The sequence below is a fragment of the Thalia democratica genome, chromosome 1 (assembly GCF_965202585.1).
Source record: "Thalia democratica chromosome 1, ktThaDemo2.hap1.1, whole genome shotgun sequence".
NCBI classification, from domain to species: domain Eukaryota; kingdom Metazoa; phylum Chordata; class Thaliacea; order Salpida; family Salpidae; genus Thalia; species Thalia democratica.
Window position 1 is genome coordinate 18,023,325 of NC_139165.1, and position 72,089 is coordinate 18,095,413.

At 24.5% G+C, this 72,089-nt stretch overlaps 3 protein-coding genes across 3 annotated transcripts; all 3 read right to left on the reverse strand.

Annotated features, from left to right (window-relative positions):
• Nucleotides 1–7,579: 7,579 nt before the first annotated feature.
• Nucleotides 7,580–8,980, reverse strand: LOC145834330 (kelch-like protein 11). The gene has a single exon (XM_082941735.1). The coding sequence runs from the start codon at nucleotides 8,978–8,980 to the stop codon at nucleotides 7,580–7,582; it is 1,401 nt and encodes a 466-aa protein (XP_082797861.1).
• Nucleotides 8,981–26,131: 17,151 nt separating this feature from the next.
• Nucleotides 26,132–28,559, reverse strand: LOC145834338 (CTD nuclear envelope phosphatase 1A-like). Its single transcript, XM_082941749.1, has 6 exons — nucleotides 28,296–28,559; nucleotides 27,840–27,911; nucleotides 27,438–27,554; nucleotides 26,715–26,826; nucleotides 26,425–26,509; nucleotides 26,132–26,186 (listed from the first exon to the last, which is right to left on the reverse strand). Exons 1-6 carry the CDS (start codon nucleotides 28,557–28,559, stop codon nucleotides 26,132–26,134), a joined length of 705 nt encoding a protein of 234 aa, XP_082797875.1.
• Nucleotides 28,560–37,870: 9,311 nt separating this feature from the next.
• Nucleotides 37,871–46,199, reverse strand: LOC145845131 (transmembrane protein 205-like). Its single transcript, XM_082952556.1, has 4 exons — nucleotides 45,958–46,199; nucleotides 44,931–45,085; nucleotides 41,184–41,346; nucleotides 37,871–38,762 (listed from the first exon to the last, which is right to left on the reverse strand). The coding sequence occupies exons 1-4, from the start codon at nucleotides 46,073–46,075 to the stop codon at nucleotides 38,647–38,649; spliced, it is 552 nt and encodes a 183-aa protein (XP_082808682.1). The 5' UTR covers nucleotides 46,076–46,199; the 3' UTR covers nucleotides 37,871–38,646.
• Between the last annotated feature and the right edge of the window lie 25,890 nt (nucleotides 46,200–72,089).

A 72,089-nucleotide genomic window follows, 5' to 3' on the forward strand; every position in this document is an offset into this window, starting at 1 on the left:
TTAATTGTGTTTTATAATTAAAATAATTTTGATGAATACAAAAAACTTTTTTCTATATGGTAGTTTTTTTTTAGTCAAGCCAAAATTTTTCAACCTAACCTAAAAAAAAAATTGTTTTACATTCAAGGTTTTTCTAGGTTTTTAAGAGATACTTGTTCAAAATTCTAGTTTTTTTTTTATTCTGTCAAATTCCAGGTCTTTCAAGGTTTTTGTGTTAAGTTGATCACTGAACTGAATCAATAGCGTTTATTAAAAAAAAATCCATTATTAATATGAATTATTTTCATATAAAAAACTAAGATTATTTTAATAGTGCATTCTTATTATCTTAATAATAAATTCGAGCTTGAAGTTATAAGTTTAAGTTTGTAAAAAATATATTTCCCTAAAATTCATTTAGATAAGGGTTTCTCAAAGTAGGCAAACTGGCACCCTTGGAGGCTATGAGCAAAAGGGGCCCAAGGCAGATTTTGGGGGCTTGAGCACTATGGGGCCACAGGACTTGCAATAGTTATTCTGGAGTTAATGATGTGTTTTATGAAATGAAATGTCATAAATGTTTTAAATGATAGTTAATTGAGCAATCTTATTGAAAAGGGTCATAGATATTTTAGTTTCTTTAAATTAACTTTAAAAAACAAGCTTGGAAAACCCTATTTTAAAATATTTTCTTTATTCAAAAAAAAAATAATTTAAAGCTTTTTATGTCAAATGTTTAGTAATCTATTTTCCTGGTTTTCTTTTTTCTTTAGGTTTTTTAAATTCTTCTATATCTTTCAGTATTTTCTCAGGATTTAAAACATAACTATTTTGAACCATAGTTCATAATAAGTTATTTTTATGTTATAAAAGATGTTTTAAGATAAAATTAAATATTTACAAGATACTATATAGCTGTTGAAACTTTTGTTTTATTATATTGCAACAGTTACAACTTTTTGTATCAATTTCATTAAACTTCTTTTGATATGATTTTCTAAAAATTTTCATCTCATAGTTATTTAATTTAACTATTGTGAGAAATGTCCTACAACAGAATATTGAGATTATCATTTCTTTTGATAAGTTTGTCCTGTAATATCCTTACCTTTTCAAAACTGAAATTTTATTGAATTCAAAAAGTAAACTTTTATTGCCTAAATATGTCTATATTAAATAGTAAAATTTACAACAATATTATAAAATTGAAAAAAGTATAGATCCAGGCTTTTCTTTTATTTTGTATAAAATTCCAGGTAGTTAAAATTTTTAAAGTTATTTTTCTCCTATTTTTAATAGTTTAAGGATTTCAAGTTTTAGAACAAATCTTTTAATACATAAACAGGCCATATAAAATCTAAATCAAAATATGACAAGTTTTAAAGAGTCACATGACATTAACAAATTTTGGTATAAACTGTAAAACAAAATAAAAACTGCAAAAAAGAATACAATCTTAACTAGTGTTTTTAGTTAATAAATTCAGTAAATAACAACTTAATAAAAATGCTTGAATTATATTAATTTGATCTTAAAATAAGCATTCATACTAAGCCTTAGTTTTCCATATAAATTAAGGCTATATTGAGAGTGGCTTTACTAAACTAAAATAAAACTAAACTGAAAAGAAGAAAATATATTTTACTATTTCTCATAGGAGAAAAAACCAGAATGTTAATAGATCCAAAATAGTATTCATAAGCGAAAACACTAAATGGTACTGATAAACTTTTTTTTTATAATTCATAGATAATTCCAAATGTTAAAAGTTAGTTTGTTTGAAAATTTGCATATTTTATAGTTTAAGGTGTTAAAAACAGATTATGATAAGTGTTTAAAAAATTACTTTTAGACTAGCGTACGAAATACATAAAGTTTAATAAGTTTTTGTTTTTTAGTTTAATAGGTTGTAACTTTCATTTATATATTAATTTAACTAATTAATTGCTTAAATACACGTAACGAATAAATGTTTAAATTTGGTTTGTTCTTGTTTTTAAAGTTTTTAAATTTTACAAAATTCATTCTTTGTTCAGAGTTACTAAGATAAATAAAATTCTTAAGAACATCTAGGTAGTTTTGTTAATTCTACATTTTTATGAAATTAGTGCTAATTTACTTTAAAACATTTTAGATTTTCATTCAGGGTTCAAAATACAATTATGCTACAAAAACAATTTTAGGTAAAAAAACATACTAGCCTCAGATTAACTGTTAGATACAAAAATCAAGTAGTGATTAAAACTAGGATTTTTGAATACTGAATAATTGCTTGTTTGCTTTATTTTAAAGTAGTTGGGTGGCTCTTTTAAATCATTAAATTATTTCGTATGAACGGAAGTCTAAAGTAGCTGGTATTTTTGTTTTACTAAATAAGTTGTAACTTTATAAGTAGCTACTTTAATAAATAATTTTTATAGCTTATCATTTATTTATTACCAATATTCAAGGAAAAATACCTTATTTTTATTCATTATACAACTGTTTGTGTGATTAGTACTTTTTAGTTATTATTAAATACACATTGTTTTCTGTAAAACATGTTATTAATGATATTGTACTGAGTAAAAAGAAATACAATAAAATTTCTTTGATTTATTTGTTTTTAAAATTATAAGTTTATTTAAGTTCACTTGGATTTTTGGCTTCTTAAAACTGGTAGAAAGATTTGATCTACAGTGATTTTTTAGTCATTTAAAATTTTTTAAAAACTAGATTTAGAAAAAAAATATAAATATGAAATAATGATAAGTTTTTTAAATGCATATAAATATAAAATATAATGGATTTTATATAAAGTTGTTTTTCGTTACTCCGAGTTTTTGCCTATAACTATTTTTCTTCAAATACAAAAATGTCAAACTTAAATACTGCCTAAATTGCTTAAAACTTTACAAAATACCACATACAACATACTTTTACCACTTAATATATGACGAAAATTATCATGAAAATTGACTTTTTCACTCATTTTAAGCTTACTTAAATAATTTATTACTTAATGATTACAGCAAGCTTCTAAACCTTTTAATATTGCAACAAAGTGAGTTTTCTAATTGCTTCCTGGATTTATTCCATGGTGTACCTAGTAGCATTTTAGCTACAAATACAAATGCTTTATTTTTCAAGTTTTTTCTATTAAAAAATCCAAGCTTAAGTTTACCTTCTTTACTAATACTATTTAGTTATTTTAAAGTTAACCAAGTATTACTCCAAAATAGTTTCCTAAGCCTTTTATTAGATTAAACTATATAATTTGCCACAGGCTCATAAGCACAATTATTTTTTTGTTATTAGACTATTTTTTAACTTTAATAATTACTTCTAATACTTCTATTCAGTATTTCCATGAGAACATGGTTACTTATTTAAGACAGTGTTGTAGTAAAAACAAATTGTTTAACTTTAAACCTAACTAAATATTAGTATAACTTTACTTTAAATCTATGATAAACTTATTAGAACTTAAGTTATTTATTACTATCATATTCATTTAAACTTTTAAAATCTTAACAAATACTAGAACTTGAAATATTTGTGAAATAAAGATGCGTAAACAATACATAAACAATTTTTTTAGTCTAAAGATAAATTTATCGTCTTTTATGTAAATATCTACAAAATATTAGGAAATATAGATAACTATAAAATTGTAATGAATTTTAGAACTGAGAACTTTAATTTAAAAAAGATAATAATGATATTTATGATAAAATTTTAATACTGATATTAATAAATACAGTGTTAAAGGAATGTTTTATTAAAGTCAGGGATTTGAGACACTCAAGCCACTTATTTTAGTTTGTATAGGTATTCAAAATTTTGAGAAGTAGTATAATAAATATTTTAGTTACACTGTACAAAAAAACTGAAGAAAACTAAATTTTTCTTTGTATAAAGTAAACATAAAAATTTAAACTTACTTGTGTGTAAAACAGTACATAAATTTCAACTTTACTGAACATAATGTGAATTATAGCTTAACTATACAGCCAAAGAGCTTGATGCAAAATAATCATAAAGCTAAATACAACTTAAATACTTCACTACTTAAGGCATTCATATAAAACTCTGATTTATCTAATATTTCTTGAAAACTTAAATTTTTAAGATTTGAGACAAAAAATAGAAGTAAGTTTTGTAGTTGCTTCAACAAAAAAAAATTACAAGGTTTTTAGTATTTAGCATCATTTTAATTAAGTCTAAACTTTTACTCATCTACAGTAACCCCTCGCTTAATTACGCACATTGTGTCCCCAGAAAAAGTGCGTAAAGGTACGAGAGATCGTAAAGATGCGAGAGGTACCAAAAATAGTTATTATAATGGCTGTTTTTTGGTATTGCTTCTAGTTAATAGCAGACTGGGGACTTTCCCACTTTAAATAATTTGTTAACTTTGTTTTTAAATATATTACACAAAAGATAAAACTATACATATATTAAAAAAAAAGGATTTAAAAAGTTAATGAAGATTGGCAGTTTTAAGGCGCAGTTGTGTTCGTCCAAAGCTGTAACTAGTGCTGGTGAGCATTACAAAGAATTGAAGGCAACGTGTAAAAAATTTAAACGCTTGCTGTGCAAAGCAGGTATTACAGAATAAGAATTTAAAATAAAAAAATGTCAAATGAAAATTAATGATATGTTTACTAAAAAACAATCTTTAGCTAAATTTAGTTAGAAACATTTAAAATAAAAAGATTATTTTAATTTTTATAGCCTTTTATACGGCAAACATGGTTAATTGACTGATTCTTTTTTCACGTATACTTAATTAAAAGATGTTTAACTACAGATTTTCAAAAAATATGAATCAATTTATTCTAAATACTTTAGTTTGTTTTAACACTAGAATAGAAAGGTAATACAGTTATAATCCTTCATATGTAAAATAAATAATTAAAAATTTACTAAAATTAACAAAAAAAAATAAGTTTATATGGTAATATTTTATTACATTTGTATTTGAAGTTAAAATTTGATAAATTTGTTTTAGTAGGTAATATCAAAAATTTAAGTTTTTATATTTTATTTAGTTAATGTCACATGTTGTATTGGTTGTTTTATAACTCTAAAACTACTTGTATCTCGTTCTTTGAAATCTAGTGTTTGTTTTTAGTAGTCATTGAACAGCTCGTAGCAAGGTGTTTATAGAAAATCTCAATTAGCTTGGTAAATAAAATTTATATGTACTACTATTATTATAAATATATGGTATATTTAAGAAAACATTTTTAATCTTATGATTGGGTAAAACTTTATTAACGTTGCAAAAAAAATCTTTTTTTTTTATAAATTTTTTGGTTTAATGAAAAAATTGTTTTATAGAACACTTAATACCTTGTATAAGTAGTTATATATCTGTTAGAGAAAATATTAAACGAAATAAACCAACAGTTAAACTGTTTGGGTTATATCGTTGATTTTACAATTACACCTAGTATGTTACCAAAAAAAAAAAAAACTTAAAACAAGTTTATATTAAAAAGAAATTAAAAGCAAACCACAATACAAAATCATAATTTATTCCGTGTAGACGCCAATTCCACTTTTACTCAATCACTATAAAAAACAAAACTGTGCAAAATAACTGTAAACTAGTTTGAAACAACATATTTAGTTTGACTAGTAAGGGGCTATAGAGGATAATTTTTAACTTTTGGCAGTCATTAAGAATTAAATATTTTTTTTTGCAACACCAAGTTTTCATTTCTTTATCTTTGAATTAAGATTTAAGTTGCATTTTGCATAACAAATTATGGACAAATATTAATGCTTAGGTCAAATATTTAAAATTAAAATTAAAATTTCTGCTAATTTTACTTATACTAAATGTACTAGATAAAATTCACTATGTTAGTAATTAAATCTTCCAAATAAGATAAGAAACAGTTAATTTAGACATTATACTTAATATAAAGTTAAGTCTCAGCTAGCTAACTTATTGTAAAATTTGAAATACTTAAGTATTCGTAAGTTATTGTAACTGTAATATTAACTTAATTAATTTTATCAAATTTCAGCTCATAATGAGTTTTAGGCAGCAAATAAAGAACTTTGAAAAAATAAGAAGTAGAATGGGACTATCTCCACCTAAGAGGTATGTTTTTAGCAAAATGATTGTATTCATTATCAATTAAGAAATTTTACTATTTAAAAAAAAACTTAAATTTTATATAATACTTTATAATCTGTTAATTTAAACTTATGATATACAGCTTTATGTTTAAAAATTGTTCTGTTGTTGAATACTATCTTATGCAAACTAAATAAAACTTTACTGTTTGAAATTTCAACTATTAAACTTAAATTCCCTTGTTTTGGTCTTAATTCCAATGAATAAGTTAATCAAAATAATTTCAGTTTGAAAATAAATCTTACAATTTGTTTGATTATTAATATTTTCGTAAAATTTTCAACTACAAAATAATTTTTCGAAAAAGATTTATAAGGGAGAAAAAATTAAACATGTGCAGAGGATACACTCAAAAATAATTGTTGAGTAAAAAAAAAAAGATTAAAAATTTTCGAAGCAATTTTTGATCAGTCTACATATATATCTATACTTAAACTATTCAAATGCATTAAGATAAAAAACTTTTGTTTAAAAAACTACCATTCACTTCTGTATAATTCAATTTCAATAGCAGAAGAGAACTAAAAGTCCCAAGGTTCGGATTAAATAGAAAGTAAGTAATTTTGTTTAACCTAAGTATTTTTTTAATACAAGTATTTTGGTATTGTCAAATTTCCTCTACTGTATACTCATTGCAGTTAAAATTGTTATGAACTATGTTACAATCTGATATATTCAATAAATTTCTAAAATATTTACCTACAGTAAATTTATTTACGATTAGTTTTAAAAGTAATATAAATTTCAATCAAATAATATATTTATTTCTTGACATAACAAATTATTTAGAACTAACTGCTGTTTTGTTATAAAGCAATCTCAATAATCTTCAAATAAAAAGTAACATCAAAAGTTATAAACTTTTATTATAGGAAAAATATCAAATATAAAAAAGAAAGCTAAATAAATATATATAAATATATATACCACAGATGTTCTTGTACTAAAACTTTATTTAAACTAACGGCGTTTCACTGCTCTCAAATAAATTTAAGAACAGATCTACGGAGTCTCAAAAAGCTCTAAAAGGCAATTGCATGTTTTCAAACTTAAGATAATTTTTTAATCTTTAATTGTGTAAAATTTAAACGAAAAAACAAGCTACGAAGAAAACTATGTTTAAATAAAACAGATATAAAAATTAATGTTTATTAAGTTTAGAGAAAATTCATTTGTCATATTTATAAGTTAAATATTTACTCTCATACAAAAACGACAGTATAATACTATGTAATAAGGTAGGATTATTTATTTTACTTTTTGAAGAATAAAATTGGTAAAAAACAACAAACTGTAGTGTGTAAGAAGATAAGAAAGTTTAAAAGTTTTGAGGAGCTTAAAATTTAAACTTTTTTGTAAACATTCGTATAAGCAAAAAAATTTAAGTCATAAAGGCATAACCTAACTTTTAACTTAATACTCTTAGACAACTCTACAAGTAGTTATGTTTTTAGTAAGTTAGTTTTCTTAGTGCAGGGGTAATCTCACTAGTGAAAAATAAATAAGGTCATCAGTAGCTTCACAAGATTCTTCTTCTGCCCATTCGTCTTTATCCGTATCATAACAAAATACATCATTTGTACGATATGGAAAAACAAATATTCTATTTTCAACCAAAGCAGTCTTCACAGCAGAACGATGAAATTCCGGTGATTTAACTTGGACAAATATGTTGCTAACTTTATCATAAACTTCACAATTTGTCTTAGTAGAAGCCCCGCCAAATACAAATAATTTACTTTTGGTAACAACTAAACTATGATGACTTCTTTCATGCGCCATTTTTGGCATTGGTGTCCATGTATCAGCAAATACATCATACAATTCTACTGTGTTTAAACGATTTGAATTTTGATTTCTACCTCCGGACACTACGATACCTTCATCAAAGACTGCAAAAGCTGTGTTTCTTCTTGCTTCGTTCATTCTTGCAACTTCTTTAAAATCAATATTTTTTGTGTCGAATGTGTAGCAGTTACTAGTTGTTTTTTCATCATCTTTACCACCCATCACATACACCCTACTCATAAATTTACAAACACAAAACGAATTACGTTCATCATACAAATCACAAACATAACTCCATGTTTTAGTAACAGATGAATATTTTTCAACTGCTCTCACTAGTTTGCAGTCAGTGTTAAAACCACCAAACAAGTAAATTTCTCCCTTGACATAAACTGCTTCAGACTTGTATCTTTCTGTTTTTAAAGGTGCGTAAGTTTTGAATTTTGTCAAATTATTTATATCAAATTCTTTCACATCTCTAACAACCTCTTTGCTGTAAAAATTTGTACCTCCACAAATAAGAATGTTAAACATTGATTGATCACATAGTCTACTATTTGTATTAAAAATAGTCTTATGTTGACACAATCTATTATTCAACACTTCATGAAACATTTTAACACAATCATCATTCATAGAAATAGACAAAAAATTATCCTTCAGGTGTCTCACAGTTGCTTCTGATAACAAATTAAGCCGAACTTTTGATAACAATTGTCTTGCAAACTTGCTACGTTCTTCTATGTTGCAGTTCAACCATTTAATCACTACGTTATAAACTTCAACTTCAGAATCAATTTCTAAATTAGAACTCCCAAGTATCTTATAAATTGAACTAAAATCCAACTCATCAAAGCTTTTAGCTTCAACAACCATAGCAAAACAACGTTCTATGTATCTAAAAGCAGCGATGTGGGAACATGACATGTTAAAAGTTTTCGTCAGCTGGTAAAATAATACTACACTTTCAATTTGTAGCTTTTTTTCAATATTTTCTTTGAGTTCACATGACAAGTTTTCTTTCAAGGAATGTTTGTTTGACTTAATTGAAGTAATAAGTTCCCAGTGTTCTCGATTCATTTCATCTAAATTATAAAAAATAAAGAATAGTTATATTAAATATTGGTTCTAAGTTATATTAGTTATTAGTTATTGGTTCTAACCATTTTTTATTTTCAAGTTACATTAGTAGTATTATTTTTTTTAGTGTTTATTTATGGTATTTACATAATCTATTTTATTAAGATTATCTATAGTGAAAAACAGGCTAATGACCGTTTAAAGACATTTAGAGGCCTGCATTTAGCAAAATTATTTATGTGTGTGTTTTACATATAAAGAAGATAATTAATCGCAGAAAATACGATAAAGTAAGAAATTGTAAACATAGTAACAACAAAATCAATATTTATTTTTATATAAAAGTATTTTAAAGGTCAATTTATATTAAATATAAACAGTTTTTAACTGTTTTAGTTGATAAGTAAGAAAAATGGAGAAAATTCGAATTTTTTAGTTAGTATTAATAACATAAACAAGTAATAAACAACTTAATAGTAAGCTTTTTATAAAAGCTACTTAATTTTAACTTACCAGTGTTGTTAGAATCATTGAAGGCTTCAAGTATTCTATTATCAAAAACCAATTCAGAATTTGTTTTGCAACAGTTTAGAAATTCTTCAAGTTTAATACCTTCAAAACTCCTTAAATTTTATATGGTTTTTTGGTATTTACATTCCTTCACATCACTTTCTCTTCGATTGTTTTCTGCTGACATGATTTATTTTTCCTATTTTAACTTATAAAATGCTTATCTGTAAGAAATGAAAAAGTTTTAACATGATGTACTATATTTAAACTTGTAAACATTTAAAATATTTTTTTAGTTGGCTAAGATTTAGAAAATTGATAAATTAAAAGTTTTTTAAAATTTAAAACTATCACATTGTTATTTTATAATAATTTTTTAAAGGAGTTTTACTTACGAATTCTTTTAAGACTGTCCAGTCCAAAATAACCAATTTTAGTTTAAGTGAAATATTTAATTTAAAACTGTTTAGTAAAACTGTACAGAAACAAATAAAAAAGAGTTAGTTTAGTTGTAACACACAATTCAGTTGTTATATTAAAGTACTTTTGAAATCAGTGTACTGATAGATTAAATTCAAACTTTTTTTTCGTTAAATTCTATCATTTTTATATAAAATAATAAATTAATTCATACTTTTAACTCAAAAGTAAACTCTTGTAAAGTAACTTGTTTTGAAATTTTTATAAAACAAATTAGAGGAATTTTTATGTAGAATACATTAAGAATTAGTTAAATATTTATACAATTAAACTCAAAATAAACTGCTACAAAGTTGTTGTATAATATAATTTTAATTACCCCTGAAGTTTTACTATTTTCTAGCTTTTTGTATCAAAATATGTCAAGCTTATTTTATAAAAAAAAAACTTATATAAAAGTAGTACAGTGACTATGAATAAACTGTTATTCGTAACTTACTTACCTATACATTCATAGTAAGTTATTTTGACTAACTGCAACATGTCATAAATTTAATAAGTAACTTAAATCAATATTCTGAACAGTACTACTGCAGCCAATATTACTTATTAATAAAAACAAAATCATTTTCTTAAAATAAAATCATAATGTGTTTTATTGATAATAAGGTATGCTAAAAATTAAAAGCTTTATACTAAATGTAGACATAATAAATTGTAATTGAAATATATAAACTTTAATAATGAAAGAGAAATTTTGTTACTTATATAATCAATATATTCATATACTATAAATAATCTAAGCTTTAAAGTCGAGTTCATAAAAGAAGTAAAATGTGACAATAGATAAGTTTAAATTTATTGAACTACAAGTAGAATAACTGAAATTTAAGATTATAAGGTCTGCATGTAGCTACTCTTGATTTTTTGGTACTACTCATCATAATTAAATCAAACCTTTATTTAATTACTATCTTATAAATACTAGGTTCTTTTTGAGACTACTTTAAATAAATCAGTCAAGACAGTTTCACTAATGTATTTGTATATAAAAAATTACAAAATATCATTTTAAATACTATAATTAGAAGTATAAGCTATTTTGATAAGCCAAATATAAATAAATAAAACTTAAGAACAATTTAAGTTTAAATGAATATCACTTTTAAAACTATTACTAATGGGACAATTATAAATCTTTTAAAAAACTCTAAAACAACTAATCAGTCTTTTAATATTACTTCTTATATTCGAACAAATAAAATAAACTTAATAATTTGTATGAATTTTTACTTAAATTAAGTTCTAAATTTTAGTCTCTAGGTCGTGTAAAATAACTCTATCTTAAAATGATGTTGGCATTGCCTGAGATTATTGCGTTTTTATTGATTAATTTTGTGGCACTTAACATAAATATAAAGCGTATACGAACTCAAAGTATTCATAAAACTAATTTAGTATAATATTTAGTAGATAAAAAGTAAGTTAAAAAAAAATTCTAACTAGTTTTCAGAGTCTCAAATATTAGTTATTACTTTTTATAAAAAGACATATAATTTATTATCAAAGTTTTTATCTAACAAAAATACTCTAACAAAGTAGTACAACTGGTTTAAGTACAAAATAATTGCATTAAAAACGAAGATAACTTGTTCCGTCATGTAGAAACATTACTTAAGTGTCATGCCTTACTAATTCCAATTTATAACTTTAAAATTAATTGGTCTCCGACTGTAACAATTGAAAAAATATTTGTTCAAGCTAAGTCATATCCAGATTCAATAATTTAATAACATTCATATTAATCACAGTATGGTTTATACATTTAAATGTATTTATTTTTTAATGACAGATAGAGCACATATTTTTATAATCTTCTGTAATTGTTTGGATTCCCCTATACTGCTGATGGTTCCTTAAATTGTAACAGCCATTTACTAAATAATTGTTATGTAGCTTCAACTCTGTGGCCTTTTAAACTGCTAATTGTACAAGGTTGCCACTCGTTTTTCAAATATTTTTCTAGGTTTTTCAAATTTTTATCAGGTTTTTGAAAGTACACACTTTTGGATCTATTTTTAGTTTAAAATTAAGTTTAAGGAAAGAAACTGTGTAAAATAGTATAAAAAATTGAAAAAACATTGTAAAGCTGATTTAAATATGTTTTTAATTCAAAAAAATGTTGATGACGACATATTTTTTTTAATTTTATTACAGATTTATTGAGTCAAATCGAAAATATGTGAAAATTGTTAAAATCCAGGTTTTTTTTGAAGATATTAGTTAGAAATTCAAGGTTTTCCCAGTATTTTTTTCAATATTTCCCAATTTCTAGGTTTCATTTTGTCTAAATTGTTAAATATTTTTAGGTAAAATAAGAACCCTGAATTATAGTTTTGCCACCAGTCCAGGGCATATTTATATATATATATATATATATAAGTTACAATTCAAAATTTAACATTACAGAGTCAGCATATAGATACACTTGATTTATTAGTACTACTCATCATAATTAAATCCTAACTTAATTTAATTACTATCTTATAAACACTAGGTTCTAATTGGGACTACTTTGTGTAAATCAGATAAGACAGTTTCATCAATGTATTTTTTATACAAAGAGCTACAAAACCTTAGATTGAAAACTATAATTCAGAATAATAATTTATCTTTTTTAACCAGATATAAATAAACATAACTTAAGAACAAGTTAAATATTAGTTAACACGACTTTTCAAAATATTACTAATGTGAAAAAACAATTAGTTTTTGAAAAACTCTAGATAAATTATATATTGTTTGAATAATATTTCTTATATTACATCAATTATAGTACAAAAGTAATGCACAGTAATTAACTAAAGTGTTATTTCTTTATAGCTTAGATATTCTTTTTCAATATTTTTTATACCTCAGTTTCTTTTATAATTTTTTTATTTGTAAATGTTATATTAATGTTATATTTTAACATTTAAAATAACATAGTAATAAGAAATAAGGTTCATTTGATTTTTGTTTTGACACATTTTAATTTTTATAAGTTCTCTATGAACACCAACTTCAAAAAATGCTCATACTTTAAACCACTTTTTGTTTAATAGTTTAGTTAGTTTAAGTTTAGTTTATGCATAGTTTTCTAACATTTTTATTTATACATGTCATACCTAAATTTGTACAGACACATTTAAAACAATATATATGACATAAGTTAATATAATTTTTGTTAGGTATACATTCCATTTTTCAAACATTGTTTTTTTCAAGCTAAGTTAATTTTTATGCTTTGCATATCAATACACACAATTGCTGTTTTTTGGAGCTACTTATTTAATATAAACTAGATATAGGGATTGTAAATTTTGTACATTGTTAATCAAAATAGTTCAAATTCAAGCAAATAAACAACTAAACATTGCCACACATCACTATTTGAAGACTTAATTTCTCAGGCAAACTAAGCCATTTTGTTTTTGGCTAGAATTGCTTTTTGTATACAAAAATATCTGGAATGTTATTGTTGACTCAGGCTGGCTTTTTGGCTTGAAAGAGTGGCAAATTAAACTTATGATGTATGTTTTGCTCAATCCACAGTCTTAGTTTGAGTTTTAATATATGTTAAATTTAAAGTCTTGCAGCTGATATAATTCAAAATATTATTTATATTATTGTGTACATTAAAGAATGAACAATCAGTGTTGCCAAAAAAGTTGAATCCCGGAAAAGCTTTGAATTTGTAAAATTACGGTTAAAAATTCTAGAAAAAAATTTGAATTTGAGAATTTTTGAAAAAACCTGGAATTTCAAACAATTTTTACATAAAAAGTAATGAAATTTCGATTTGACTCAAAAAAATTACCAAATAAATGTTTTTTTATTAAAAAATATATTAAAGTATCTTAACAGTATTTTTTAATATTGATAAATGTTATAAAATTTTTTTTTAAACTTTATTAAACTTTATACCAAAAAAAAAAGGAATTGTACTTCCAAAAACTACGTATTGGTACATTACACCTTTACTTGAAAAATTTCACCGATTGTTGTGCTTCGCGTTGGAACTAAACCAAGAAATTCTACTAAAATGTCAAAGTTAGTAAAAACATCTCTAATAAAAATTCTCAGCTGAGCAATAGTTTTTCTATCAGTGCTCTCATGTTAACAGTTTGCTTAGAGTCCTAATTGGATTTATGCGACTTTATAACCTTAATGCATTTCCTAAACACGACTTCATGTTGTCATTGAAGAAATAAACAAAAGATTTTCATTACCGCCAACATCAATTCTTTATAAAAGTTTTCAATTATAAACGATATCTTGTTTAAAGTAATAAATTTTGCTACTTTATTTTGCCTTAACAATTTTTTCTGATTATTTTGTAGTTACTGAAGATAATAATGTGCTTAGTCGAAAATGACTTTGGTGATTTTTTCATTGTTTCTCGCAATAACTCCTAACTAACGCTTTTTTTATTCTTGTAGCTCGTCTTATATTTTACAATTAATGTTTTTAAATGCAATATTCTTATTGTAAATAAAGAATTGCTATCATGATTAATAAAAAAAAACATTCTATTTTGCTAATGACTCAATAATTTTTTTTTACTTTTGTAAAACTTGTTTAAAAAACTTAATTGTCTATTCCAGCTGACTTATATATTTTTGGCATGTAAATTTATTTACTGTTAATAACCTTTGTTATTTCTTTATGTAGTGAACTTTATATTAACTGGGTTGCTACACAAACAGGCTATTTTAAAAGCTTGAAAACTCAGGTGTGTGTGAAGCTTTTATTTCAAACACTTTAAAGAAATCTTCCAATTCTCAGAATAGTTTTTATGACTGTTGTGTAGTTTACTTATTGCATTTTTTTCTTGTTTTTTACACTTTGTGTACTTTTTGATAATGATGATATTTTAACTAGGTATTTAAGCTTGATTAACAACTATTTATTAGCTTTTTAAAATTTTGATAAATTTAAGCTGGTTTGATGCATCTCAGACATTTTTGCTTTTTAAGTGGAAACCATGTAAAAGTCTAATTACTAATAAAATATTTAATTATTAAAGTATTTGAGAATAAATTATGTTAAATCATTTGTTTTAGCTTTCTGAATACAAACAGGTATTAATTTTATTATGTTAACTAATTACTAAATTTCTAAATGAGTGTAAATTATTTAACTCGGAAAAACTTTTTCGAAGTAAATATTCTTAGAAATATGAAAAAGTGTTGATGATATAACAAATGTATAAAAGTAACCCATAAATTGTCTTTCAAGTTAGGTTTTTATAGAGAGTTAGGTTGTAAGTAGAATTAAAAAAGCATTAAGTTCAACTTATTAAGTGCTAATGAAAGTACATACTTTATTAACAATATTAGTACATATTTTTTAAAGTATATTAGTCAATTTGAATCATAATCAATATTAATTTAAATAGACATTTTATGTATAGCTAAAAGTCATTTTAAATAATAAGGTGAATAAAAGTAGAAATTTTCTCTAGTGTGACTAAAACTAAAACCATAAGATTATTGAAATGTTACTAAAACTAAAACTACGGCCCGCGAAGACTTTGGAAACTTGAAATTTGGCCCGCGACCACCAACTGCCTGCCGACCCCTGCTCTAATATCTATTAACTAAATAAGTGTTTTGTTGAGGCCTCTGCTGCCTTTTGAACTGCTGGTTATAACTTGGCTAACAGTCTAGGTCATATTTGGAGCCATAAACTTGTTTGTTGTTGGGACTTATCACGTTTTTAGCATAAAGCATTCTTGTTTTTACTGTCCAATTAAACAACTTCATTTTATGCAAGTGACCTTAATAACTTTATAGGGTTGTTTCCAGTTATATCAGTATGGTAAAATAATATGTCACCGTCCTTGTCCTCAAAAATAGATAAAAGAATAACCTTTACAAACATTAAACCACTCAATTTGGCAGTTATTCCAGATGCTAAAACTTTAGTGTTGTCAAAAACTTGTTGTTTGGCTATTTGTGAGATTTTAAATAATCTAACAAAAAGAGTTTTTGTGATAGAAAAAGAAAAATGCTTTACCGTTTTATAGTTGTACACAATTATTTTGGTTTTAACTCAGAAAATAATCTACTTGATGGTTATTATTTCTAATACTGCTATTTTTTCCTTATTTTGACCAATATTTCTTCTAATGTAAAAAAGTAGCTAATATTTTTTTTTTATAAGATCTTCAACAACTACAACTCATATTTGTTGTTTCTACTCTTCTAAGCTATTAATTTAAATAAAAAGATATTTTTAAAATGGTGTTTATAATTATTAATATCTAAACTAAGAGTTTATGTTATTATCCCCATCAAATGATTAGGAACAAGTGTACAAAAATTGTTTTAAAGTCTAATTGTTTCTCATCTAAGCTTTCCATTTTTTTACTTCCATTTCTAAGGTTTGGCCATAAAAAGAATTTAACTCAGGTTTAAGCAAAAACTCTTCTTAGCGGCCATCTCTTTTTAAAACATAATCTAATAGATTTTGGTAGTCTCTCTTTTCATAGTCAACTGTTATATAGTACTCTTTTATGTCCTTATGTGTTAAGACTGAAATGAAACCCCTATTAGCTAAAGTGTTGGTCAATTATTTCTAGACTGTGATGCATATCCTCAAAATAATTTATCTTATCTCTTTGGTTATTATCAATATCTATCTTTATACTGGATTTCAATTAAAAACTTCTATTATTGAACATAAACCCTATGTTACATTTTTTGGTTACATAGAAATTAACATTATCTTAATTACCTTATCCAAACCTGAGTTCTTTATTTTTTAATTGCTTCCTATTGTTATTAGGTGTTTCCAAAATATTCTATTGAACATCCTACTTCAAGAAAACTTCCTAACTTGAGTCATCTAACATATTAAACTTATCCTGCTGATTGTCTTTACTGTTTTTTTTTTTTGCAACAAGTTGTGTTGCTCTTGTTAGTGTTGTACTCAAAACATATTGTAGGAGTGGTACTTATATGTTTTATAGTACTTATAAAAAAATGTTGATTTTACTGACCTCCTGTGTCTTTAAGATTGAATATAAATATAAAGACCATTTGCCTAATATAATTCCTATACTAAACTTTTAAAACTACTTTTTAAGTATTGTTGACTATATTTGCTTTGAGTTTCATGTGTGGAATAATTATTAATGTTAAGGTCTGGATGCAGTTACACATAATTTATTAGTACTACCCATCATAATTAAATTCTACCTTACTTAATTACTATCTGGTAAATACTTAGTTCTTTTTGAGACTACTTTACAGTAGACTACCGCTTAAGTACGCACTTTTTTTGGTACGCATCACGCCTTAAGTACGCACTTATCAAGAAAGGTAGAATGTTCAACCTATCGAGTTAGCCTGAGACTTTCACAAATTTTAAACTAGGGTGAGTAATCCTTAGTAGTCTAAGTGGCATGAAATTGTGACAGTCCTATTATTAAATGTTAATAAACTAAATACTTATGTAGTGGTTGCAGAAAAGTGAAAAGAATAATGATATTTGAGCTGTAATGCTAACAAATAAATAAATCTACATGAAAAAGCTAAAAACCTACAAATACAACATAGTTAAGTCATAATTTATTTTAGATGTACACACATTGATGTTTTCAATATGTTTGGTAAACATAATGAAGTTTGGTACTTTACCTATAACAAAACAAAATATGGCTTAATATTCTTTTCTATACCATTGACTGACATTGACTTTCTATTTTAATGGCATGTATTAATTATGTAGAAACGTTTTGTAGACAAAATAAATCATTTTAAAATCTAATGAAAAGTTTTGCAGATTAGAATTATGTATTAAATGTTATTTAAAATAAAAAGACTTGTTTATTTGGTTTAATTATTTAATGGCTAGTTGTAAGAAAGAAAACAAACAACTTGAGTTCATATTATACTATGTCTTCAAAAAGTACGCACTACCCATGCTAAGTACGCACTTTTTGGTCGGGTTCAATTTGCGTACTTAAGCGGTAGTGTACTGTATATGAATCAGACAAAATAGTTTCAACAGTCTTTGTTTTAAAATAAGAACCATAAAACATCATTATAAAAACTCTACCTCAAAAATATAACTTATTTTTATAAACCAAATGTAAGTAAATAACACTTAAGAACAATTTAAGTTTAAGTGAACATTACTTTTTTAAATATAAATTTCGTGGAAACTATAAAATATTTAAAGAGCTCTAAAACAACTAAATATTGTTTAAATATTACTTCTTGTCTTTATTGAAAAAAGGGTCTAGATACCAGTCATTTATACTAACATAACAACTCTATCTCGTAATAATGATAACTCTATCTGATAACAATGATGGCATTGCAAGATATGTTTAAGTTATGGTTGACTGATTTTTGAAATTTAGCTTTTAGAAACTTAACATTCAACAATAAAGAGCACATGAAAGCTGATTTCTTTTACAATATTTAATTAAGTAAATACTTTTGAAACTCTAAAACTTAAGAAATAAAATTTACAAAATTTTAAATAAATTAGTTAGATTTTTATTTTTTCTGTAAAAACTATATTTATTTATAAGATTAAAACGATACCCACTTTAAAGTAAAACAAAAGTATACTTTTTACTAATAAGATTTGCCATAACTCAAGACGAAATTTCTAAATTCATAAAAATAGTTGTCTGTTTTAACTTAACAGTTTATGCTCGTCATTCGTAAATCAGTCGTCACTTCCTATCTGTTATTATTCTTATAACTTATTTAAAATATATATACATATACATACAAAATACTATGTTTAAATAAACTTTAACACTTTTCACAAAGTCCACTTGGAGGGCTTATTAATTAGTTACGAAAATAAGATAAAAAGAAATTACGACATTTGTTTCATAAAGCAGAAAAAAACTAATCTTACATCCGAACAAACAGCTAGAATTAACAAAACTACAATAATGGTAATGTTAAACCGCAGTGAAGGTTTTCTGGTAGGTAGCTAATCTAAATCTAGGCTGAAGGAGGTTTATAATTATGGTTCATATTCTAGGTTTAGCTTTGAGTTTAAGATAATTTCTTACACTTAAGTGAAATCAAGACAATCAAGCAATGTTTGATAACAAATTTATTCAGCCAGTAAATTAGTACAAGTTAAATAAAGAAAATTGGCAATTTTATCAAAACTAAAAGTTAGCAGTGTAACAATTTAAATTAATACAAATCCTAATCAATTTCCAATAACAGCAGTTAAAAAATTTTAATTTAGTTCAAACTTAAAGCCAACTGCTGGGCAAATAAGCATTGAGCTTGAATGCAATAATTAAACTTGATAAAGTTAAGCTTGACTGCAAAAAACATCTATTATGCATTTTGGTACTAGATCAAATCCACTTTGAGTTGCATGATTTGTTTTTTTTTTAACGTTTTATGTTTTAAAATTAAAAACAACTATCTTTATTAAAACAGACTGTTCTAGGGTACTCTTTAGTGTTTTAGTGAACTAATGTTTACCTTCGGTATTTTTAGATCATGTTTACATGGTGTAATAAATTATTTTAGTACTATATCACTCACTCATTAAACATCAAATCAAAGCAAAATGGTAAAAAAATAGCTTTAATTTTATACTAGAAGTAAAAACGATCTTCAATCTTAATACAATTTAGTTTGTTCAATATTATTTCAAAACATTTGTATTCAATCACTATTTTTAAAACTTAAAATCAAGTAATATTTTTTTTATTACTTGAAATTAAAAAAAAAAACACGTACATGAGTTTAACTATAATAGCTTATATTTAGTACACATGATAGGTCAAGCAAGATTAGAACAAGTATTATAATCTTTTAAACTGTGCATGTTTTAATTTTCACACATTTTATACTACTGGTTTTGAAAACTCTTTAAACTAACTATTTGTTTGATCCATCTATATTAATTACACTTCGTATGCGAAGTTAGTTTCACACGGCTTAAAGTTTTAAATAATGTTTACGTAATAACTTTTATTTTAAAAGTCAAAAAGTGTTGAAGTTTTGCATTTACATGCTAAGTATTAAAAGTTAATAAAAACTATCATATATTACCGTTTTAATAGGGTGCATGAAAAGAATTACTTTTGTTTGATTTACGTGGTGTTAATTTTTTTTTTTTCAAATTAGTTGATACTTTTAATTTATTATTTCTTGTTTATATAAAGACGTAAATTAACATTGTTTTGAGTTATGTAAAGTAATACGATAAAATAAACAAATAATAAGCGTAAAAAAATTTAATATACCAACTATATCAAAAGGTTTTTTTTTAATAAGGAAGTAAATAAAGAATTTATTATCTTTGACAATTAAAGTAAAGTTTTATTTTTGTAATAACTAATCTTAATTTTCATTATTATAACTTGTCTAACTTAAAAACCGGCATCCTTGGCTCTTAATAGGTATAAGAACTTAAATAAATCAAAGTTTTGTTAATTGTATAATTTGTGTGAAGTTATTTTTTAATTTAAAATCAAATAATACACCTAGTTTCAGTTACAGGATTTTTATATTTAAAATTAAAATTTATGTCTGTTGCGTTTTTAATAAGCTTTATTTAAATACTAAGTAACTTTTAAATTATGATTTTATTGTATTGATATGAAATTAAATTGTTATTTAGAATTTAGTTAGAAAAAATTGATTAGTTGGTTTAAATTTAACTTTTTGAACAGTCAGTAATTTTGAATTTTGATTAAAGATATTTTTAAAACTAAAAAAAATCTTAACTACAAACTAAAACGAAACCATAAAAACAAATATTTTAGTAAATATATAGAAATATTTGTACATTCTTTATAGAAAATCCTGCTGTTATTTCGAATGATAGAAAATCATTAAATTTAAAAAATTTTTAAAGCATATAAGTACTGTGACAGAACAATAAAGAAGCACACTAAATATAGCCTGACAGAAGCTATACTGGTAAGAAATAACACTTATTGTAAGTAATTTAGTATTTTTAAAAATATTAAGAATGTTAGTCTTTGTTAAAATGTAATTTAAACCTAAAATTTATGATACATTATAAAAAGAACAAATTATTTATAAAAACTGCTTTAAACTATTTTTTATCGAAGCTTTTTTTGCAAAAAGTAATTTATTGTTTGCTACTAAAAATATATTTTAAGGTTTACGAAATTTTAAAGGCTTTAACGACAACAAATATTGTACATGTTGATTTTTTTTTAGTATAAGAACATATAGCCGCTTTATTTAGCAGTTAAAATATTTCAATGATGTTTTTGTAAAGAGATTACAAGAATTTCGCTGAAATGAAACAGGCAGTTAAAGTCGTTAAAAGTTTTTATTTTAATTTCTTTATTAGTTTATTACGTCAATAACAACATTATAGCGCTGTGTTGTTAAGAGTAGTGATCTTATGTTTTAAAGTTAAAAAAATCTTATACTGCCTTTTTTTAACTGAAGTTGTTTAAACAGCAGCATATAAAAAAGTAATAAATCTTATAGCTGTCATTACAACATTTTTTAAAGCTGCAAAAATTAAACTAAATTGCTCAAAAAATGTTTTTCATTCTATTTTATCAAAATGTTTCGTCATTAACGATGTTAAACTGCTGTCTTCATAAAAATGATTAATAGTTTTTTTGAAGTAAGAATTCTAAATTAAAAAAAAAAATATTTGAAAAGAGTTTTATGTTTCAAATTTTACCATTAATGTCATTTTAGTACAATCATCGCATCACCTAGATAAAACTTATAAGTAACACTACATTTTAGTTACTAGTATATTCAAGAAAGAATGTATACCAGTTTTATAAAAGCTAATATTTTGTTTGCAAGATAAGACAAACAAAATTAGATTATATCTTATACTCTATTTTATATGCACTTTATTTACTTTATTTTACTAACAGTTTAAATAAATCTCTATGATTTAAAAACATGTTATTATATAAATATGGTTTCAAAGACATAAATAGTTTTTGCAACTTATAAATGACTTTATAATTTTTAATGTTCTATAGTTTTAATGCCTATCTGTTTATTTTAGATATAAATTTCTCTAAATTAAAAAAAAAAGTTACAAGCGGCAGAAACTTAAAGATAAAAGTTGTTAAATATTAGTTGTTTAAAACAATTAATTTTGTTTTACATAGTTTTTATATCAAAGTTAAATAAACTTTAAAGTTTAAACTTTCTTAATGCTTTGTAACCTATAAAAATCACATTTTGTTTTCAAAAAAACCTAAACTGATATGATAAATAAAAAAAAAGGTTTTAGCTATTGGCTGTCATTATATTTTGCTTCTATATCTTAGGTATTAAAGTCTATACTATAAATTTTACTTACTTATCATTTGCTATTGTAAATAATTTAACAATATTTTTTCATTTAAGTTAAGTATTTAAAATTCTATAAATAAAATGTTATTATTTTAAGCTTCAGTATTTAAGTTTCATAAGAAGTAGTTTGGTTTTACTTTACTGTATACAACTAAAATTTGAAAATGCATCATGACTGCAAATTTTCATATTAAACACAATAACATTATAGGTAGTTTAAATTACTGTGTTTCCGCTAAGACGTTATCACGCGTCATTTCAGATGTTTTTAATGTTTGCAGGCTCGTAACTTTTTTGAGCTAGCTACGTCCCTGCTGTGTACTATAAGTTTTAGTTACTTATTATTTAATATTATAAACAAATTAACAACATTTTCTCATTTGGTTTTAGTTTTGAAATTTCTCTTGATAAAAAGTTTTAATTTTAAGTTTCATAAATAATAGTTTAGTTTTACACTACCACATATAATTAAAATTTGGAAATGCATAAGGCTGTTTTTAATAAGAATAGAAAATTTATTGAAATTTTAATGAAACACAATAAAGTTACTGTATAATTTTAAGTGCTCGATATTTTTATTTAAAACCTACTAAGGACTTTAATAAAACTTTTAAATAAAGTAATAAAACTATATTTTGTTAAAAGACATTTTAGAGAAACAGTTATAGCTATTAGCGCATGGGATAAAGCTTAAAATGAAAGGAATTTTCCGTCAGAAAAGGGTTGTACATGACCGATTGCTCCAATACTGCGTATTATCATTCCACATAAACAATCAATTAAAAAAGTGTCTCATAATTATTTTAAAAAGAATTTAAGATATTTATTCTTTTTGAATTTTTATTTTACTAAAAAGTATTTAGCACAAAATTAATGTTTTTAGAAGTTTTCTTAAAGCTTAACTTTCTATATATACATATATTTATGTTCAATTCTGGTTAGACTAAATGCGCTTGTTTTATTTTAAAACACCGCTTAAAATTTATATATGAACTAAATTTTATTATAAAGTTTTCTGCATTCCAGTTGTGTTTTGTTGTAATCTGTGTCTTAAAAGTTCAAAATCCCTTTTTTGACTACACTCCAAATATTTCTTTTTTTTATTTTGTAAAAGTCTTTTGTAACAGCTTATATAAAACTTGGTAATACTTAATGACATAGTTAGTTTCAATTAGTAAAACATAAAATTGAAAAAGCGTTTTGATTGGTTTATTTTACTTACTATATAAACTTTTTTCTGCTCTTTTAAGTGCGTTTATTACTTAAGAGATCTTTAAAATAATTAAGCATTTCTGATCGATAACTAATTCAAGACATTAGAGTGTGTAAACAAGATATATTTCTAGCTATTTTCACCAGTTGTACACATATCTAGTATGAGATAAGACTTCTAAACTTGTATAGTAACAAAGTAATTATAAAATGATCAAAAGAGTAATAAAAGGGACAAAACAGATCTTTAACTATTACTATTTGAAAATATACTATATTTACTTATAATTAACTACTCTATAGTTTAAACACACATCTATAAAATTAAAGTAACAAAACTTCTTAATTGTGGCGTATTAATAAAATATACAGTATAATCAGAATGTTTAGGTAAATTTTGATTTATAAAACTGTTAGAATATTTATAACTCCTTATGTTTAAAGTTCCTTAAGTTACAACTACTCTCGCTCTGAACTTTTTTTTTTGTGAAAAGCACAAAAATTCAGTTGTTCAAAATTCAGTAGTTTCCAGTATACTTTTATGCTATATTTTTATTTTGGAGATTTTTTTGATAGAAGCTTTACATTATAAATATTAAGATTAAACTTCTTTTTCATCATTTAAGCATTGGTTTTTAATATATCAAACTATAAACTTAAACTTCATTGACTTAATAAGTATTTGCATATCTAAATTAAATAAATGAAGTTATGAAACATAAACTACTAAACTACAAAAATCTTACTCGATTCGTTAGAACATTGAAAGCTATAAACATAAGCATGTTTACAAAAAACAATAAAATATTTCTTATAAAGGGCAAAAAAATTGTATAAAATTATACACTTAAAAAGAAGAACATCCTAGTAGATATTTTATCAATAACTTGTCTTAAAATCTAGACAAAAAATCTAGTTAAAAGCTACACTTATTAACAAATCAAAACGTAATTATGCATAACTCAAGTAACAACCTGAAAAATAACTGTGAAAAAACTCAAAATATTGTTATTAGAAAGATCAAGTGCAAGCTAAAAATATCCAGAAATGTGGTAAAATAAGAAAATAACAGCCGATTTTAGTGACACCGTTTCTAGAGGCATAAAGTGTGGTGATACAGCATTTTGACAAATGATTTTTTTTTATTTTTCAGATCAAATAATTTTCTACTATCGTTAGATAGTTAAATGAAAACCTTTAAGTTTGTTATTTTAAAAAACTTCTTTGATAAGATAATCTATACCTGAAATATAAAATTACAAAATTTCTAAACTATTATTTTGAAATAAAATTTTGCTTTAAAAGATTTGTAATAGTTCTAGTACTTTTATCTTTATCAATAAGTTTTTTATAAGAACAACTTAAAATTTTTTATTAAATAGTCTAACAATAACAGAACCGGATTTTATTTGAGAAATAAAGAAATCTAAAGTCTAAGAAATTGGTAACGTATAGAAACAAGTATTAGATAAGCAAATAATTTTCTTTTTTAGCCGATTAGAGAATCTAACTAAATTTAAAATTAATAACTAAGTTCAATGGTTTACTAAAAAATAAAATTTTAGTATAATTAAAAAAAGATATTATGTATATTTGAAAAAAAAAAAAACTTTTAAATTATCTAAAAATTACTTTGTCATTGCAATTAGGAACTTGTTTTATTTTATTAGCATTAGGCGACTTATATAATCGGAGGGTCAGGTTTACCTGAAACAGTTTATCTTGTGCTGATATGTCTTGGATGTCGCAAAGTTAGAATTAAAAATAGTTTCCAAAGGAAGACTAATTTAAAAAACAGTATTGTAATAAGCAACACTCTGTATTAAAAATCAACATAGGAGAACACGTCTAAAACAAGTATAAACTTGATAGTTATGTATTTTTTACTAAGTATTACATCTCGCAGGATCTGTCATACCTCCGTTTAATAGATAAGACGATAAAGTACAAACAAAATTGTAAGTGTTGTAAACAGAGCATTTAATTATTTAATATTAACAAACGTTTAAAACAAGTTTGATAAAAAGTTTCAATCATTTAATTTCTAAAATAAATGATAAATGTATATTTAACAAGTGTTTAGCATTAAAAAAGAAGTTGATAGTTTTAATTTTGTTTATAGTTTTTTTTTATAGATACTAATGTTTGGTATTAAACTCCTGAACAATTAAACTTCAATACAATTTAAATTGTGTGTTAATAAAGCTTTAAAACATGAGCCAAATTATTACTTATCATCTGAACATTTTGTAAGAAACACAAAAGAAGTTTTTAAACTTTTATATGGTTTATTTTTAAAGTTTTCAATACTGGTATAGAGCAATAGAAAAACAGTTTATAAAGAAACGAATACTTTAATATTTAATTTTCACACTCTTAACTTTGGTCTGAAAACTCTGAATAATTAACCTTTTTTTATTTTATTTATTTTAAAAAATTATAATTTATAAAATTAAACCTTTACTTAGAGTTTACATCTTCTTGTTAGAAGTTAATAATAAATCGGGATATTTTTAAAAATTAATTACATAAATTATCACGATCGGGAAAGAAAATATAAGTAAAATTACTAATTAGAATCCAAATATCGTTGCTACAAGTTAACAAAAAGTAGGTATTTTCCGATATTAAGTTTTATTTATTCTCATGGTTTGTATAGAAGTTATGCCAATTTGAACTTCTTTGCTTTAATAAATTCTCTGACATCATTACAGTTCCTGTTAAGATGCAAAAAATATTTAGCCTATAAAGTATTATTGTGTTTAGATTTACATTAAACTAAGTATTAATAAGTTAACAGTAAAAGTATAAAACACTTTACTTAAACTGATGTGAACTTATTTTCACAAAAGCAATTTTTTTTTCTGTCAACCAAAAAAAAGTAAAAATATATTTTAAAATCTTTAAATAGTAAAATAAGTTGCAGTATTTTTTGTTCAAACTTTATTTTATTACCTCATTTCTTCAAAGAAAGGAATTAATTTTTCAAGGCAACAATCAGATTTATCCTCGAACCAATTTTTTATCGGCACTCCATTTTCTGTGTTTTATAAATTTAATTTGATTTTTTTTTTTTTAATATTTTTTTAAAAACAAAATTTTATCTAAGTTTAAATTAAAAAAGTTGCTATTTCTGTATAAATCTTCTCCTTAAAATTAGCCAAGAGACTCAAAAAGTATAAAAAGATTAAACTAGTTTATTTAAACAAGTACTATACAACTTGAAAGATATATACAATTTTTACCTTTAAAGTTTTTATATGCATGAGGGGAATTGTCTAATATAACAATATTAGAAAGATCTTCATCTACTAATTTCAGATCCTTTGTGTAACTTTTACTTTCATTAGCACAATGCTGAAAAATAAATATACTTAAATTTTAGTAGAGATAACTTATTTTTATGTTATTTACTATTATAAAAAAGTAACTGGCTCTAATTATGCTGCTAAACACGTTACTAAATTTTGGCCTTGATAAAAATTCTGTTGACAAAAATTAAGGTACAAAATAGTAAAAAGAAATTATTAACATAAATTACTAGTAAAATCACTTTTTAAATTAAAAGGCAATTGGTTCAATCAAATCAAGACTATTCTTACAATATTATTTGAATCATATTATATTAGCATAACTGTAATAAGTAGTTTATTTAATTAAAACCATTTAACTTAGTAACTACAACCACAAAATAAAACTTTTTCATATCAAATGTATACTAATTAAGAATCTTTATTTAAAAAACTAAGCATTGTAGATATTATTTAGTAAGTCTGGAAGTACGAGTTGTAAAAAAAATAAAGAAGTTGCTATTCAGTTTAATTTTTTTTTGACTTAGTAGTACATACATTAAAAAATGTAGTACATGACAATCTGAACGAGATTAGTTTATAAAAAATTGTCTCATAAAGATAATATTTTTAAAGATAATGTTTGTTTTCAGTTGACAAGAATACAATTAAAATAACCTTTCTGTAAAATCTTCTATTCAAAACCCCTCTACCATTATCGAGAAAGTCAGAAACTTTTGAACCGTATTCTTCAGTTGAAGCGGTGTATATTACTAACTCATACCACTGACTAACCTTTGAATAAAACATTGATTAAATTAATTATTCGTAGAAATGAATAACTTGAGATAGTAGTATAAAAAATTAATACTATTTTCAAGCATGTAAATTGGTTTTTAGTTACTAGGTATTAAATTTTAATTGCATAAAGACTAGTATTATAAAACAAGCCTTAGAATTATTAACTAAATAATTTTAATTGTAATAAACCTAATATAGAAAACAAAATTTACAAATGTTTTTTGTTTAATATAAAATTATTAAAAGTGTTATAACAAAAGTAGTATTAAGTAAACTTACCTTGTCAAGAAACAAATCAACTTTAGGTCTTCTGTAAACTCTATATCCATTTTTAAGAGGAAAATCTTTGACCTTTATGAAATTAAGACGTCAATGTTATTTTAAAAAGTGTTGCTAATATGTAAATGGTATAAACGAACACTTTTTATTTTTATTATTTCTCAAAACTTGGTAAAATATTTAGATTAATGCAAACTATTTTATAAATTTTAAAAAACTTAAGAGTAAACCTAAATTTAAAGAATTTAAAATTAAATCTTTTTAAAGATGAAAATGTATTATTCAGAGCAATTAGCAACATTACAATCATATACAACTATAATAAAAACTACTAAAAGTGTTATAACCAAATAAGGTTTAAACTTTATACTTAAAATAAATGATAGACAAAGTAATAAAATGTCTTTATGTATTTGAAATATAAATATTAATTAAAGTAGTAAAACCAAAACTAACGTTGAAGACTAAATCTGGAGGGTTGTCAGTTTCATTAGTTTTGTAAAAATTCAATTTGGTTTTTTTATCAGTTCTTGTTTGCACTAGTGTTTCATCAAGATCTAATACAAGTATCTTTCTTTTCAGTTTATTGTCTTTTGATTTAGAAATTACTTTTAGTTCATCTTTTGGTTGAGATTCCTTGTTCAATTGTAAATTTTCACATTTAGCTTTTTTTATTCCTTTGTGTGTTTCAACATCATCATCTAAAATTCTTTTAGGCATTTTAAAAGTTATTTTATTGGATAAAATTCCTACAAAATTTAGCTACAGTGACTTTTGCAACGAAAACAATAATATTAAAAGTTACAATTAAAGTTGCTTTAAATTAATTCACTAAATGATTTTAACATAAAAATAAGGTTTAAAGAACTATATACTTTTAAAAATTATCCAAAAGAGCTATTTATAGATATATTATAACATAAATGTTAATACGACATCGTGTATTCGTTATAAAACATAAAATTTGTCTCATTTAAGATTTACTATAAAAATAGATAAACTGTTTAATATTTATTAAATACAGTATAGTTTTTTTCAATAAAAGTTTAAAAAAGTAAAATTAAAAAGTTTACAAAAGTATGAATTTTAGAAAAACTATAAGTCTTTAACGGCTGTAAACAGTTTATTTTTAACGCTGTAACAAGAACTCTCTAAAAAGTAGACTTTTAATCCAGTTGGTTTATAAGCAATGACATTTCCATAACAAGATAAAAACTTAATTTTCTTAACTATTATATTTAAATATAAATAAGGTTTAGAAAAAATTACTTGAATTTAAGTTTTCATTCAATAAAATAAGTCTTTTTTAGAACTATATACTTATAAGATTTTTCCAAAAAGCTAATTATAGATATATTAAAACTTAAATGCTATTACAACATCGTGTATTTGTTATAAAACTTTTAATAAACATTTGTCTTGTTTAAAATTTGCTATAAAATTAATAAATTGTTCAGTATTTAATAAATACAGTAAAGTTATTTTTTCAATAAAAGTTTACAAATACAATGTAAGAGTTTTTAGAAATACTATAAGTCTTTACCGGCTGTAAAAAGTTTATTTTTATACTGTAACAAAAACTCTCTAAAAAGTAGATTTTTAACCCAGTTTGTTTATAAGCATTGACATTTCTATAACGAGTTTTAGATTTAATTTTTTTAAGTATTGTGTTTAAAAATAGTCGCAGTTTACTTAAAGGAATATAAATTATAAGTAGCATTTGAAAAATAAATAGCTTGCTATAAGATTTACTATAATTAATATTATAGAACAATGCAACAGATGACACAATTTTTAAAGTTTTGAAGTATAACTAGAATAATCATATTGTTAGAGTATTTAGATTTAAGTAAAACAATTTATGACCTGATTTTAGACCTAATAGAACTACGAGTGCTTTTTGTCATTTTAATAATGTGTCCGAAAATAAAAAATCACCTATATAGTTAATGATCGGTTAGAAGTTTTTAAATAACTTAACATATATAAATATTGAATTTAAACTTACATAAATCTATTGATTTTTAATTTAATAATATAAAGATGGCAAACAAAAGTTAAGCATGATATATATAGAAATGAACTTTGAATAAAGGTTTTCCTTCTAAATGTGTTATTGTTTGTTTTAATAAATCTGTTTTACTTTCATTATAGTACTTTCATTAAAAAACTTAGAAAAGACTAAAAAAGAGTATTAACATCGAAAAATTGTAACAGTATTATAAAATAAGTATGAATTAAAACATTTTGTTATAATTAGTTTAAACAAGCATAAGCTAAATAAGGCTACACATTAAATACTAACATAATTTTTTATTTATAACCTTTGTTCAAAATCTAGCAATGATTTTTTTTTAACTAATAAATACCAGGATAAACAGTTTTATTGTCATTGTAGCTTTTATAGAATTCTATCTTTTAAAGCATTTAACCCTAAACATCACAGAAACTAAAATTTAACTTTCTATAAAACAAATATTTACAGTTAGATCGGTAATTTAATTAAACACAATGCAACTATACGTCTACAAAAAATACCCTTTGCTTAATTAAATAAGACACTGTTAGAATAGCTTCCTGAACACTTTGGTTTAAGACCAGTTTGTCTACTGTAACAACAAATGCTTTCGTAATGAGACTAGATACATATACAATTTAGTTTAAAGAAATAGATCTATATGTTTAATTTGATAACCTTAGAAATAATTTAGTTTCAAATGTGTTTTTTAAAACAATTCTTTGCTATGTTTAATGTAATAACTTTTAACATTCGACTATTTATTTTAAATAATAATATCATTAATTAAATAATAATAAAGTGGATTATCAAAACTTTGTTTGTAAACAAAATGTATTGAACTATTTTGATCGGTATGCTATGTTACCATTTTATACCATTAGTTGATATAGACAAAATAAAAATATTTTTCTTTAAAAAGACCATGAAACACCTTTTTAAAATATAAAATCTTAAAAAGCTTTAAAATGTTATTTATAGTTACTGTCAACTGAAAGTATGTATTTTTATACAAAAAAAAGAGTTACTTTACATTTAAAATATAACATCCTAATTTTTATTTTTATGCTAATTAAAATACTAACTGACAAATGTATAAAAACAAACATAGTTGTATTAAATACTTCAAGCTAAATATGAAATATGCATGTTTATAAATGTTTTGATTGAATTGAATCAAGTAAACTAATTTTTCTTGTTAACAAAACAAACAGCTCTTAACTTAATGGATGGCTGGTTATGAAATAGTTACATGGTTCAATTGTGTTAAATTTCAGCTTATCATATACAATTTCATTATGTATACAGGCGCAATTCATAATATTTTACTGTCTCAACATTTATTCAGTTAATATTTCACACTTAGATAATGGTAAATAAAAAGTTTTGCAATATGTTTTTAATATAGTACAACTAATGCTTTTTTTTTTTAAATTAATTGTTTAAATTTTAAGACAGTTATCGGAAACTATATTTTCAAGAAATAATTATTTAAATGAAGTTAACTATAAGTAATTTTGTAGTTAAATATTATGATTGATTACTTTTTTTAACATTAAATCCTAAAGAACTACTTGTAATAACTTTTTATTTTAATTTTTATTACAAAAGTTAACTTTATTAAATAATATTTTTACAAAACTCGTAATTTTCTTGGCATGTAAAGATTTAAAACCTCTACTAGCATTTTTGATACCATGGTATTAAAAAAAATAATTACAAAAAATACTTAAACAAATAACCAAAAAGTACAAAACTTTTCAATTTTCAGTTTTTAATTGTTTTCTAAATCGCTTAAATCAAAGGTTTGTTATTGCTTTAAAATTGAAGTCTGTCAAATTTGATAGTACTTAATAAAATTGCATAGCATTAAAAATTAAATAACTGTAGATACTAGTATTAATTATTTATTTAACAAAAGAACAATTAACATCTAGTTGAAATAAAAAGCAAAATACAAATAAAAATTAATTACAATACAAAATAAAATAAAACTAAACTAAACTACTGAAAAAACAACAGACAATCAAGTAATAATAGCAACTTGTTATTATCAGCAAATAAATCTACTATTATTAGATGCTGCTAACATCTAAGAATAAATGATACTGAGGTTAAAAAATTAATATATATCAAAAAAAAAAATAGAGCTTCTCTCAAACACAATCTATTTATAGCAGCTTAATAATTATTTTGTATATTGGTTGTTCACTGGAGGCGCTATTATGAAATGAAACTTGAAACTCCGGTTAGTGTTACACGAGTTTTAACTCACCTTTTCTTTTGTGAGAAAAAAATCAGTTTTAAAATAATCTTCACTGCACGTTTTAAAGTGCGTTTTAACGACTAAGTATGACAATTAACAATAAGTTTTATAAATAAGTACTAAAAAGTGTTTGTTACCAAGTGTATGAAAAAGCTTTTTGGTTATCGAGTCGTAAACTACTGGGATAAAGTTTAACTTCTAAAAATGATAGTTACAAGCCATGCACTTTAATAAAAACTAGTAGTGAAATTTAGAATACGCGTATTAAAAACTAGTCAAAGTACAAACTATTCTACTAAATGTTTAAAAATGTATCTGGTTAGATACTAATTGTAGTGATTAACGTAATAGCTGCTATCTTTTATTGATAAAGAAAAAGAGAAATAGTCACTTTTTTAAGAAAAGATAGCATTTATTTCTTAACATAGCACGGTATAAGCATTTTTGGGTAATTGAATGTACTCTTTTGAAAAGGATTAAATTAAATAGATTCCTATCTGAAACTCATTCTCAATCTGAAGCTTAGTTCTTAATTATATTTTACAGCCGCCTTCAGTTTTGAAAATAGAAGTTTTTAAAGTTGTTTTGTAATTTACATTGCTGTATCATAACCTTCTGATTAAATAAAATCTTTTATACATGCTGTTGCATCTATGCTTGTCATAGTAAAAATTTAAATCTTAAAACTTAATAATCTTAGAAAAATAAGCATTCTAGTAAGTATTAAGGACTTATATCGTCCTTTATGATACTTGCTTGCTTTACTTTGAATAACGTAACATAAATAAGAGAACGGGTTAGAAAAGCCGGGGTTCACTATAGCACAGGGTGATACTTTAGCACAGGGTGACACTTTAGCACGGAATGACACTCAAGCTCAAAGCGACACTTTAACCAAAGTGAAACTTTATTACTGAGTGACACTTTAGCGTAGAGTGACTTTTTAGCACAGAGTGACACTTAAGAACGGAGTAACATTTTAGTACGGCGTCAACTTAGAACGGGGTGATCGTTAAGCCCAAAGTGACACTTTAGCACAGAGTCACAGTTAAGCATTGACTGACACTCTTTTTTTATGCTTACATAACATTTTTACTGTTTTATTTGAAATCGATAAACAAACTATGCAGCATGTTGACTAAACGTTAACAAGCTTCAAATATGTAATAAATTAAAGCTTTAACAAAATTTCAATGTTATTAAAAAATACAATTGGTTGTTAAAAGCAAACCTTAACTTTTAAATAATAATATTCAAGAAAATTAAAAAAATCATTTAACTCATTTCACCAAAACATTTTAGCGAAGGTATTTCAAAACTTTTATTATTATACTTTCAACATAAAACTATTTGTATACACATAACAACATATACGACCTCCAGGTTGTGTTTATAAGTGTAAACTTTAACTAAAATTTGTAAAATACAAATATTAGTAGATACAGGAACGTAACTAGCTTGAAAAAGTTACGAACCTGCAAAAATAATAAACATTAAGGACAATGCGTGGTTGCGAAATAAGGTGTAATTCAACTCTAACTTTGTTATGTTTTATATTTAAAAATATGCAGTTATTTTAACACTTCAACAAAGAATAGAACGCTGAAGTATCAAAAATAACTACATGCAAGACAGTTTATGTTGCTCTTGACCCCACAATAAGGGGTTCCTATGATTTTTAACATTTAAAAAATCTTGAAACTTTCGTCATAAAATCACCAGCAAAACCTGTTAAAACAGATAATTTGTAAAAATAATCATAAAGCTGCAAAAATCTGGGTTGGCAATTTCAAAGATTGGCAAACGATACCCCAAATAAAAAGTTAAATTTAAAAAATATGTAAATCAATTTAATTTGTAGAACACCACACATAGTGTACCAAATTTACGAAATAGCAAATAAACTCAAAAAATAGTAATTGAAAAGATAAGCCAACTGAAAAATACACAGAGTGGTATTCTAGAATTCATGTATTTTTTTTTTGAACAGTTTTTTTCCGGTGCATAACTTATAAAAAATATGTAACAGAATACATTTCATTTTCTTTAAATTTATTTAAGTACTTTCTTAGTAACACTCATCAGAAATAGTTTCTTATTAAATTGGAATGAATACAAATTGAAATAAAATCATACTGAAGTTTAAAGTTTTAAGATATAAAATGACATAATAATCAAATGTTAAAAATTTAATAAGTTCTAATTCTAAACAAATTTGGTATACTAATAAAACTCGTCAGAATTAAAACAATCTAAATAAACAAGCGATAAAAATTTAAATTAAAACTATGCTTAAAAATAAAATTTAACAAGAAACTAATTACTTTAAAATTACTAATATAAGGATTTGAAAAGTCTAGTTTGGTAAACGAACTTTTTTTGCTTACATAAACTGGGCCTTAAAGATTGAATACATAAGGCTTCCAGAATATGCAATTGAAAAGAGTTCTCCGCTCTCAATAAGACTGAAAAATTTTCCTTTTTATGTTGTCCAACTTATATGTTTTTATGTCCAACAAATGTTGCCCAATCACCGAGAAGTATTTTTTAGTTGGTTTCTCAGAACGGCCATCAAACCACTTTTTCAAGACTTTCGGAACATGTTGATCGATTCTTACATGAAGCCTTTGAGATGTTTTTCCCACGTAGTCACTACCACAGTGACAACTAAATTTATAGATGATGTTACTTTTTTATGGGTGGGAGAAACATTTGTGTAAATTCCACTTAGAGGTCGATCAGTATACAAAACTGTTCTTAAATGAACATAGCTAAAAACTTGACTTTATTCCTCTGTCTATTCATCTATTTTTATCTAATGTGGTGAACTTTTTATTCAACTCCTAAAGTTTATGGTTTTTATCTAACAAAAACAATTTTCAAAGTTATATATTTTAGGCGTAAGAGTAATACTATCAAAATTAAATTCTTAATTATTATTTTCATTTTAAAAGAAAGGTTTTATAGATTGATAAAAGTTCCAACACTTAAAGAATTATAGGGGGTCAAGAGCAGTACAAACTGCCTTGTATTCAGTTATTCATTATACTTCAGCATTCAATTTATTTTAAACTTTTAACAAAACTGCACACTTTCATATGAAATAAAAGGTAATTTAAACTACTATATTCCCGCTATTACGTCATCACACTTATTCTTGATTTTTTTTTGCAGATTCGTAACTTTTTTGAGCTAGCTACGTCCCTGGTATATTGTATTCAAAAGTGCTAGCAGATACCAAGTTAGTTAAAATTAACTCCTAAGAAAGAATACTAAAGGTTTAAGGTCACTCTAATTTAAACGTAATTAATCTGATTCAACTTTAGTTTATGAGAAAAATAAGTAATAGCTAATCATAAATGAATAAAACTGTAAATAAATCATTTTATAGCATTAATTATTATTAAAATAAGCCTTTTTATTTGTGTTTTTTAAATAGACAAATGCATAACAACGATTTGAAATTAGAAGACGATTTGAAAAATATTTTGAACTATCCAAAGTTAAAAATAAAACAAGCGTAAATTATTGTGTGTTAAAATATTAAACAGGTTTAAATTGATCACAAAAGATCTGAGTTAGCCAGGGTCTATTAGATATTTTTAATGAGAATGATAGTTTGGAAACCGTATCAGTCAAGTAGTTTAGGTATTAAAAAGTAATTAAATAATGGGATAAAAACAACATTAGATATTTAGCCATCTTAAACTTTAGTAAAACCTTATAAGAAAAAATAAGTATGCAAAAGTTAAGACAGTTATCATTAAAAAGGCTAAAAACTATATTACTTTATTTATTAAAGCAAGTAAAGAAAAAAAAGTACTCTGTTTGATTTTTAGTTTTAATCTAAAGTTGAAAAATTAAATATTGCTTATTAGAACATTTTTTGTTAAGAAGTTAAATATAATTTTAAGTTAGTTAAAATTATACTAAAACACGAAATATTTACTATTCGGAAGTAATAACAAAAAGTAACAAGAAGTAACACAAATATTTACCATTCGGAAGTACATGAAATACAAGCATATTAAAAAATACTCGTTGATGATAAGTTTAATTATTACAATGACTCTTAATGAGCTGAATTTTGATATAAATAAATAAGTTTATTATATTCACAGTACCTCACAAACATTTCACTGTTTCAAATTTAAATAATTAATTAGCTGATGCTTAACTTTTATTAAACTTTATATCTAAATTAACTATTTCTTAATATAATTGTTATTTTTAACATAGTTGATTTGATCTATTTAAAGATTGAGTATAAAAAAAAATTAACATAAGTTTAACCTTTTTTTAAAACTATTTGACCTAAGCATTAAATTTTTTTTACAGTCTCTTATGTTAAATGTAATTTGAATCTTAATCCAAGCCCAAAAACCAAATTAAAAACTTGTTGTTTTAAAATTTTTATGTAGTTATTAATGACTGCCAAAAGCGAAAAACGCTCCCTTATGGCCTTTTTATAAACCACGACACCTGACTTGATAAAATGGTCCCAAGGTAATCATATGGCCCAAATGGAAACCCCGATTTTGAAGAAAACAACAAACTTCTACTCGAATAACATATACATATAAATGGAAACTTAAAATTATCTAATTTTCTAAAGAAAATATATTTACACATAAAACTTTTTTTTACGTTACAATTAATGTGCAAAAAAATGTTTTACTGTGTTTGAGAAACTTGTAAGTGATTTTTTAATCAAGACAATTTTGTTTACTTTTAAACAGACTGATTAAAAACAATCAACCTATTGTCTATATATCTAAACTTGTATAATAATAAAATATAACATGAACTTCTTATTAGTAATTTTGCACTAAATTTATATTCCGATAGTTTAATCTGCACTTGTTTTTAAAAGGTTTAAGAGTATTATTTAGACAAGCTTTAACATAACCCAATTTACAACTACCAATAAAAAAATAGAAAACTTTCTGATCATAACTTGTTTATCTACCAATGACCAAAAGTAGTTCAACATTAATCACAAGCGTTTAAAAAACGTATTGCTTATAAAAATTGCAGTAATAGTGCATTATCTTAATTTTCATCCCGGTCTATTTTTTAGTAGGGTCTATATTAGGTGCGGTCACCGTTGATCGGCGGGCCGGATCCAAAAAAAAATTCAGTCTTTGACTTTGTATCGGAAATTGGAAATGCATTTTAAGATCCGGATCCGACTGAACCCTAACTTGAAACATTATTCTGATCCGACCCATATTAATTTAATGGATTCAGTAGATCACTATTTTGACTTTATTTATTTCACAAAAAATATCAAATGTGACATCTTAAGTTAGTGTTTTTTTAGTTTTCATATCTCTTTGTTTATTGAAACCCTATAACAAAACAATACTAATTTTAGAATACAAAAATTTGATAACTAAAAACTACTAATTCGGTACATTTTGAGCTAAACATACACTTTTTTATAAAGTATGTCTTCGAATACATCTTTTTTTTTCAACCCTAGAGTTTTAGATTAACAATGTCTGTTTACGTACTTTAAAACAATATATATTTTAATACAAAGAAACATACTAAATTGTGTTTGATAAAAGAAAATATTTTACTAAAAGGGTGTTTTTATCACTATAAATAAACTAAATGTTATTTTAAACATGTTTTTAAAGTCTCGTCTTTTTAAACATGTTCTTAAAGTTTTGTTTGTAAATTACAATACTTGATCTGTTTATTTTAGTTCAATTAATTTATATTAGAACACTACAAAAAAAGTAAAAAAAGAGTATCAAAGTTTATTAACAGATTAAATACTTTGTAGAAACATAAATAGTAATATAACTTTTAATTTAAATTAAAAGGAAGTTAACAATGTTTAATAACATTCTTTACACAATTAAACAAGTTAAACACAAAATTTAATAAATAAAAAGTTTATCTAATAATCAAAACAAAAATTGGAAAACTCATCATGCTTAATAATTATTTGTCTTTTAACAAAGTGCATAAATTATAAATTAATATGATAACACAACCAAGTAATCAATAAACAAATCTTAAATTTTACATGCTTTTAGCAAACATAACTAGAACAGCTTTGTATTGTATAATTTAAAAATAATCATTTAAGCATAATCTAAGGATTTATAAACATTGAACGTAATAATAAAAAACAACTTGGTTAGAAAGAATTCAATGCAACAATTACACAACATAGGTTATAAAAAATAAGCATGAAATTTAAACGTTACTCTTATTTTCACGTATACATAAAGTATACTCTTAAATTAGTTAATTTAGTATACTAATATAGCGCTAAGTGTATTTTACTTTTTAATCAAAAACTTGTACAAAATAAAAAAAAAACATATGTCATACTAGTTGAATAACAGAATAGAACCAAAAAGTAATTTTATATAAATAAAGACAGTTAACCTTGAAATACCCAAAAGTCTGTATAAAGATGTATGATTAAGGTTCTTACAAAAAATATACTTTATTGTTATTATGTTTTAAGTAGTTTAGAATCAAATATATAGAACAAATATTTTTTAAACTCCAGTATAAGCTTGTGCAATTTTGTAAATTGTGTAAAAAGAAGCGAATGTTCCAGTAACTCCAAGTAATGCCGATGATATGTGATATTTCTTACCAGCTGATAACAGACCTGTTATAAAAATTTATGTTACTAATACAAGCATAACAAATAATATCTAAAATCAATTATATTTTCTTAAGAGATACTTATTATTTATAGCAAATTATGTTTAATTTATCAGCAGCCGATACTAGACGAAAAATTATAAAAAATATTTATTATCTTATTTATTTAAATTATATTAAATTAAATGCTTATATTATATGCAGTTTTTACCAGCTAATAAAAGACCTTCAATAGTAAAAAAACAATATTTCTTGTACAAACAAACTAACTTTTTTTTTTGTTTTTTTAAAAGATTTTTAGTAGTATGTAAAAGACATTTTTTATACTTTTTTAACTATTCTCAAATTAAAACAATTCAGAGTAATTTAAAGACAACTTCTTTACAAATAACTTTCTTAGATAATCTTTTATAAAATTAATTATTTGTTTTTTTTTTGCTATATGCATATAAAGATATACTATACTTAAAAATTGAAGATATAATAAAAAAAAAGAAAGCTCGAACTAAATTCAACTACGAGAAACAAAATGTTCATGAATAAATTTTAATATTCACAAAGTAAATTCAAAATACAATTAAAAGATAACCCGCTCAAGAGAAAAATATTAAAACTATAAATGTTCATTATGCAATATACACTTGTTTACTAGTGAGGCACAAGTTTTTGTAAATGACCGCAATATAAACAAAAATTATAATGAAAAACCAACAATGCTTTTAATTTGTCACGTATCACTAAAAACATATTCGAAATTTTACTAAAACATTAATAATTAAGTTTAACGAAGTAATTGATTAGCAAGTCATTGAACATTTTTACATACAATAATACTTACTTAAACATACAACAACATGTATTTTAAAAAATATACACGAAGTACTTTGTTTTGTTTAAAATATTTTATAGCAAAGACAAAGGCATACAAAATTTAAAAGTAACATATTTGTAATAAATTTCACACAATCAGAATTTTATATTAAACAACATCAAATAAAATTATAGTCATCAATACATAGTTTTTACAATTAACAACAGATAATAGAATAATAACAAAACAAATTTAAATAACTACTATTGACAACTGGATAAGAAAACGTCTACAAAAAAAAACACAACAACATAAATCAAACTGATAGAAACTGTACAAAGTATTATATAAATCAAACAATTAGATTTATATAGACTGATTATTGTATAATAACTTCACAGAAGGAAATAAAATAACACAAAATTTAAATAAAAACTTAAACTTTAAGGGCATATGGGGGCTCAAACATTTTTTTTTATAAAAATAACATTCAATTTTATATGAAAGCTTGAAGTACAAACTATAAGCCAGCTTATATTGAATTTAAAAATCTTATTTAACTTTTATGATATTGTAGTTTTTTTTTTAAGTTTTTAAAAAAATAACATATGGACTGCACATTTTTCATGGTCAATTTTCTCGTAAAATTAAAAAAAAACATAAAAAATCTATCTTCTCCTTCATTTTTTGAGCTAGAGACCTCAAACTTTCAGAAAAAGTTCATTTTAAAGTTTAAAAGACTTTGAAAGTTGGAATTTCAAAAATAAAAATTTTAAATCAAAATATCAAAAAAATAAGTGGTTTTATTATCAAAATCTTTATTTTTTTGAATTACAAAAATCTCTGCATGTAAACTAATTAAAACTAATAAGACAATTTCAGTGAAAATTTGAAAAATATTGCTTAAAAAATGAAGGAGGAGATAGATTTTTAGTTAAATAGTCTTTTTTCGCGTTTTTAGTTTGCGCCTTCTATTAGGAACCTATTTCGGAAACTATTTCTAACATATGGACTGCACATTTTTCATGGTCAATTTTCTCGTAAAATTAAAAAAAAAACATAAAAAATCTATCTTCTCCTTCATTTTTTGAGCTAGAGACCTCAAACTTTCAGAAAAAGTTCATTTTAAAGTTTAAAAGACTTTGAAAGTTGGAATTTCAAAAATAAAAATTTTAAATCAAAATATCAAAAAAATAAGTGGTTTTATTATCAAAATCTTTATTTTTTTGAATTACAAAAATCTCTGCATGTAAACTAATTAAAACTAATAAGACAATTTCAGTGAAAATTTGAAAAATATTGCTTAAAAAATGAAGGAGGAGATAGATTTTTAGTTAAATAGTCTTTTTTCGCGTTTTTAGTTTGCGCCTTCTATTAGGAACCTATTTCGGTTACCAACTAGGTCTCAAAAATGTCTATGATTTTTTTTAAGCAGTTAAAAATGACTGATAGCTAAGATAACACTCTATAAAATAAGATCAACTTGTAAAAAATAAGGTAGACCCCCCTATGCCCTTATTTAAAGATTAAAAAAGCTTGAGTTAATATTTTTGTAGCCAGCTACAACAAATGTTAAATAATTAATAAGTGAAAATATAAAAAAACAACACAAACCTTGGTATTTCTTGTCAGTTTTCAGACTGTCAGGTATCTTGGGGTAGATGCAGTTATTGTCTTTTTCAATTTTCATTTTTTCCATGAATATTTTAGTGGCATTCTTGCCAACAACTTGCCAATTCAATAAGCTTGCAAACAGTGTGATTCCAGCAGATACTGCCTGTGTAAATTAATAAAATTACTTAATAGAAAAAAATATGCAGGCTAATTATCTTTGTTGTTATCATGAACTTCATTATCATTTAATTTTAATTGCTTTCCAAGCGTTTTACAATAAGTGTTTTACTACACAAGTGTATTTTATGATTTTATGTTAGTGTATTGATTTTTTCTAATCTATTGAAATGTTATTAACAATAAAAAGAAGTGTTTATGTTATTAAACAACAAAACAACTTTTTATAACCTTATATATCAAAAAAAAACTGTATAAAAATTAGCATTTTTGCTAAACCTTAATAATTTTTCTAATCAGTGTTATAAGGAAAAATCTAATTATCTTATAATATACAAATATTAAAAATACATTATACATATTTCTTGTTTTGAAACTGTATAATATTATAAAACACATTACAATACAACATAATAAAATAACACTTGAAACTAGATTAGTAAAACCTAGACTATTAAATATTAAAAAATAACAAATAAATATTTTTTAACAACGTACAAACTTACTTTACTTTATTTATTCTTAATACTGTCTTTCGAATAATTTAATACCTCAAAAAAATGAAAAATACTAGAAGAAAAACTTGTTTTTAGTCCGTGTAGATTTTGATTTAAGTATTCAATCCTTAGTTATAACAAACACAAACTAAAATACAGCTTTTAATTATCTGACTAAAGTTTTTTCACCATAATAGGTTTGTAAATTTATACAGAAGTAATTTAAGGCATACGGGGATCAACCTTGATTTTGTTGTTGACCTTGTTTTATATAGTTTTATCTGAGCTATCAGATATTTTTAACCGCTTGAAAAAAAATCAAAGTAATTTTTGAAATATACATGATCAAAGTCGGTGACCTCAATAGGTTCCTAATGGAAAGCGCAAACTAAAAATGCAAGAAAAGACCATTTCAGAAATAATCTATTGCAGCCATTATTTTTAAGCAATCTTCTTCAAATTTTCACAGAAATAATATTATTAAATTTTAAAAAGATTGAAAGCAAGAATTTTTTTAATTTTGAAAAATAAAATTTGTACTAAAAACACCTGTTTTTTTAATGTTTATTTTTTATATGGCAATGTTAAACTTATTTTAATATAACATTGTTGAATATATTTTATTTGGACATAAAACTATAAAATCTTGTATTTTTTTCATAATAAAATTATTTGGTTTTGTAAGTTTTACTTATTTACATAAAGGTTTCTTATTAGTAAACATTTTAATATTCAAACATCAGTAAAATTTTACAAAAGCAAACATTCTTTTCATGTTCATTGTACACCTGTACAAAATCAAGTCCTTGAGTATATATAGAATGAATATCAAGATTTTCCCTTATTATACTATGCTAGCCTAACAGCTTAAGTATTTTTAAGACTATTTTTAAACTAAACTTAAGAATACAACAAGAACTTTTGAATGTTTTATAAAATATTTAATAAATTCAAAAATTGTTTTAAGACAAATTTACTTGCAGTTAAAGGCATAGGGGGTTAATCTTGATTTTTAAAAGTTGACTTTAATTTGTAGAGTTTTATTTAAGCTATCAGAAATTTTTACCCACTTAAAAAATACAAAGTAAATTTTGTGATACAAGCAATCAAAGTCAGTGTGCATTAAAGGTGCAAACCAAAAGCGCTAAAAATCTATCTTTCCCTTCATTTTTAACCAACCTTCTTCAATTTTTCACAGAAAGTTCATTGCTAAAGTTTAAAAAGATTTAATGACTTTTTTAAGGCCATAGGGGGGTGTCGACATTTTTTTTTTTTGAAAAATTAACTTTGGCTTTTATATTAAAGCTTTAAATACAAACTACAAGCTAGTTTTTATAGAATTCAAAAAAATCATTTAACTTTTGAGATATCTAATTTTTTGTAAAAATTTTCTGAAACATATGGATTGCAAATTTTTCAGGGTCAATTTTATTGGAAATTAAAAAATTGACTACAAATCTATCTCCTCCTCAATTTTCAAGCAATCTTCTTCAAATCTTCAGGAAATGTTCCTTACTTAAAAGAAAAAAAGTTACTTTAGAATTTTGTTAATGTAAAAAAATAAAAATTTCATCACAAGAATAAAAAAAATGTGTTTTATTAACAAAAAAAAAATTACAATCTTTTTTTAATTCATTTTTTGTTATTGTACAAAGATTAGACTGTGAAAGTTTAAAGAAGATTTCTTAAAAAATGTAGGAGGAGATAGATTTTAAATAAAATAGTCTTTTGTTGCTGTTTTAGTTTTCCCTTTCCACAGGTAACCTATTATATGGCCCGACTTTGACTAGTCATATCTCAAAAAATAATTTGATTTTTTTAAAACAATAAAATGCATCTACAAGCTTAGAAAAACTCTTTAAAATAAGATCAACTCGTAAAAAACATGGACTATCCCCCTTATGGCCTTAACTTAAAGAAAAAGTTATAAAAAAAAACCACCTTTTTTATTGATAAAATTTTATTTTTTAATATTTATGAAAAACAAAGATTAAACAAATAAAAATGTAAACATCAAGTTTTTCAACTATCAAAGGAACGTTTCATGAAAGTTTAAGGTCTCTAGCTCAAAAAAAATAACGGAGAAGATAGATTTTTAGTGCCTTTTAAAATTTATAAGAAAACTAACCCTGAAAAACTTGTGGTTTAAACGTTTGTATTGAAAATTTTTTTACAAAAATTGAAATATCTCAAAAGTTCAAATTGATTTTAAATTTGATAAAAGTGGCTTGTAGTTTCTACTTAATGCTTTCATAAAAGAGCCAATATTTTTAAGGCGCAAACTAAAACAGCAAATAACTAGAAATCACTATAAAATCTAACTTCTCCAACGTTTTTTGAGATAACTACCTCAAGTTTTTAGGAAATGTTCCTTGCAATATTTAGAAAGTTCTGTCAGAACAGAATTTATAAAAATTAAAAAATAAAAATTTTATAACAAAAAAAAAACTTTTTTTTTGATTATTTTTTATATAAAATTTGTATTTTTTAATTTTTTTTGTTTTCTTCTGACAGAATTTTCTAAATATATCAAAGAATATGTCCTGAAAATTTGAGGTAGTTATCTCAAAAAACGTAGGAGCAGATAGATTTTTAGTGAAATAGTCTATTTTTGCCGTTTTAGTTTGCGCCTCCCATGTGGATCCTATTGTTGCCTCCGACTTTGACTGGCTATATCTATAAAAATATTTTGATTTTTTTAAATCTGTAAAAAGCATTTTGTAGCTTAGTAAAAACTATATAAAATAAGATCAAAACCAAAAAAGGGTGTTTACCCCCCTATGCCCTTAATAATAATTAAGATATTTTCATCAAAACATGAATATATAATGAATTTATTTTAATGTTTAAATAAATAAAATATACAGCAATGTCAAATCAACTAAAAAAAGAGTACTCAACAGAAGTAATTTCAATATTCTCAGAATTAAAACTCAATAAAACACTTCTTTGAAAATACACACTTAAGTATAGGACAATAAAACTTACAAAATTGAAGCATATGTTTGGTCACACAAAGTAAAACTAGTTATTCAGAAAATTTTAAAGTAAATAAATTAACAACACAACTTACACAGGAATACTCAATAGAACTGAGTTGAGGCTGCTGGTAAAGAAGTGCCAACTGTATTGTGCTGATTATGCTGTTCGCAAGAAAATAAACTGGAAACATTTTGCTCTGAATTATCAGGAACGTGTGTCTGTCTATTGTCTGTATCATCACAGGACCTGCACATAAAAAACATTACTCTTTTTTATATTTTTATTTCACTTTAAATCTCACATGTGAAAAGGTGTGATAATGAGTGCTGAGCATCACAAAGTGCCTTAATTGTAATAATCATTACTTGTAACACTCATGCTAACTTTTTTTTCTGTTTTAACATATAGCAGAGTTGTCAAATGTTTTTGGAACATTTTTTCCAGGTTTTTAAAATTACACATTTTAGAATGACTTTTTTAGTTTAAAATTAAGATTAAGGTAAAAAACTGGGTTAAGTAGTATAACAACATTGACAAAATATCATTAAGGTTCTTTAGGTATGTATTTTAGAAGGAAATTTTTTCATTTATATGTAAACTTTTGTTGTCAAATTTAAATTATACTACTTAACATGTAAAAGCTTTTTAAAATTCTAGTTTTTTTAGTAATTTTTGTTGAAAATAACAGGTTGTTTCAAATATTCTCAAATTCCAGATTTTTCCAGGTTTTTTTGCTTTTTTACATAATTTGTCTAAATCCAAGTTTTTCTAGAATTCCAGGTTTTTTGGCAATTTTGATAAGTATATTATTTTATACAATTTACAATAACATTGAAGGTAGTTAACATTGTTCCCCTTATGCTTTGCTATGCTAAAAAATATATATGAGGTGTTAGGCTAGAGATATGTTCGTGAAAATAATACTTGCTAATTAATTTTAATTTAAAATTAAAGGTTATATAATAAATAAAATATAAAGACTACAACCTTTAAAAAAATGTAAAGCAACATGTTAGCAAACCAGTGTAACTTTGAAAATCAATATTTTTTAACTAAGGAAAAATTTGTATAAAATAAATATATAAAAAATCAATAATATAAATATATACTAAACCAACCAGCAACAAAGGAAACCCAGATGTTGATTCCAACACTGGCAGCTGATGCAAACAAAAATGAAAAATTTGAACCAAAATTTCCATTCAGAAACTTCATTGATTCCATTAATTCTGCCATTATTTCTATTACTTCTGTTGTAAAAATCAATTTCTTTGAAGTAAAACCTCAAATATTAAAAGTATACATTGATGTATCATACTTTTAGTCTTTTACAGTTGTAACTCATTATATTTAGTAAGAAATATACAAGAAATCTAAAGAATTATTTACTTTAAAGTAATACAACTTGATGCAAATGCTAAAAATTAAATTAAATATAAATAGGGTTGCCACTCTTTAAGTCAAAAATTCTTCATAGGGTGACCTAAAACTTCCATAAGTAACCTTAAACTTCCCTGAGTTTCCCTAAGTTTTTTCATATCCTTAAAATTATATTTTGCTTCTAGCGCAAATTACTAATATCTCATGCTCATTTTTCTTCTTTAAGAGCATAGGATGGTTTGACATTTTTTTTTACAAGAAATAACATTTGTTATTATATGAAAGCTTAAAGTATAAACTACATGCAAGTTTTTATAGAATTAACAAACCTTATTTAACTTTTGAGTTGTTGTAATTTTTATAAAACGTTTTCAATACAAGCGTATGGACCACAAAGTTTTTGGAAATTTAAAAAATCACTAAAAACCTATCTTCTTCATTTATTGAGCTAGAGACCTCAAACTTTCAGGAAACGCTCGTTTTAAAGTAAAAAAGACTTAAAATGTTGGAAATTTAGAAATATTAAAAATTTAAAATTTAAACTAAAAAAGTTTTAGATAAAAAAAAACAAATAAATAATATTTTTTTTTGATAAAAATTTTATTTTTCAAAATTAAAAAAATTTCTGTATTCAATCTTTTTTAAATTTATAATAAACTTATTGTAAAAATTTGAAGAAAATTGATTAAAAAATGAAGGAGAAGATAGATTTATAGTGAAATGGTCTTTTTTTGCATTTTTAGTTTGTGCCTTTCATTAGGAACCTATTGAGGTCACCGACTTAGATTGCTTATATCTCAAAAACTAATTTATATTTTTCAAGTGGTTAAAAATGTCTGATACTCAGATAAAATTCTATAGAATAAGATCAACGTGTAAAAATCGGGATGGGCTTCCCTATGCCATTAATAATAAGAGGATGGTTGTGCTTCTGCATCAAATGCTTACTAAACTTATGAAAAAATGTTTTAAAAAATACAATCACATACTAGATCTAAAAAAAATTTCCCTTAGATTTTTTAAAAAATCTTAAAACTTCCCTGAAAAAAAAAATCAAAACTGCCCTGAGTTTACCTGCAATTTTCTATAATTAGAAAATTCTCTAGGTGTGTGGCAACCCTTTTTTTAAAATAAAAACTCAAAGTGGGCATTATTCAATGTCTTTATTTTAAATTTCAGTGTTACTAAACTACTTTAAGTAAATATTTGGTAATGCTTTATTTATAAGAAATCTCTTTTTTTTAACCCAAAATACGGATATTTTTTTAACTTGATATTCTTTACAATTTATTATCAAGTAGGGCTGACAGTATACATAGGGTTGCCTGTTTTTGAAACAAAACCAAATTCAGTTTGTGAGAGTATAAAAAATATATTATGAGCCAAAAATGAAAAAAAAACTGTTAAGGCCATAGGGGGCTTTGGCCATGTCTTTTACAAGTTGATCTTATTTTATACAATTTTTCTAAGCTCTAAGATGCTTTATATCGTTTTAAAAAATTTGAGTTGTTTTTTGAGATATGACCAGTCAAAGTCCGGCCGCATAATGGGAAGGGAAAACTAAAACAGCAAAAAAAGACTATTTTGTTCAAAATATATCCTCTGCTAAATTTTTCAAGCAATCTTCTTTAAACTTTTACAGTCTATTTATACAATAACAAAAAAGGTTAATTGTGAATTTAAAAAATTTTAAGTAAAAATATATTTTTTTTGAAAAAGACTTTTTTTTTTTATATAAAATTTTTATTTAATTGAATTATTAAAGTTCTTTGTTTTTTCTTGTAATGTAAGAAACATTTCCTAAAAATTTGAAGAAGATTGCTTGAAAAATGAAGGAGATAGATTTTAGTGATTTTTAAAATATCCAAGAAAATTGACCCCAAAAAGTTTGGGTCCATACATTTGTATTGGAAACTTTAAAATAAAAAATATCTCAAAATTTAAATGATATTTTTGAATTCTATAAAAACTGGCTTATAGTTTATAATTAAAGCTTTCTTATAAAAGCTCAAGTTAATTTTTGTAAAAAAAGTGTTTTACCCCCATCTATGGTCTTAATCAAGCTTAAATAAATAATAACAGCAAAATAATAAAAAAGAATAAAACAAAAACTTTATATAAGAACCTTACATCATAAATTTATAAACAGTTTTAGTTCTACAGTTAAGTATTAGTTTGACATTTTTTGCATTAATTATGTTTCCTACAAACTGTTAGTTTATCCTTACTATACTTTAAAATGATTGCAGTAAGTTTATGCAAGCTTTTAGATATTCAAAGATCACATGTAAAACTGGGTTTAACTTGTGTAAGGCCACATTTATGCTAATATAAATTTTATTTATTGCAGTGGTTCTCGAACTTCTAAAAAATGGGCGGAAATAAAGATAAGTACTAGTTTCCAGTAAAATAGTAGTGAAAAAATTCAAACTTGTTTTGAGATGAATAATATTGAAAATAATAACTGTATTGATTCTAAAGTCTACGTTTTTTTGTTTCAAAATTTTTTATTATACATATTGCTTACAAGTTACACAAGTTCAAAAGTTAAACAATTTAACAAAAAAATATTTTTTTTTACATATCGATTTTAACATAAGTATAGTTTTATAGCATAAGGTGACTTTAAGTTTTAATAACAGTTAAATTTTTTAGGTGATATGCAATTTTTTCTGCATTGATTATGAGTTATTTTTTTTTACTACTATAAAAGAATTACTATTTTTTGTGTTTTTTTTTACTTTTCATGTTAAATTTTTTTGGCTGATAAAAGATAACATTTTCTGTAAATAACAAAATTAAAAATAAAAAACCATATGTGGATGTATAAAAATTTTTTTAACGAAATCATGCTAATAAATTTAAACGTTATCGTTTGTTTATATTTAAAAATATGTGTAACTTACAATTTTATTAGTTTAGTATTTTGTGAAAAAATACCAACATAGAAATTTACAACTATTTTAGTTTTGTTTAAATAAAAAACATGCATAATTCCAAAATTTTTATTGTTTTTTGTTTTAGTTTAATCAAATTTTGTAAACTAGTAAAGTAGCTGAACAATAGTTGCAGACTAACCTTTCAATAATGATAAGTTATAACGAAGAAAATACTTAGAAACAGATAAATTTTTGATTCTAACACATTAAAGCTAATAAATTTCTGAATTATAGCTTTATATGGTGCCTGTTTGTCTATATAGATAAAGTAATTACACAAACTAGTACAGAATTAAATATTTAGCAATTAAAATTTTTTGATAAATATTAAATTTCCCTTAATTCAGAATTAATACGGATCTGAAAAATAGCTTTATCTGTTGTCTGTTTGTCTGAAAAGATAAAGTAGATACACAAACTAGTACATAAGTATATATTTTGCAAATAAAAATTTTTGATAAATATTTAATTTCCCTTAATTTAGAACTAGTATGTATTTAAAAAATAGCTTTATTTGTTGTCTGTTTGTCTACTTCGATAAAGTAACAACTAAAACATTAACAAATGTTTTTTTTTATCTTGCAAAGAATAATATACTTTAAATCTATACATGTATATACATAAAATAAGTTGTTTTTTATATGGCGAATTTGGAGAGATTAATTAAGTCACACAATCAAAGGATTTTAAAACTAATTTGTTCTATAATCAGTGTAATTGCGCTGGTGGCTGCAAATATTATTTAAAAGTAGGCAGTGTCGGTCGGAGAACATTATTTACAAGGCAACAGTTAGGTCAGACCTTGAAAAGAAGTTCTACATCGGCTTTTGCTCAACTTAGTTCAGATTTCGGTATGCTAGCCATAAAAATTCTTTTAAAGGTGGTGTATACGAAAACAAGACTGACTTTCAAAATATGTTTGCAGCCTAAAGCGCAAAAACAACAATTTTAAATTAACTTGGAAGGTGATAAAAAGAGCACAGCCATAGCAAAAGATAATAACCCTGTTTGTAGGATGTGCTTAAAAGGATCAACAGCCGTTATGTATGCCTTATAAAAGGAAAGTTGTTTAAATGAGAGGATAGAACTTATATCGTCTTGTCGACATATGAAAAAGCTCCTCTTAAAATAAAATAGAATTTAAAGAATTTTATTGTCACTTATTTGATGTTTTTGTAAATTTTAGTCGTTTGATTAGTTTGATAGAAGATCAGTTTTTGTACCGAATTTTTTTTATGTACAAATCCGTTGTCAATAAGTGAATGCTAACATATTTGTTTATAAATATAAAATATTATACATTCTTTAGTGATTTTTTAAGTAAAAGCACTTGGAAAATAATTTGTTTAGTAATTTTTCAAAGAAGTACTGCTGATGTACTATTAATAAAATCATAAAGGTTTTTTTTTGTAACTAAACAGAGTTTGTCATGTTGTTAATTTATTGGTACTTCTAATCTACCTGGTTTTAATTAGTGATGTACCAGACTCACTATCCGGGTCTGGGTCCGGCCGGATATTGCCATTTTTGTCTGATATCCGGATCCGGCCGGATTCTAATTTGAAAAAAAGTCCGGATCCGGTTTCGGCCGGACTCTAATTGGAAAAAAAAGTCCGTGTCCGGTTCCGGCCGGATTCTAATTTGAAAAAAAAGTCCGGATCCGGTTCCGGCCGGACTCTAATTTGAAAAAAAAGCCCGGGTCCGGTTCCGGCCGGATTTTAATTTGAAAAAAAGTCCGGATCCGGGTCCGGCCGGATTCTAATTTGAAAAAAAAGTCCGGATCCGGATCCTAACAAAGATCCGGCCGGACCCGGATCTAGTTAGTAAAAAAGAGCACACTGAAAAGTATTTTTTCAAAAACAAACCCTGTGTAAATTAATAAGAGTCATTTTCGTCAGTTAAAATTAAACACCTACCGTGATTGGCTCATTCTGTACACGTGACTAATTTACATTTGGTTACATTTGAAATATGAAATAAAAATTTCATAAATGCAACTCTTTACATATCTTGTAAAATTAAAAGCTTTGGAATAAATACTTGCATTATTTTTTAAGTTGTGCTCAGAGAATATTTAGAGTTAATAAGTGAATGTACAAGCAAATGAGAATCACATGACAAAATGTTTCAAACTAAATACTGATGCAACAAAACATCACAAAATGACAGGCAGTTTATATGTAAGCAGTTAGTTAGTTTAGTGTGCAGCTTGAAGCAACAAAATATCTTGAACTTTTTTGTGAATACTTATTGTAAGTAGTGTTTTGTTTTAAAAGTGAATATTTCAACAGGTGTTTAATTGTTTAAATATTTAAGCCAGGTTTATAGTTTAAAATTTTATTAAAAATCTTACTGTTTCTTGTTTACTAAAAGTTTTTTTTTTTTTTTTTAAGTTTTTTTTAAGTCTTTTGGTATAGATTTAAATAGCTTCCAGTTTTTAAAGTGTTACCAAAGTAATTAATAATTTTGCATATGCTAGTATTTCTTGTTGTGTTTTATATAAAGATTCATCACACAAAACTGTCGTGTCTGATTATAGAAAGTAGTCTCAGTTAGAATTTAGTATTTGTTAGATATTAATTGAATAAGGTAGGATTTAATTATGATGGGTAGTACTAATAAGTCAAGTGTACCACAATCAGTCCATAATTTTACTACCAAATTGTCAACCTTTGCTAGCTGTCTGATTGTTAGATTAAAGTAATTTTTCAGTTTTTAAAAACCTCATTCTGACTTCGGCTTGTTTATACTAGTGATGTACCTGACTCACTATCCGGGTCCGGCCGTATGTTACCATTTTTGTCTGATATTCGGATCCGGTTTGAAAAAAATTCTAATTTGAAAAAAAAGTCCGGATCCGATTCTGGCCGGACTCTATTTTGAAAAAAAAGTCCGGATCCGGGTCCGGTACATCACTAGTTTTAATATATGGGGAAAATAAACAATTTTAAAAAATTTTTATACTTTAATGTTTTTATTTAATAAGAGTTTTTTAAGTTTAAAATTAGTCAGACCGATCTAGAGCTAAAAAATTAAAGAAAATATTTCCGATTATATAAATAATATGAGTACTAAAGGAGAAACATTTTAGCAAACAATGTATTCAAAGAGTAATATTGAACAGTTTGTTAAATTTTGTTTTTATACGAATTAAACACTAAAATATTTTTTTAAATTTTGAAATAATGATAATTTGATATATAATTTGATATTTATGTAATCACTATTACTATTTTGAAACTAAAGTAATTCTGGAGATTTATTATTTAATTGTTTCATATAAACTGTGATAGTTCATAGTAAAAAAATAGATATGTAATAGTTGAAAAAATTACTTTTCGGCTAAATTTTGTGAATAAATGTATAAAGAATTAATTATAGTTTGTGTTTATTATTTTCGTTTACTAAAGTAAATAAATTCGATACCTTTTGAAAAAATTAACATGTTTTTTTTTCTATATGTTTTTTTAGCATACTGTTTTCTAAAAAATTTTTTAAATTAAGACATATAATCGAAAATTCTACAATATGTTATCATAGTTAAACTACAACTGCTAAAAAGAATTATATAAACTTTAATAGTTAAAATATAAGTAATTGTAAACAAAACAGTTTGTTAATTACAAATGTTTTCTGCTACGTTTCGTAAAACTATAAAAAATACAAATTTATAAATTACTTAAGCAGAACTATGTAAGTAAAATCGTAAACCCTTATTTACTTAACTTTTATTGTTTATAAAAACTTTATAACTAATAATACAATGGGAGGATTAAGAGCGTTAGCTGAGTAGTGTTTAGTAACACAAATAGAGGCAAAACTTTTGACTAGTTCATATAAATTAATTTTATTTTGGTAAAACTGTTAAAGTTAGGGGTAGAGTTCGAGTTTAAGTATGGGTTTAAAATTAATGTATGGAAAAAATTAAAAATTACAATAATCAAACAAACAGTCTCAATTAAGCATATCTTGATGAAACTTTGAAACTGCAACTTTATATTTTTAAAATAAGCCCTATTGTTTGAAAGTATTCAAAAAAGATTTACTGGAATCATTACCATTTCTTATATATTTTGACAAGTTGAAACGAACAAACATTTTTTATAGTAATACTAACATTTTAAAGCTCTGCTCTAAACTAACTGAAAAGCTTATATTACGAAAAATGTATTACAGCTCAAATAAAAAACTGTAAACTTTTAATAAATTTAAATAACAAACTTTATAATTTAAATAAATTTAATTGCACTTATTAACTATTTTCTTCTTACTTTAACTCATGTACATTCGATAGTTTTGTTTCAAATAATTTAGCTTTTTTGAATTATAAATGTTATTAAACTAAATATCATGTTCGAACTAACAGTCGAGTTTTTGAATCACTAAATCGTTAAAGTAAAAAAGAATTGGCACAGTTTTGTGTAAAAAAAATTGATTTAAAAAATATTATTCAACTGCTATATATATTTTTGTATAACTTCAGATTAAAGCGTTTTGCATTTATTTTAAACGTACTGCAAGTGTATGTACAAAAGTATACTTTTCTATTTTATTATTTGTAATTGTTATTGCAACTTCGTAAATCTTAAGAGACCTCAAAAATGTAAAAGTTAATTAAGTAAATTTTAAAATTTTTACAATAATTTTTTATATCAACATAAAAGTTTATATTCTATAATTTATTATTTCTTTGTACATGTGTACAAATGCTTTAATCATTAGAATTTAAGAATGGTACAGCGAGATTTTAACACGGGTCGTTAACTCAGCACTGTGCGTCACTTTTGCACGGTGGCTAAATTTTCTAAAGGGTCTTATTAGCACGTAGTTACTTTTGCAAGGGGGTCACTTTGGCACAGTGGGTCACTATAGTACGTGTGTTTTGTTGTTGTTCATTATTATCAATCAAAGACAGCAACTGTATTGTGAATCACTGAAGTTGATTTTAAATACTTTTTAAACAATTAGTAGTTTGGTTTGTTTTTTAATAGATTTTCTACAAGCTTTGTAAAATTCTCATGCTCCTGTAAAAGTGAATAGCTTGTAGCTATGATTCTAATAAAAGTGGTCGTTGAAAGGAACTGTAAAATGCGCAGTGACAGTTATATTAAAACTGACATTTTATAATGTGATGTAACACGACCCGAAGTTTCAAGTTTCATTTCATGCTAGCACTTCTAGTGACCAACTAAATGTTTAACAAGCTGCTATAAATATATTGTTTTGAGAGAATCTCTATTCTTTTTTTCTATATAATAAGTTTAATGTAAAATTTCATTTATTTTTAGAGCTTCTAGCTTTGTATAACACCAGTAAAATTTATATGGTAATATTAAAAAGTTCTTATTATCACTTGATTGTCAGTTTTTTCACTAGTTTAATCTAGTTTCAGTTTATTTTCATTGCAACTAATTTTATTTGTAATATACTATTATGATTAAACTAAATGTTTAGTATTGTTTAGTTATATTAGTAATTAAAACTAATACCTACAATCAACTCAATTTTAGGTATTGAAGTTTATTGAAGTACTATTAAATTTATCAATGTTTGGTTTAGGCAGCTAAGAAAATAGTTAACAATATAAAATTAAATATTTTTTTGTTATTAATTAAAGCTTTTTTTTGTAGTTATTTTTTCAAAAAGACCATAGTACAAAAAATTTTAGTAGAGGTGTGAAGTCTTTATTTGCAATAGAAAAATACAATTCTTAATTAAGATAAACTTTTACTGTAAACATTTAAATATACAAGTTTTTATTATCAAGTAATTACTTTATACTTATTACTATTTTAACAAAATTTAAATCAAAATTCATTATATTATACCAACTAGAAATAAAAAATTTCAAAAATTGTACGTTAAATAAGCTTTGATAGATTTAAAACCGTTTTTATTTTTTCCAGTGTCAAAGAGAATGAGAACTCCTTTGTTCAGACAGTAGATAATATTTTATAGGTATAACAAAATTATTGTAAAGAGTACAATATTGCTTCCACTTTCTTAAAAATGAACAAATAACACGCTTTCAATTCACGCTAGTACTTTCGTTTATTAAAACATTATCAAGCTATAAACGGCTGAAAATATAAAACACAATTAATAGTAACTAATTTATAAAGAAAACAAAATTAAATAAAAGTTAAAACTTAAATTTTTACGCTATATAAATTTAAAAATATTTTATATTATCAAAAAATTAATTTCAAACAAATTTTTTTAAATAACTAAGATTCTACTAACTAACAACTCATAAATGCATACAAGTAAACAAGCCAAAACACAAAGTACAAAAATGCTCTTTTCTTAAACATCCTAAAGTAACAAGTTGTAAATTATTAAATCTTCATAAACTGTTTTATTTACGTTAATTTTTGCATTTAAACTTTTTATCCATAAACTTTCTTTGTAGTCCAAGTTTTTGAATTCTGGTTGTTCTAAAAACATTATTTTGTAGGCATTATCCAATCCCATATTCTCAATATCACTATGATGATTCTCAAAGTAGTAATTAAATACAATTTAAATAATGCAGATTCGTCTCCTTTACAAACAAAGTTAAAATTTCTTTGGAACTTTTTCCAGTTGTTTCTGTGTGCATTCCATCTTACGTTAAAACCGTTTTTAGTCTGTCCTACATAAATCTCCTTGCATTTTGTACACTGAGCAGAATATATCCCGTAACTTTTACAGTTTAATTTTGATTTTATGTTTATTGTTCTGTTTTCAACTGTTTTTATGTAGTTATTCTCATCAATCATGTTTTTATAATTACTGTATTTTTCGCATAACGCACAATTTTTGCATTTTTTGCTCTTATTATTAGGTACTTTGCTTCTCTTTTTAGCTATACAACTAAATGTATTCAAAATTTGACCTATACTACTTGGTTTTGTGAAGGATGTTTTTGCAAGTGGGAATAGTTTCTTTTCTTCTTTCGTGAATCTTAACAAAGTTTTAAATTGAGATGACCAGTATATATTCTTAGACTTTTGTTTTTTTAGTTTATTTGAATTCTCACAGGAGTTAAGTTCACATTTTTTTTTTAAACTGGCTTTTGACTAACTTGGGATTAAAATTGGATCTTATGCATTTCTTTTCTAGTTTCAGTAAACTTTCCTTAAAATCTTTTTCATATTTATTTAATCTTTTGAGGCGTTTAATTTCTCCGGTGATGATTCCTTTGAAGACATTTTGTGGATGGTATGATCCACCATTTAAAAATGTTGCGTTTTTTGCAGTCTCCTTTATAAAGCTTTTTGTCTTGAAAGATTTGATTTCACTTTCATTATGAAGATTATGTTATACATCTAAGAACGGAACTGTTGTATTTTCTTAAGACATTACACTTGATGTTATTTTAAGAATATGTTTTCAAAATGTGTCATTTAAACTTTTGTTTATCTCAATTGCAATTTCTTTGTTTTCTGATATAAATACAATGTCATCAATGAATCTTTTAACTAGAAATGCTTTATTTCTATTCTTTACTTTTAACATGATAAAGTGTAATGTGATATTAGCAATTGCAACTGAATTGTTGTCCCCGGTAATTATACCTTTCTTTTGTTTGAAGTAGCATTCTCTGAATTGTATGAAGTTATTGTGTATCGCCATCTCACATATTTTGATAATACATTTGATCATATTATTATTGTAATTAATGCACAGTGTTAGGGCTTCTTCTAAGGCATTTTCAATAAGGCTAACTTCTAGTGATGGATACAAATTAACAATGTTAACAGTATTCACTATGCAGTTTGTATCTTTATTTGATAATTTCTAGGCTTTTAAACCTTCTAAGTAGCTCTTAGAATCTTTACTAGAAAAGAAATGCATAAGATCCAATTTTAATCCCAAGTTAGTCAAAAGCAAGTTTAAAAAAAAAATGTGAACTTAACTCCTGTGAGAATTCAAATAAACTAAAAAAACAAAAGTCTAAGAATATATACTGGTCATCTCAATTTAAAACTTTGTTAAGATTCACGAAAGAAGAAAAGAAACTATTCCCACTTGCAAAAACATCCTTCACAAAACCAAGTAGTATAGGTCAAATTCTGAATACATTTAGCTGTATAGCTAAAAAGAGAAGCAAAGTACCTAATAATAAGAGCAAAAAATGCAAAAAATGTGCGTTATGCGGAAAATACAGTAATTATAAAAACATGATTGATGAGAATAACTACATAAAAACAATTGAAAACAGAACAATAAACATAAAATCAAAATTAAACTGTAAAAGTTACGGGATATATTCTGCTCAGTGTACAAAATGCAAGGAGATTTATGTAGGACAGACTAAAAACGGTTTTAACGTAAGATGGAATGCACACAGCAACAACTGGAAAAAGTTCCAAAGAAAATTTAACTTTGTTTGTAAAGGAGAAGAATCTGCATTATTTAAACACTACTTTGAGAATCATCATAGTGATTTTGAGAATATGGGATTGGATAATGCCTACAAGATAATGTTTTTAGAACAACCAGAATTTAAAAACTTGGACTACAAAGAAAGTTTATGGATAAAAAGTTTAAATGCAAAAATTAACGTAAATAAAACAGTTTATGAAGATTTAATAATTTACAACTTGTTACTTTAGGATGTTTAAGAAAAGAGCATTTTTGTACATTGTGTTTTGGCTTGTTTACTTGTATGCATTTATGAGTTGTTAGTTAGTAGAATCTTAGTTATTTAAAAAACTTTTGTTTGAAATTAATTGTTTGATAATATGAAATATTTATAAATTTATATAGCCTAAAAATTTAAGTTTTAACTTTTATTTAATTTTGTTTTCTTTATAAATTAGTTACTATTAATTGTGTTTTATATTTTCAGCCGTTTATCGCTTGATAATGTTTTAATAAACAAAAGTACTAGCGTGAATTGAAAGCGTGTTATTTGTTCATTTTTAAGAAAGTGGAAGCAATATTGTACTCTTTACAATAATTTTGTTAAATAAGCTTTGTTATAAAGTAAACTAAAATTTAAATTAGTTTAATAAAAAGTCATCTCTTTTTAAATTTATTTTTCTTCTAGTTGCTTAAATTCTAGTTTAAATGATTTTATAAGGTAAAAGCACAAATTACACTTTATTAATTTTTTTTTTATAATTCTATGTACCTTTATTTAAGTTAGATTTAAGTAGCTCAAAAATGTTGAAACGGCGAAAATGTATAAATTGCGGCTTTTTTCATAATGTAATTGTATATGATAAGCTGAAATTTAATACAATTGCATCATGTAACTATTTCATAACCAGTCATCCATTTAATTAAGAGCTGTTTGTTTTGTTAACAAGAAAAATTAGTTTACTTGATTCAATTCAATCAAAACATTTATAATTGTTTCAATTCTAAAATTTAGCTTGAAGTATTTAATATAACTAAGTTTGTCTTTATATATTTTTTAGTTGGTATGTTACCTAGCACGAAGATGAAAATTAAAATTTTTTGTTTTTAATTTGAAAGCAACTTTTTTTGTGTGTTTTAAAAATGAACTTTCAGTTGACAGCACTATTTTATAGATTTTTAAGGTTTATCTATTATAAATAGGTGTTTAATTTGCTTTTAAAGAAAAATAGTCTTACTTGGTCTATTATAACTAAAAGTATAAAAAGGTTAAAATAGCATAACGATAAAAATAATTAAAATACTTTAAAAGTTTAATCAACTTAATCACCTAAAAGTAGTATGAAAAAAAGAGTTTTATAAAACAAAATATTTTGGTTTAACAAATAAATTTACAGTTTGTTTAATATAGTTTCAATTTTTAACAGTGATCTAAAAGATTTAAAATAGCAGGTTACAGAATTTATCTAGATCAAAAGTTCAATTTAGAACAGAGTTTTCATAGATTGCTTAAATTAAAAAAAACAATGTCATTTAAATATTCTTTTAATAAAATTTAACATTGTACTTTTCATATTATAATTTTTAACTTTAGATATTAAAATTTTGTGATTCACAATGTTAAAAGCTTTAGCCAAATCCAAAAGAGCAATTTATCAATTTTTTTCTCACCAGCCTCAATTAACTCATTAACAATCTGATTCACAGTCAGTTCAGTCGTACTACTTTATCTAAACCAATATTGTTTCTCATACAACTCATACCTGCATACCTCATTCAACAAAAAGAATTTTTTCAATCTCTCACACACTAAAAACTCAAAAACTTTAGAAAATGGGGATAAAAGAGAAATAGGTCTGTAGTTATAATTTCTTATTTTCTTTACCAGGTTTATTAATTGGGATTACCTAAGCAAATTTAAGTGACTCAGGAAACACACGAAGCTCATCAAATTTATTATACAATTTAGAAATATAAGGAGAATAATTTTTGCACTGAGCATCACAAAACAAATACTAGGGACAATTCTTACTTATTTGACCTTATACTTTTCTAAAATTTTGTTAGTTTGTTAATTACTTTGTTTTAAATATTACCAATACTTCAGACTAAGGGTGCGCAACGTACGGCCCGCGGGGACAAAACGAAACGTGAGAGTTAGACTTTAAAAATATCTTAAATTTAATTTCTAACTCATGTATAGTAATATAAACACCTGTTTGTCCTAGTGTTTCGTTTTTTTAAACTTAATTGGAATATTCTTTCCTCAAGTTGACTAAGCAAAAGGTTTTATTTTAAATATGATATTTTGCATATATATCTTTGTCATTCTACCGTGTAAATGACACTATTAAACAATGAATAAGTCATAGATGACATGTTTTCACCTATAAATAATAAATTGTTTGTATCAGTCTTATGGAAAGTTAATTTTTCTTTTATATCAACAAGAAATTAACAACTACTTTCAGTCTAACTGATTAACTTTACATTTTAACAAAGTTAAGTAAATGTTGTAAACGTTTTAAGATGTGTTTGGGACCTAAAGCAGAGAATTCTGCAAACTTCAAAAACGATAGAATTTATTCTATTTTCTAGCATGAATTGATTCTCAGATTTTGCATTCATGGTAAATTTGTTTAGGCTTTTATCATTTAAAAAGTCTTTTATTAAATTTAAAATTACTAAACACCAAACTAATGGAGAATAGTAGTTTGCTCATGCTATGTACTTTATAGTGATGGCATAACTATTAAAGCTAAAGTAATGCAGTGCTAAAGTGACGCATCGTACTACGCCGTGAAAAAGTGAATCTCAGTGTGAGGCTGTGCAAAATTCAAAAGTGATGCACCGTTTCACAGTGATCCACTGTGCTAAAGTGACGGACCGTACTCAAACGACGCTGTGCTAAAGTGACGGACCGTACTCAAACTACGCTGTGCTAAAGTGACTCTTTGTGCTAAAGTGAGGCTGTACGAAAGTGGCCCTACAAGCCAAAGTGACATCGTGCTATTCTGACACTTATTATTTCTCCCTAACCATTGATGTGTATTGAAGCGCTAATTTTTTTAATTAGCAATGCTTTGGAAAGATATCAAATAGCATTGCTTTCTTTTTTAAGCAACCTTATGTTGTGGAAACAAATAAATTTGAATAACAGGTGAAGTTATTTGTACATCTAAGTTTTAGGACAGATTTTAAATAGTTCGTTTTTAGTTTCTTCTATTAAACTTTTTTTCCACTAGTTAGTAATACAATTTTACTAGATATTCATTTAATAATTTCTTTCCATAATAGATACAGATTACAGAAACTATTGAATACATTAAACTCAACTGTTTTTTTTTCTGTTATATTTTTTAAGCAAAACATTGAGATAATTATTTACTTAGTCTGTACAGGTAATATAAGTTTGATTAAATCCTTTTATATAAACTGTTGTAATACTTTAAACTTAATTTGACTACTTTCTGTTTAAAGTTTAACATTAATTTAAAATGAGTTAAAAAAAATTTAAAGTTAACCTCGTTGAATTACAAATTCTGTACTTTTGTCAATTTACAGCAAGCAAATTTGTTAAGTTTTATCAAAAACTTTTTTAATTTTTTTTTTAACCATAATTGTCTTGTATTTAAATCTTATACTGCGCTTAAGTAGTTATGCTTTTCTTTTTAAAGCAATTCTTAAATATATAAAAGTGTTTTTTTTCAAGTTTTAAAAAGTTGTACAAAATTATAAAAAACATTGTACTTGAATTAAGGTATCTAAAATTACTAACTAACATTTTAAATGTCTCCTTTCTTGTTTAAATTTTAGGACAGCAGAAAAACTACTTAACAATTAATAATGAGAAAGTACTTAGTTGAAACTTGAACTAATTTATTGATTTGAAAGTATGTTTTAATAGCAAAAAGAATATTTGAACATTTATAATAAATTTTAAATGGCGTCTGTGATAAATACATTAGCAATTATTTTGTTGTTCTTAACTTTAATCAATCAAAGATAGCAACTATGTTGTGTTAATTTGTTGATCTAAAATTGATCAACAACTACTAGTCTGGTTCATTCTTTAATTGAATATTTCTTTATTCGAGTCTTCTAAAATGCTCAAGCTCATAAAAAAATGATGTTTTGTAACTATGATTTTAATAAAACTTGTTGTTGACTGTCAGTTTATAAGGTCATTAAAAGAAGCTGTAAAAGTCGCAGTCCAATTAATTTTTAAACTGAATTTTTCTCACAAAGAAAAAATGTGAGTTAAAACTCGTGAAACACTAACCGGAGTTTCAAGTTTCATTTCGTACTAGCGCCTCCAGTGAACAACCAATATACAAAATATTTATCTAGCTGCTATAAATAGATTGTGTTTGAGAGAAGCTCTATTTTTTTTTTATTTCCTACATTGTTTTTTGTATATTTCATTTATATTTAGAGCTTCTAGCTGCATCTAATAACAGTATATTTTATTTGCTGATATTTTATATAAGTTCTTATTATTACTTGATTGTGTATTTTTCATTATTTTAGTTTTAGTTTATTTTGTATTGCAATAAATTTTTACTTGTAATTTGCGTTTTTCTTTTAGCTAAACTTTAACTGTTGTTTTGTTAAATAAATAATTGATATACTATCTACAACTGTTAAATTTTTAATGTCATTCCATGTAATGAAGTACTATTAAATTTGACAAACTTCAATTTCAAAGCAATAATAAACCTTTGCTTTAAGCGGTTTAGAAAATAATTAAAAATTGAAAATTCAAAGTTTATGTACTTTTTGGTTGTTTATTAAAGCATCTTTTGTAATTTTTTTAATACCATAGTATCAAAAATGTTAGTAGAGGTTTTAAATCTTTACCTGCTTTAGAAAATTAAAAGTCTTTTAACAATATTATTTAATAAGGTTAGTTTTTACAATAAAATTTAAAGCATAAAGGCTATTACAATTAGTTATTTAGTATTTATTTTTAAAAAGGAAGCATTTAAACATAATATTCTACTATAAAATTATCTAAATTTAAAATTATTAAAAAAAAAAAATTTTTTCAAATGCAGCTTTCGATAACTGTCTTAAATTTTATTTAAATGATTTTATAACAAAACAGCGTTAGTTGTACTATATTTAAAACATGTTGAAAAACTTTATATGTATCATTATCTAAATGAGAAACAATAGCACAATAAATGTTGACAAAGTAAAAATTTATAAACTGTGGCTTTATACATAATAAAATTATATCTGATAAGCTGAAATTTAATACAATTGCATCATGTAACTATTTCATAACCAGCCATCCATTAAATTAAGAGCTGTTTGTTTTGTTAACAAGAAAAATTAGTTTACTTGATTCAATTCAATCAAAGCAAAGCATTAATAAACATCATATTTCAAACTTAGCTCAAATTTTTTAATGTAACTATGTTTGTCTTTATATATTTGTGAGTTGGTATTTTAAAAGCCATAAAGATGATAGTTGGGTTGTTTTATTTTAAATGTAAAGTTTTTTTTGGTGTTTGAAAGAAAAACTTTCATTTGACAGTACTTATAAATTCTACTTTATAAACATTTAAAGTTTTATCTCTTATTACTAGTCTCTTATTTGTTAACAAGAAAAATTAGTTTACTTGATTCAATTCAATCAAAGTATTGATAACATGCATATTTCAAACTTAGCTAAAATTATTTAATGTAACTAAATTTGTCTTTATATATTTGTCAGTTGGTATTTTAAATACCATAAAGATAACTGTTGGGTTGTTTTATTTTGAATGTTAAGTTTTTTTTTTGTGTTTGGAAAAATAAACTTTCATTTGACAGTAACTATAAATTCTACCTTATAAACATTTAAAGTTTTATCTCTTATTTAGTAGGTTCTTAATGGGCTTTTTAAAGAAAAAGAGTTTTATTTTATCTATTATAACTGTACAATAAAGGTAAACTTATTATACCAATCAAAATTGTTAATTTGTCTAGAAAAAGTTTAGACCACATAATTACTTTAAAAATAGTATAAAGAAAAAGAAGTTTGGTTCAAATAATTGGTTTTAAAAAATTTTAAGTTTTGTTCAGCATAGTTTCACAATTTTACAGTGCTTCAATAAGCTTTTAAAAAAAGCAGGACACCGCATCAACTCAGAATAGAATTTTTCAAGTTTGCTTATTTGAAATTTTATAATATATTAAGCTTTAAGAATGAATTTATCAAAGCTTCCTTACTCAATTTACTAGAGCTTTGTAAAACTGTTTTTAAAGTTTGTACAGTTAAGAGCAATGTTTCTTTATGGCAATTTGGCTAAAAAACACATTAAAATAAATTGTGTGCTTAAGAAAAGTTTTTAATTTATTCTAAAACTCCTATTTTATTGTATATTGTGAAAAAAACTGTTCAAACTTTGTGTAGTAAAAATGATTATACATCTTAAAAATTACTTTTGTACATATTAGTTTCATTAAAGTAGGAGCAACTTACTTTTATTTTAAAACTTAATACTAAAAAAATATAATTTGAATAGTTTACTTTAGTTAATTTGTAATTAAAAATGTCAAATTTTAAACGTTATCATATTAAACATAGCTGTGAATTGTTAAAACCACATTTGAAACTAAATATTTACAAGGTTGTCAAATTTAATACATATATATTTTTTTCTTTATACTTATTAATATATATTTAAGTTTTAACTAAAAAAGCATTTGTTGTTACAATATACAAACTGGTTTTTAAACTAAAGTGTTCAAGAAGCTTTTCTAACAATACTTTAGTTAACTAAGCGTAGAGGTTTTTATAACCCTACAGTTATTTAATTCTACTACCAGTCTAATTAAAAATATTTGTTTTTTAGAAAATTTTATTTTATTTTTATTTTAATTTATATATGTTTTTTTTTAACAAGAACCTTTTAAACCTAAACTAATATTGATATTATTTTTTCTGATAATTATTAGTTTTAAAATAAACTTAGAAAGTTAGATTTGAAACATAAATTTTAATTGATTTTTTTTTGTTAAGTATTTTTGATAAATGTTTGCTTGTTTAAATCAATTATAACAAAAATGTATTAATCTATGTTTATTTCAAAATAATTTTATAATTTTGTGCTCTTAGTACATTATTTTTGTCGTTTCTAAGTTTTTTCAATGACACTTCTGCACTAAAGTTAAAACCAATTTGTATAAACAAAATAAAAATATAATTAGCAAAATTTTCAATTTAAATTTAAATTATAAGCAAATTATGATTAATTTTTATTTATATTTCCTTATATTATCAAGTTTAAAAAAACAAATTAATAAAAAATAATTTAAACTCAATATGTACATGTGTTAAGTTATTCAAAAATTGTTAATTGATCATTAACTCTATAGGTCTTTTTTACTTTTTGACACAATATTAAAATGCCAAAAAGCAGTCGTAGATCTACTAGGTCTAAAAGTAGGAAAAAATATAAGAAGATGAAAATATCTGACAAGTCTGTTGAAAAGAGAAGCAATATGTTGAGTCATAAAAGGTAACTCAAATTTTTATAATCTACAAACAATGTTTTTACTACAATTTATTTTTATTTTATTTTATTTTTACTGCATTTAATCTACAATTTGCTATATTATTAAAATTAATCCTAATAATGGATTAAGTAATAAATTTTAAATAAAAAGAGTTGATTCTATCTGACAGGTGTTTGGACTTGAAGTAGATAAATTTGTTTACTTAAAAAAAATAACTTTTATGTTCCATAGTTTTTGAAACACTATTTTACATTTGTGTGTATGATTGCTGTGCCTATAAAATTTCGCGAGTAGAGTTGGGGACAAATTAATTAAGTAATTAGGCAAACTTTAGTCTAAAAAAATAATACCGAATCAAAAAAAAATTATGTTTTTTCAATAGTAACAAATTATCTATAATTTTGTGCGCTGCAAGTTTTCCTTTAGATAGAAGGATTTAAAAAACTAATACTATTGATTTACAAACTACTTTAAAAATAGTTAATGCTAAACCACTGTTGTAAGTTTTGAAATTAACGAAAAGATTTGTTAAACAATCTATAAAAAGTTTTTCTTGTAGAATTAAAACAGAGAGAATTCTAGAAGCAAAGAAAAACGTTCCTCCTTCTTTCAAAGTATAATAAATATACAAGGAATATAATTAATGGAAACTATAACCTTATAGAATTATTAATAAGTAACATTATTTGAAAAATAACAGTATCTAATAAATATTTTTTTGTTTGTTTTTCATCAACTGCAATCTAACTTTTTGAACAAATGCATAAAGAAACCTTTAATTAATCAACCTTGGTTAATTGTCAAAGTAAGTTAAAAAATTTTGCCCTTAAAGTTTTGTTTTTATCGTTAAAAATATTCGTTTTTTTTTTGTATCTTAGCTGAATCTCATACTCACATCTGTTAATGTACTTTTATAGAAATACAAATCGATTTCATCAGACACAGATCACCACAAAGATACCGTGGAAAGAGCAAGAGTCGTTCAAAAAGCAGGGGTGGCAAGCCAAGAAGAATAAGAGCGACAAGAAGTTCAAACAGTATAAGGAGCAGATCACGAAGTGGACGGGGCAGAAACTCTGAAAGAAGAAGTTGTGATCGGTCAAGGGGCAGAACAAGAAGCAAAAGAAGAAGCAGGTCAAGTAGGACGAGTAGAAGTTGTTCGAGGAAAAGAAGAAAAACAACAAAACGAAGAAGAAGCAACGCAAGAAGCCCGGAAAGACGAACAAGTCGTTTGCGACGCAGGGATAGCAAGACAAGAAGAAGGAGCAGATCAAGAAATAGGAGATATGAAAGAAGACCTGAAAGAAGAAGTAGGGATTGTTCAAGGAGCAGATCACGAAGTAGAAGATACGAAAGAAGACCTGAAAGAAGAAGTAGAGATTGTTCAAGGAGCAAATCAAGAAGCCAAAAAAGAGAAACAAGTCCACAGAGAAGAAGGAGATTGCCGAGAAGTAGTAGCAAATCGACGAGGTGTAGATCAAGCAGGGGGACCAGGTCACGAAGCCCTTCACGAAAGAGACGGAGGAGCAACAGTCGCAAGAGTCGTTCAACAAAAAGAAGAAATCCTGACAGAAGAAACAGGAGTAAGTGCAGAACAATAAGCAGTTCACAGAAGAGGATCAGAAGTTGTTCGAGGAGAGGAAACAGATCAACAAAAAGAAGATGGAGTAGAACAAGAATCCCAGACGGACAAACAAGTCTGAAGAGAAAAAGGAGGTCGCCAAGTAGAAGCAGCAAATCAACGAGGGGCAGATCACGCAGGAGGTCCAGGTCACGAAGCCCTTCACGAAAAAGACGGAGGAGCAACACTCGCAGGAGTCTTTCAGCAAAAAGGAGAAATCCTGACAGAAGAAGCAGGAGTAAGAGTACAAAAAGCAGGTCGCGCAAAAGGAATAGGAGTCGTACTTCCAGAAGAAAACAACCATTTAGAGATGAAAGCAAATCGCCAAATAGAAGCTTGTCTCGTAGTAGAAGTCGCTCCAAGAACAGCTCTAGTTACAGAGAAAGGTTGCGTTTTATTAAATTGTCTCTTTTTTAACTGTACAAAAAAAAAGTTGAGTTTTTGTATTTATTTACTACTAAAAACATATTTAAAATAAAAACTTTTAAACCAAAAATACTTTTTTATGACCTTTAAAGTTTTTTTTTAGTTTATAAAAAATTAATTTTGATACTTCATTAATGATATGTTTTCAACATAGTCTTATAAAACTGATCTCGTAGAGTTGTTTATATTAACAAACAGAATAAAAGAAACTAAGCCAGTTTAACAAAGCTTTTAAATAATATAAGACTATTTTATGTTTTAATAGTTTAAAAAATTAAAATAATAATAAAGTTAATCACATTTATAAAAATTTGTATAAAGTTATTCTATCGTTCAACTAAAAGCTTAAGATATAAAAACTAAAAAAACATTTTTAATAGACTAATGTCGTCATTTAATCACGTTTTAATATAGTTTGCTATTAAATATGTAGTTAAAAGATATTGTTTTAAAAACTAAATAAGTTTAAGTTTTTTTAAAAAAGTATCAACCTAAGAACATGTTGCTTTAAATCTTAAATGATATATGTGTCTAAAAATACATTCTTAATAGATCACGGCAATTTGATAGCAGGATTTCTCGAAAAGAAAAACGATCATCAGCAAGTGGAGCAAGTAGTTCAAGTTCTAAATGTAGCTCAAGTAAACACTCAACGTGAGTAAATTTTCTATTACATTTATTTTTGTAGTAGTTTATTAACGTAAATACAAAACTAAAGAAAAAAGAGGCGATCGTTTTCAACAAGCTCAAGTAGTTCAAGTTCAAAGAGTTCGAGTTCGAGGAGCAGCTCTAGCAGAAGTTCAACGTTAGTAAATATTATTTTATACTTTTCATGCTTGTTTAGTTTGTGCTTGTCGTAGTTTGCTAGCATTATAAAATACTTTATTATTTTAAAAACTTTGTTCTAACAAAAACCATGTAAAAATTAACAAGCATTTAGTTATACCTCGCCCTTGATTTAATTATTTTCCTTGAAATATAAATTATCAACTCATAAAATATGAAATTAAGTTCCAGATGAGCTCTAGCAGAAGTTAAATATTATGTTGTACTTGTGCTTGCTGTAGTTTGTTAATGGAAATATATATAGTTAAGTTTCATAAAGTTATTTTATTAATTTTTGAGTATTTTATTATACCAATCTCTAGTTTCATTCCTTTTATCAAATTATTTTTCGACTACTGTTACTACATTCATAACTTTTACTAAAGCAACTTTTGACAGTTTTATGAAATAAATTTTAAAAACCTTAAAAAATGTATAAAACTTTACGATCGCTTTAGATTAATTCTTATAAGATGTAAATTGAAACTTTTTTATTAGTTTTGAACAAGTCAAAAAGGTTTTAGAATAATAAAATAACTATAACAATAGAAGCAAATATGATAAAAACTGAGTAGCTGTCTAAATTGCACGAAGGTTGCTTTTGCACGGAGGTCATTTTTGCTTGAAGACACTTTTGCACGAGCAGACTATTTTGCACGGAGACATTTTTGCACAGGTTAAATATACATTTTTAATTTTTTTTTTAATAAAATTGTTATCCCTAACCCTTACCCTCGGTTAGTAAGGTTTTTTTTTTTACTATCACTGTTACCCTTAAGCCATACCCTCGGTCAGTAGCTTTTTTTAGCTATTTTTATTAATAGCTAAAATTTTTATTATTTTTTTTTATTGTACTGTTTTTCTGTTTACTATTTAATTTTATTTTTTCTGTTATTTTATTACTCACGTGCAAAATGTAACTCGTGCAATATTGACCTTTTGCGCATAATTATCTTCGTGCAGTTTTGTTCCCTTATGCAATGTTGTGCCCTCGTGCAATTTTGTCTTTGTGCAATTCTGTGCACTTGTGCAACATTGTTTTTCGTGCAATTTAGTAACCTCGTGTATTTTCGTCTTCGAGCAATTTAGACCCGTTCCCATAAACACTAGTAAACGCGTAGTTCGAATATTTTAAAATTTTAAATACAATACTTCCACTATATTTAGAAGTAGGGAGTACTTGGGTGATGTATGCTGGACTTATGAGTACATATGATTTAGATGTGTTTTTGCTTCTTCAGGAAAAACCTGAAAATTTATTGTTTTATAATTCAAAAAAAAAAGTTTGCCACTTAAAAAACCAATTTCAACCCAAAACATCACATACTTTTTGATTTTTTTACTTTAACAGTAATTAAAACATTAATACATGTCCTAGACTTTTAACTTAAATAAAAGCTAATAATCATAGGCATATATTAATGATATTTCAACTACTTTTTTTGAGTTTTGACGTCATTATTAAACTAAAATGCAAGCTTTGTCTGTAAAATCGTACTTTATTTTCTAATATAAAAGGAAATTCTTTTGCTTTTTTACTAAGAGTTTTTGTGTTAGAATATAAAATGTGTCAAGGCAGCTAGGCAAAAAGATATTTCTGATGTAATGTCCTTTCAAATGCATGTTGATATATATATATATATGTATCAACATGCAATTAAAACGACAATACATCAGTAATATCTTTCTGCGTAGCTGACTCGAAACATTTTATATTCTAAATCAAAAAACTTAAAACAAAACGGCAGAAGAATTTGCTTTTTGTAGTAGAAAAAAAAAGTACGATTTTACAGACAAAATATGCATATTCAGTGTAATAATGATGTCATAATACAACAAAAGCAGTTTAAATGTCTTTAATTTATGCCTACAATTAAAAAAAAATCACTTAAGATATAAATTATAAGTCTAGGATATGTATAAGTATTACTGTTGAAGTCAAAAAATCGAAAATCGAAAAATATGTAATTTTTAGGGTTTAAATTGGTTTTTTTGGCGGCAAACTTTTTTTTTTTAATTAATTTTTTTTTCACATTCTTTTTTAATGAAGCAAAACACATCCAAATCATATATAATTAAATGAATATTACAATATGACCGAAAAATGTGCTGTATTCCCTACCCCTACTATATCATAAAAGAATAAATATTTAAGTTCTTACTGTTATTTCAAAGAGCATCGGAACAAGAGCCGGGGTTGGAAATGGACATAAACACTGGTAGAAGCAGTTCGACAAGTAGCAAAACACCAGTTAGGAGAAGAGCATCTATGAGTAAGAGCAAATCACCAAGGAGAAGACCATATAGGAGTAGGAGCGGGTAATTTGATAGTATATATTTTATAAATTGTTTTTATAGATTAATTTAAAAAGATACATTTAATACTCAATGGGCTAATCAAACAAAAAGTTTGTATAAGTGCAAACCTAAAAAAACTATTGCTTTAAAATCTAAAATAAACTAAATGTTAAATAATTTTTTTTCTAAAATCAAATCGTTCTATGATAAGAAAAAAAACTAGTAAAAAACAAACAAATACTAGTAAACGCGTAGCTCAAATGTTTTAAAACTTATAGACAATTGTTCCACTATACTATAGAAGACTAAATTTTAAGTTCTTACTGTTATTTTAAAGAGCATCGGAACAAGAGCATGAGTTGGAAATGGACATAAACACTGGTAGAGATATGCAAGTCATAAGAAGTAATGCAAGACCACTTCCACCAAAGAGGTTTGTAGGTATTTTAAATGATGTAGTAGCTCAAACTTTATAAAACTTACAAGTATAAATTTTATATACTTCTGTTTTTATTATGTAAAATAGAGCTAAGCAAAGTTTTTTTTTTTTTTAATATAAACCACATATATACTTTGTTACTACAAAACAGTATTTGAAAAATAAACTTTTGCAAATTAAAATAACCTCTTTTGCCATTCGGTGACAAATTTTAAAATACTTTTGTCAGGTTGAAAGCGAAACTATTAACTTAATTTATATTTATTTCAATGCTTTTTCAATAAATATCTAATGATTAAGCAAAAAATAAAAAATATGCATAAAGCTTATGTCAAGAAAATCTAATCAAGAAAATTTTTTTTTTCACGATATTTTTCTAATGACTAATATTAGATGGATAGTGTTATAACTGAACCAACAACTATTTATTTGAAAATTTTTTTTAGGAAAAAACATGAAAGAGCTCCAATGTTTATGCCTGGTAAAAAGTAAGTTTTTTTTTGTTTAATTATGTTTCTAATTATGAGGCTTTTATTATTGTCTAGTTTCCTGTTTTTTATAATTTTGCTTTATTTTTGAAGTATAAACAAAGTTATATATATACCACAATTATACAATTTAACTTATTAAATTAAAATTAAAATTTTTATAGACTTTTTTTTACTAAAATATTACAAAAACTTGTCAAAATCTTGTATCTGTTTGTTTATAAGATGTAAGTCGGTGTTTTTAGGTTTCATTAAAATCAAAATAAAAAACTCAAAGCTTTATTTTACAGCAGTCTGATTAACCTCCAAGTGGCAAGCAATAAAATAAGGTTTGTTTAAAATATATGTTTGTTTTATTTATTTAAATATTTATTAGTTGTGCTGTTGTATATTTGACTAAATAGTTTTGCAAAGTATATTTGTCACTTTTACCTGAAACATAGGGCCAAGTTTTTTTAAGTAGAGCTGTTATAAAGGAAGTTTTCTGAAGTCAAGCTGTAGTAAATCATATATCTCTCCACGTTTAATTCATACATATTAGATGCTTGAAAATTAAAGAACAGAACACTTCATGTTTAGAATTTCAAAAATTCCAAAAACTTTAATTATGGAAACTACGCTACCATTTAAGCTATTTGTATAAATTTTAGTTGAAATTCACACATTCTTTTAAACCTATATTTGTTACCCTAAAACCTTAAGGATATAAATATATCTAACAATCAACCTAGTTGTTTTGAAAGAGTAAAAACCTAAATCAAGTTGTATTATTCCTACAAACTTCATTCTTTTTACCTAGCTTACAGTGTTAAGTTTAGCTGAATCATAACAATTTTAGTTTTACATGGAAACCATTTTTAACATGACTAATAACATATTTAAAAATGTTTTATAAATTTTTTTCTATTACTTTCTCCTATATTTCAACAATTAATTTTTAATTACTTGGAATAAAATCTATAATTTTCAGCTGTCA

Bases quoted from the DNA above. Each gene is read 5' to 3' on its own strand.
- LOC145834330 (XM_082941735.1), bottom strand. From the start codon at position 8,980: ATGAATCGAGAACACTGGGAACTTATTACTTCAATTAAGTCAAACAAA.
- LOC145834338 (XM_082941749.1), bottom strand. From the start codon at position 28,559: ATGCCTAAAAGAATTTTAGATGATGATGTTGAAACACACAAAGGAATA. The intron at 27,555-27,839 runs GTAAGTTTACTT...TTTTATTCAAAG, and splicing joins TTGATTTGTTTCTTGACAAG to GTTAGTCAGTGGTATGAGTT. The intron at 26,187-26,424 runs GTAATAAAATAA...GCATCTTAACAG, and splicing joins CCTTTCTTTGAAGAAATGAG to GAACTGTAATGATGTCAGAG.
- LOC145845131 (XM_082952556.1), bottom strand. From the start codon at position 46,075: ATGGCAGAATTAATGGAATCAATGAAGTTTCTGAATGGAAATTTTGGT. The intron at 45,086-45,957 runs GTTGGTTTAGTA...TTTTATGTGCAG, and splicing joins CTGGGTTTCCTTTGTTGCTG to GTCCTGTGATGATACAGACA. The intron at 38,763-41,183 runs GTTTGTGTTGTT...TTTTTATAACAG, and splicing joins AACTGACAAGAAATACCAAG to GTCTGTTATCAGCTGGTAAG.